The sequence below is a fragment of the Diabrotica virgifera genome, chromosome 10 (genome assembly GCF_917563875.1).
Source record: "Diabrotica virgifera virgifera chromosome 10, PGI_DIABVI_V3a".
In the NCBI taxonomy this organism is placed as follows: Eukaryota; Metazoa; Arthropoda; class Insecta; order Coleoptera; family Chrysomelidae; genus Diabrotica; species Diabrotica virgifera.
This window is the reverse complement of record NC_065452.1, coordinates 126146774-126218862: the sequence shown is the minus strand read 5'-3', so window position 1 is coordinate 126218862 and position 72089 is coordinate 126146774.

The window sequence follows — 72089 nt, the reverse complement described above, 5'->3', positions numbered from 1 at the left end:
TCATTTATTATGGTGCCGAGATAGTTATAGTGCGTCACTCTTTCTACATGGGTTTGGTTGACGTAGAGTTGACCGTCTGTTATCTTTTTCTTGCTGTTGATCATAAGCTTTGTCTTCTTTACGTCTATTCTGAGTTTATATTATTGACTGTAATACCTGGTTTTGTTCATAAGGACTTGTAGGTCTTACAGGCAGGGCCAGGTTTCCCATAAGGCCGACTAGGTCCGGGCCTAGAGCGCAAGATTTTGAGGGGCGCAAAATTTCAGATGTTTTCCGTTCAATGGGACAGAAATTTGAGGGCGACTAATGAAAACGCGGGGGAAGGAAGGAATGCCGAGACGCGAGAAAACATAAACAATACGTCAATACCACGATGTACTTACACTGTTACACTTACGCTACCCATCGGTAGGAGTCGCCTTGCGTTGCAGGGAATTGAAGCAATCGCGTTTGGTGGGGTATGAAGGTGGGAATATCAACATTCTCGAGTTATTTACGCGTTAATTTTGATGAAACGTCGATTCCATTATATTATTTGCTTCTCGGTTTTGTTAGTTTAGTGAAATGTCAAATGTATAGGAGTGGATGAGGGAGGCAGGGCGGTAAAAACAGCTGGGCCTAGGGCGCTAGTAGGGGTAAACCCGGGCCTGGGGACAGGTCTTCTTTTAGTAGAATACCTTTTTCAGATTCGTGCAAAGTTTCGATAAATATTATTCCAGTAAAGGTTTCTAATTATTTTCAGATCTTGGTTGTTAATTCTTCCTTGTTTTTGTATTTGCATAATCTTGGTGTTCTGTACTTGATCAAACACTTTCTCGTAATAAACAAGACATGCGAGTACGTCGCAATATTGAGAACAAAGCCTTAAGTCGACTTTACACTACATGATTTATCATGACGTGATTTGTCATATGATTTTTCCCATGACGAGCGCATGACAATGCTTATGACAAAACGAGCCGTATAACAATGCAAAATCATATGACAAATCACACAGTGTAAACATGTAAATTTCACTCCATGACCAAATCATATGACAAATCACATGATAAATCATGTAATGTAAAGTCGACTTTACTCGTACCAACAGAATTTATGAACCCAAACTGGTTGGGAAAAATTTGACTTTCGCATAGCTTGTAAATTCTTTTATGCATTATCTTTAAGAACAATTTTAGGAGATGACTCATGAGGCTTATCGTCCTGTATTCTTGGAATTTTTTGGCAATAACCTATGACCTCCGCTATTCTGTTGGTATTGTGTTACATATTACTCATTTAAAAATTATCATTACCCCCGTATTAGACCGAAAAACACTTCGTGAAATATATTTTCCTGTCTGAAATATTTCGATATTATCGTCTTCAGGGAAATGTATTAAAAACCGTTTGCAGAAAGATTCGTGTCTAACGTAAGGCACTATGGCGGAAATATTTTACAAACAAATCCAAATCTTAAATTATCAATCACATTACCCAGGAAAACTCAATTTCTTTTTCCGCTTCTTGGAATCATATTTTGCTAAAAAGCTCGGTGAGGCCAACTCGATGTTGGAATATAAATGAGAAACCAGAACGGGTTAAGTGGTTGATTTCATTTTTGAAAGACAACTTGAGATACAATTAATCATATATTTCATGTCACTCCGCTTCTACAGAAGCCACTAATCTAGATAAAGCTTTATCTACTAACTGACTGCTTAATCCAGTCATGAATTTCATTTATAGCATAAAAACAAATGGACGTAATTAGATCTTTGTGTACACAAATTAAAATTTGTCAGATTATTTTGAGCTTGACTTAGATATGATAATTCCCTTTATTAAATAACTTCGTCCTTTGTACATGGATAAGTTTCTTAGAACAACTGTAATTACACCCCTTCCTTTTCCTATTCTCGTATTTTGGAGATTATATGGACAACGAAATACAAATTATTTATAGTTCAATCAATTAAGTAGTTTTCTTAAAATAATTATAAATATTTAAAGTCAATAATATGAGGACTGGGAGGAGCAGAGTTGTTTCAAAACAGGAAGATTGTATATTGATAACCTGTTTTGTATAAACCAACTAATTGAAAAATCACTAGCATATGGGAATCGACTCTATCTAGTATTCATAGATTTGAGGAAAGCCTCTGACAGTGTGCAGGTAAACAGACTTTGGGAATCCCTGACCGAGAACAATGTACACCCACAATACATTGATGCGGTGAAGAGTTTTTACCGAGGAAACAGCATTTGTATAAAAACGAGAGATGGGCACTCAGAATACTTTCAGGTTAACAAGAGACTAAGACAGGGATGCTGCCTGTCCCCTATCATCTTCAAAATTTATATAAACACGGCTCTGAAGAAATGGTTCAAAAAATGTAAATAAATGGGAGAACGAATAGAGGAAAATAATCTGACTACTTTCTTATTTAACAATAAAACACTGAAAACATTTGTTTTCTATACTTCCACAAAATTTATTACAACTATGTGACTACAGCTGTTTCGGCAGAGTGCCTTTCTCAAATGTAAACATATATTACATAGTTTAAATACATATTTAATTTAATTACATAGTTTACATAGTAATAAATTTTGTGAAAGTATAGAAAACAAACGTTTTTAGTGTTTTATTGTTAGGTAAAATGAACTTCCATCAAGTAACGGTCGAATCCATCAATTACTTTGTTATTTGTTGACGATCAGGTGGTTCTAGCGGAGGATGCAGAGGACGCTGCTTATCTGGTTCGAAAACTGGTGGAGGAGTATGAAGAGTGGGGTCTGGAAATAAATACAGACAAAACAGAATACATGACAATAGGCCGCAGAGGTAAAGACCTAGAGTTAGAAGGAAAAATAATAAAAAACTTTAAAGAATATAAATACCTGGGAGTTGCATTGACGGAAGAGGGAAACGACGACACAGATATACTTACAACAACAATTAGGTAGAGGAAGAGCTATCACAAGTCAGTTCACAAGGGGTCCACAACATCAACTTTAACATACTCCACTCTTAGCCTAATTCGGTAATTCTAGACCTTGCTATGCGTATAATAACAGGGACAATTATTATGCCTACCCTCACAATATAACTACCCACCCTTAGTAGCATAGCTCCACCCAACCTACGCCGCGAACATGTATCCGTAAAAAAATACAACGTTAATTTCTCGTAAACTTCTAGTCCAGGGGTCACCAATTAGTTTCCCTGAGGGTCTGTTTAGAAAACTTATGAGACTTCCGGGGTCCGGATTTAAAGCTACCTGTGTTTGGTTGTTCTGATTCGGTTTCTTTGCGGATTCTTGTTAAAAAATATCCCCTATAAACAAATCAGAAGGGTGCTGGGCGAAATTGTTTAAAAATTTTTTTAACAAATTCAAAACATTACCCTTTTTGTCCCTGAAAATATGTTTTTAGCATTTTTGGGTCATCTTAAACAAAAAAGATCTGCCATTTTCCCAAAACGTGACAGATTTCAAGTTTTAAGCGATTTAAAATTTTAAAAATGCGAAAATAAGCATTTTTAAGCTTGAAGACTCATGTTTGAATTATTATTTTTGCGGTTGTCAAGTGCCTAAATAGAAGTTTAAACATTTAATTTCAATATTCCAATGAGTAACCGGGGGTTATTTCAATTATTTAGACTGTTGTTTTTAATTGTTAATTATGCGGTATAATTCGCGCGAATTACTCATTAGAATCTTGAAATTAAATGAATAAACTTGAATTCAGGCACTTGGCCACCTGAAAACTAATAATTTGCATATGAATTTTTAAGTATCCAAAATGCCTATTTTCGCATTTTTCAGATTTCCATCGCTGATAACTCGAAAATTATCAACTTTTCAGAAATATGAAAAGAGACCTTTTTTTTTTAAATAACTCAAAAAAGACAGAAAGGTAATTTTGAATTTGTTTAAAAAATTATTTAGACAGGCACTCTTCTGATTTGTTTAAAGGGGCCATATTTGAAAAGGAATCCGCAAAAAAAAACGAATCAGAAAACCTTTATTTTGGAGACAGCAACAAAGTAATATTTTAAAAGTTAAGAATTTATATTGTGAATGTTAATGACCCTTTCTGTAAATCCAGTTATTGAAACTGAGAAATGTAGAATAAATAATCATAGTACAAAATGGTAATTAACATGTTATATTTTCTACATTAGTTTCAATGCAAGCTGTTTGTTGCAAACTTAAATCTGAAAAGTATTTCAATTAAATGCACAGCTCAAAAGTACGCCCACTTAAATCTACTTATAGTAGAGAGGAAATGAATATAAAAGACGCACGTGACAATTTTATGTATATAGCAGTTTACTTAAATTCAAAATTAATGATTATAATAAGTATGTACTGTTGTATAATTTTTTACGGAAAAAACGTAGAAAATAAATTTATATCAGAGACCACTAGGGCTTACAATACCGGAATTCCGGGATCCCGAATACCGGGATCCCGGACGATTTTGGTCCGGTATTCGATACCGGTATTTATAATAAAAATACCGGTATTCCGGTATTAGCTTAATTTACATAAAGTGAATTGAGACACAATAAACTTTCTTGTAAGATATTTTTTGCTATTACAAGACATTTTTTTTGAAGATAAACAACCAATATCATTGTAAAAAATATTTATTAAACACATTTATTACACATACAAGTCAAATATAGCGCTTTCTGAAAGCGTGAATGTCGTTAATTTAAGGCGAAGGGTTATATCAGCTTCTACAACCAAATTATTAAATCTCGTCTAAGTATACAAATACATAAAATGAGTTATATAAAAATTCTTAAATATTTAAAATTGGACTACTCTATTTTATAAATAAGCCGTAAGATTTATTAATCAGAATTGTCTTTACATTTTCAGATCTATTTTTCATTTTTTTGTGTATTGTGGTGTATAAATTAGGCTCACTTATTTTCTGAATTATTAATAATAATTGAAAATATATAGCGGTCTAAATACAGAGTAATCCTTGTAAAATATTTGTCACAGTAAGTTAATCTTTGTATTAATATATTTTAAAGTTAAATTAATTTACAAATAGAAAATTTCATAAGTAAAACTACTATCCTATTATATGCAAAATTTATCCCAGAACCAAATATATAGTTTTTCTATTTGCACATTTTTTGTATCTATCTATGTACTCTCTATGTAATATTATAAACAACATCTACTCATTTCAAAACAAAATTGAATAGGTTTCATATATTATTTAATAACAAGTCGATATAACAACTGAGGATAGTATAAATATAACGTGTATATTTTTTATTCATAATACCGGTTTTAATACCGGGATCCCGGAATTTGAAATTTTAAATACCAAATATCGGTATTGAGATTTTGGCTCGGTATTGTAAGCTCTAGAGACCACGAAATTATAGATTTTCATCGCCCTGTATATGACCAAAAATTGTAATAGGATAATTCAGTTAGTAATCAGTGTTTTCGCAGCAAGTGAAATCGTTAAGAAGGTGGTTTTCTTAATGGGTTTTTGAACTGACTTAAAACAATGGTGCGGTCAGATTAGACAATACAGTTTTATTTCGCTTTGCAATGGACAATAAGACATTGTATAAAAAATTCGAAGAAGGTTAAGCGGTAAACAAATTTATTGAGTTCAGAATGTAAGGCTTTTTGTTTAGCATTTTGAAACAACGAAAGTAATTTGATGTCTCCCAGAATATAACAAAATGGAAAGATGTATACAGGGTGAGGCAGATAACTGGCCTATTAGAAATATCTCGAGAACTAAAGGCAACAGAATCATGAAAGTTGGAATAAAGGGGTTTTAAAGGATGATCTATTAAATGAAAATATTTTCATCTCTTTTGCTTATAACTTCGTTTTTTTAAATGGAACACCCTGTATATTTTTACATTTTTGGATTCTCCTCAATATCTTCGTTCTTAAAATATGAGGTTTTGTAATATTATACAGGGTATTTTAAGAAATATTTACGTATTTTTATTAATTTCGTAGCAATATTCACACCCTGTAGAATTGTAATAGTTTGACATTAGAAACTCTGCTTACGTTCAAGTGATTTTTAATATAGTCTACTATTGTCAAGAATCATTAGTATAGCTAATTTTGAAATTTTAGTATACAGGGTTGGTCGAAACTCGGAATGAATATTTTCTGAGTTTTCTTAAATGGAACACCCTGTATTTTAGTATTGTAATGAAATTATATTTTGTGGTACTTTTTTATTTCTTAAGCATTCCCTATACCTAACAGCTTTAATTTGTGCTTAATTGTTAATCGCACCAACAGTTTTAACTACGTAGGTATTTTGATAGCTAAACCATTATTGGTAATTTTAAGGATCAGTCTGGATTAATATGTATTTATTTCTGAAAAATTATTTGTGATTGAATATTTTCACGGCCAACCTAATAAAATTTTACGTATTGTTTGTTGCAATTAATGTTTACCTTGAATCACCAATAACTCACAAATTAAAGCAGTTAGGTATAGGGAATACTAATAAAATAAAAAAGTACCATGAAATATCATTTCATTACAATACTAAAATACAGGGTGTTCCATTTAAGAAAACTCAGAAAATATTCATTCCGAGTTTCGACCAACCCTGTATACCAAAATTTCAAAATTAGCTATACTAATGATTCTTAACAATAGTAGACTATATTAAAAATCACTTGAACGTAAGCAGAGTTTTTAATGTCAAACTATTACAATTCTACAGGGTGTGAATATTGCTACGAAATTAATAAAATAACGTAAATATCTCTTAAAATACCCTCTATAATATTACAAAACCTCATATTTTAAGAAATAAGATATTGAGGAGAATCCAAAAATGTAGAAATATACAGGGTGTCCCATTTAAAAAAACGAACTTATAAGCAACTTCCGGTATAACCGGAAGTTGCAAAGACATGAAAATATTTTCATTAAATAGTTCATACCTCAAAACCCCTGTATTCCAATTTTCATGATTCTCTTACCCTTAGTTCTCGAGATATTTCTAATAGGCCAGTTATCTGTCTCACCCTATACAAATTAAATTGGTTCTTAAGAAATGATAATATGGGTGTAGTGGGTAGAAAGGATGTTTTGTGATTGGTGGAAAATGATGGATGGAAGGGATGAGAGTGTTGAGTCTGATTTTGACGGGAGAAAAAATAGGCACTGTGTAATGAATATCTGGAGACAGCCGTCCAGTTTTTGAAAAGAGAGAAGTCAGTGTAAAGTGGTGAAATTGGCCTTTGCGAGCAGAATCAAGTTGAAACGAAATCGTTGACCGGTTTGAGAAGTTAATTTTCCTGTGTCCGAGGAAGATTCCTGTTTCTGTCTAGAACGAGTAGCCGATTAGTATCTATTTGCACAAGATAGCGAGCAGAGAGATAACTGAGTCGAGAATTCGAACGATGTTTGTTTGTGGAGCAGTTTGGACGAGGGGGACCTTTCGCAACATCCTAAGAGTACGTGTGGGAGAATCGAGGACGACGCAATCCGGGAAAAGAAGTAGAGAAGAAACAAAAAGGTTAGTCAAATCATTTGTGAAACGGAGAGAGTTTGTTTATATCCACACCATATTTGCTACATTTTTGGATTGAACAGTTCTGTAACATAATTAGTCATTCCAAATTTTAAAGAAGAAATAAGTAATCAATTCAAAAGGAGAAAAGTAAATTTTATTAAATTATGTAAGAATAAATAACGGATTATTTAAATAATTTTTTTTGTTAAAACAGAGGAGATATCAGAATTAAAGCTTAATTTATTAGGTGAGAAATAGTTGCAACAAATCTAAATTTTTAGCATATTTTAAAATCTTATGTTTATGGTATATTGGATAAATAAATAATATTTTTAACAGTTATATGACATCGAGTGTGTTTAATTTCCCTGTTTTGTCCTGGATGGAGTAAGCAACTAGAGATACTAGAAGCCACAAACTAAAGGTAAAGCATCAAAAATAAAATAGCCCTGAGAATAAAGTTTATTAGAAAATTTAATTTAAATTTGGTTTTGTTTTACATAAGCAGTAATTAAAATAATTGAGTAATTAATTAAATTAAGAATTTGCTCATTAATCTCATAAAAGAGAGAAATACAGAGCATAACAGTACATACTATAACAATAAGGGGAAAACTCTTTACACAATTAAATTATCAGTGAGAAAAATGACATTTTTTATTATGTACAACCTGTCTGAAGTTTTGAGTGAGTTTATTGCAACTGATTCTTTTTTTTTTTTTTTTTTTTCTCTGATTCTGGCTTTGGTTTAGAATTAGAACCTTTAGCCACGTAATTGTATAACTTATCAATAAGTCAGGGGAGTAATTTTTAATAATTTTAAATAATAACAACTAATTCTTATTAGGGAGTTAAGATATTCATCTGTTAGCTGAGATCTGTACCGATTTTTAATAAATCATTCAGAAGTTCATTCCTGATAAAGCAGCTTCGCAAGCAAAAGCTGAGCCAAACGTAGTACACAATTTCATGGCCAAACATTTTCAAAATTGCCAAGCACTATATTCTGAATTCAATGGCGGTCCGCACAAAACTAGTCCACGGTCCGGATGCAGACCGCGGTCCACCGATTGGCCACCCCTGTTCTAGTCCACAACGACATTCCCGAATATTCTTGAAAACCGTCTAAAATCCAGGTTACCTCCCCTGAAATCCGCCCAAGCGCGACCTCATCCCAATTTTAACTTTAATGCCCGATGGAGAGAAGAATGGAAAAGTAAGACAGCTCCGTTTCTACCAGTGTTGCCAATCGCATTTCTCTAGATTATCCGATGATCGCTCGAAAAATATCCGATTCGTCACGAAAAGGTACGCTAGGTCAAAAATTATCCTGTTATTAAAATCAATGTTGCCAATGTTATTCTTTTAGTCCCCTTAACAACCATCAAATAAAAAAATCCGTTATTCGTACGCCAATCAGTTGATTGTAATCAATTATCATTATGATAATTAACATAATTGATTGATTAATTAATTATTAATTATCAATTAACGTAACAATTATTAACATAATTTATTAATTAATCAATTAATCTCATAATTGTAATCAATTATGTTTTCAGCAACCCAATCAAAGTTGACATTGACAGCAATTAAATATTTGATAATGATCAGTTGATTCCATTTCTGATTAGCGTTCGAACAACCGGCCATTTAATCCACTGGATTCTCTATTTCACAGTTTAAAACTTTTTGTTTCTAGATGAAAATCTCGTATCCTCTGATTATTACCTAATTCATGTATGTAAATACTATGTACTAAGTATTATTATATTATTCGTATTTTGTATTATCGTAAGTGTTAAATTCTAAATAAATAAATAAATCTAAATATTTCATTATTTGGATCGTTATATTAATTTATTATAATATTTAAGTAGAAAAAAACACTTTTAAATATTGTTTTATTAAAACGTAATAACTACCTAAAACTAGGTACTGGAAAAATAAATAATAAATAATTCAATACAAAATAAACTACAGCTACATTAATAGCATAGGCGCAAAATTTCTGGTCAATGCTTTTAAAATGCATTACTTTTTCGAGTCCTGAGAAAGCTAATAAGTATTATTTAAAAATTTAAACGCAGAATGAAAGATTACATTATTACCGAGTGCCGAAAGTCCCTGACGACTTCTATAATTTTTAGTCTAATATGTTACACGGGTAACAGGAAAAGAGAATATTGAGTGTGATTTTTAATTCCAAATATCTCATTTAAAAGAAACATCCGTTTATTCTAAGGGACTTTCAGCCCTCGGTAATAATGTAATCTTTCATTCTGCGTTCAAATTTTTCAAAAATATTTATTAGTTTTCTCAGGATTCGAAAAAAATGAATACGTTTAAAGATTATTGGTCTGAAATTTTGCGCCTACGCTCTTTTAACAACTAAAGATTTATTACAACTAAAACAAGAGAAATGTATTTGACAGTCTTGTAGTTATTAATGTATCAAAGCTATTATCCATAATACCCGTGGTGCGTTCAACGTTAATGCCCGACTAAATAATTTTTATAGAAAAAAAATTTGAAGGATTTTTGAGTTAATTAGTGGATATCTAGATATTACTAGTTTCAAATAAGTAGATTCTTCTACAGCCACTATTTCAAATGCATTTTTCTGCACAATTTTACGTTAACAAACTTAATATTTTCTTACAGAATAACTGACAGTAGTGTGCAGAAAAGTGACGTTCTGTGCCGGAAAGTTCTTTTCTTCATAGTACCATTACATTCCTCAAAGAAATCATAAATATAATTAGGTATAACATATTTTGATGAAATGGTTTTAAGATATTAGATTTGATATAAATTTACAAAAAAGAACCGATTTAACTACATCTCATGTCCGAGAAATCTGGAAAATCTTTTGAACTTTACATTTGGTTTTCTACAAATGACTACCTTATTCTGAGTAACGCTATATTATATTCTGTGTACATCTTTGGTTAAAGTGTAGACAAATATATTATAACCTGTAAGACAGGTGATATTATTCTTAATTATCTATCGAATAGAAATTAAATTATTTATTATTTATTAAATTATTAATTGTTTTATTTTACAATTTTATTCTTAATAAACATCAATTAACCAATAAGCATTTAGCAATCTCAGCAAAATACGTCGAATGAAAAATGGTGGAAATCCGTGACCAACTCTCCTAGAATTTTTATTCAAAATTGTTCCAATTTTACAATGTATACAGGGTGTTTCATTAATAATTGTCCATATAGTAACTGGAGAAACCTTAGCACAAAATACGAAGATTTAACGTAAAACACTTAAATAAAATGTGTTTCCTTACTGAGTTACAGGGTGTTTTATCTAAAAATTTAAAAACTATTTGTGCTCAGCATTTTCAAACTATTCGACGTATTTTTTTCATACTTGGCAGGTAGTATAAGTACTGTACAAGCTACTAAATTATGTTAAGCAAACGTTTCTGGCTATTACCAGAGGCGTACGACGGGGGAAAGTGAATGGTTGACCCTTTCCAAATTCTACGCCACTGGCGAAATTGCTATTTTAGTTCAATTTTTGGATTCTCCAATACTTTCTATGAAAATAATATACTCTTCATTCGTAACGATAAAGGCATTAGTTTTTGAGATCTTTGAAGTTAAAAATGAAACGACACGGTTATTTTGATTAATGTATTGTGTCACTTCATTTTTAATTTCAAATATCTCGAAAACTAATCATTTTATCGTTACGAAAAAGAGTATATTATTTACATAAAAAGTATTGCAAAATCAAAAAATTACACTAAAATGGCAATTTCGTCAGTGGCGTAGAATTTGGGAAGGGTCAATCAGCCACTATCCCCTGTCGTACGCCTCTGGTAGTAGCCAGAGACGTTTATTTATCTTAATTTAGTAGGGTGCATAATACCTACACTTTCTGTCAAGTATGATAAGGATACGCCAAATAGTTTTAAAGTACTGGGTATAAATAATTTTTAAATTTTAATCATATGAATCATATCATAAATTAATCAAAATAACTGTGCCGTTTCATATTTAACTTCAAATATCTCGAAAACGAATGACTTTATCGTTACCATTGAAGAGTATATTATTTACGTAGAAAGTATTGGAGAATCTAAAAATAGCACTAAAATAGTAATTCCTCCAATGGCGTAGAATTTGAGAAGAGTCAACCATTCACCATCCCCTGTCGTACGCCTCTGGTAGTAGCTAGAAACATTTGTTTATCATAATTTAGTAGGGTGTCTAGTAGTCGCACTTTCTGCCAAGTATGAAAAGGATACGTTGAATAATTTTAAAATGCTGAGCAAAAATAATTTTTAAATTTTTAGATAAAACACCCTGTAACTCAGTAAGGAACCACATTTTATTTAAGTGTTTTAGGTTAAATCTTCGTATTTTGTGCTAAGGTTTCTCCAGTTACTATATGGACAATTATTAATGAAACACCCTGTATAACTACAATTAAGGCAGTGCATTAATTTTTTAACTGATTTCTGTGTAAGTAATTCGTTTTTGGTATGGGGAATTTAAGTTGATTAAAAAATAAGGAGTATATTTAAAATCCCTAAAAAGGGCTATATCACAACAAAACGTTTTCGGAATCAATATTCCATCATCAGTGTATTCACAGGTTTACATGCTTTAAGAAACCAAAATATACTGGTAAAAACCCTTCAGTTGTTTTTAAACAGTTGAGGTTACATTATATTATGCGATTTAAAGGATGTTAAAAATATTTCCAAATTAACCCCTGGCATCACATGACATCAACCATATTGGTTGGAAAATTTGTAGGTACTACCTTATATGGCAGAGTTGTCAGCTAGCACTATAATCGGAAAAAGCGATTGTTGGAAATGGAAAATTAAAATAAAAAAAAGTCCCCCACTTTATGGAAAACTTAACTTTTTTTTGGTTGTTACTAACTACTAGGGTGATATTTTGAAAAATAAGGCCCTAGAGAAATATATCATATTTAACTGACTTTTAAATCATTTCATTATTTATCAAATAATATGCCAGTAGGACATTAAAACATTAAAAACCTAAACATGTAGGTACATAATCTAAGACACAGAAAAAACATAATTTAATAAAGTACAAAATTATCATTTATTATTTTGCCATATGTTACATCGTTTTTAAGGTGTAAATTTTACACAGCCAGTATTACCGATACCATCTTTTGTCGCCAATAAAGCCCTAATTGTAGATGCATCTAAAAGATTTTTGTTATCTGTTTTTATATTGAATACATTACTAAAAACCGTTTCTAACGTAGCGTTTGAAAATGGTAGAAGGAATAACAATGAAAATACTTTTTTTAAATTTGGAAACAAAGATATGTTTCCAAATCTTCATTTTTTAATTTAAAAATCTGAGACCAGTATATATCACAGTCGGTATTGGAATTAATGTCTAAACTATCAAAATCTAAGAGTGCATGTTTTCTCCACTCGTTATCCAAAGATTGTGCATTGAAATTTAGAAATTTAGAACTGTAAACCTATCTAATATGTTTTTTAAGGATTTTGTTTGGAATGATTGGGCCACCTTCGGACCTAACAGCTCTAAGGTAGTAAAAACCGGGTTCTCAAATTTAAACCGATAAAACTGAATCGTGCGTGAATTAACTTTCATAAGTTTAAAGACTAAAAACTAAAAACTCATAAATAACATCGGACGGTAGAAGGTTTTTTGAAAATTTGAATTGGATTAGTATGCCTTAAGTGGATGCACTTGTGCATTTAAATTCTAAATAAAAGAATCGGCACATGTCCCTTTTGTCAAAGGGACAAGATCCAGTATAGGCTATTTATAAAAATTTGGGTGGAACCAAACAAAATTAATGTGTTGTTGGTGTTGGGAATATATGAATGAGAAAGTTTTAGTCGATGGTAGATACACTGAAAAATATCCGCAAATATCCGATTTATTTAAAGATACGAAGAAGATACGACAAGTCTCAAAAAGGTACGCAAATCGGATAATTATCCGCCGATTGGCAACACTGGTTGCTACTGAACATCACAGACTAACCTGACGGATTTGAACGTCTTGTAAGTTGTAAGATTTGGACTGTCCTTAATCGAATCAGAACAAAATGTGGAAAATTCGTCGAATCGCTCTATGTAGATGGGATAAACTTCCATTGCCTTCTTGTGATTGCGGCGCAGCCAGACAAATGATCAGGTACATAGTACAGGACTGCCCACGCAGAACATAAACAGGTGACCCTTCGTGATGGTAACGAAGAGTCAATAGAAAAGTCAAACAGAATACAAAAATTGAATATCTTTGTAATGTATTGTAATATCGTTATAATGTATACATGTAAATATAATCACCTATTATTTGATATAATTCTCTAAATTTGCTTTGTCTAATTCTCTAAATTTTTGGGCAAATTTAGAGAATTACAGACCGATTAGCCTCCTCAGCCATATATACAGTGAGCACGTAAAGGTTGGAATAAATTCAATTTCTCGTAAATGGGCGACTTTGGAAAAAATCCTGAAACAGGTCGATTTTTATTTTTAAATTGTCACTTTTTGGCATATGTATCATACTAGTGACGTCACCCATCTGGGCGTGATGACATCATCTATAAATTTTTTAAATGAGAATAGAGGTCGTGTGATAGCTCATTTGAAAGGTAATTCAATTCTCTATTCAGTAATGTAAACATTAACATAATTAATTATACAGGGTGTCCAAAATTTTTTTTTGAATTAAATTTATTGACAAAAAAAGAAGAATGTGTGTAATTTATTTAATTCAAAATTAATTTTACTGCTATCAGAAAACTGTAAATAATGTTTATTTGACAAATAAATATATTGTTTTTTGCGTAAATTTAATATTAAAGCCGCCACCCACCCTCCTCTTGACAGTTTGAAAATTTAATTAAGGCAAAAAGCAATGATTATTTTTCAAATAAATAAACATTTTTTCTGTTTTCTGAGAGCAGTAAAATGTATTTTGAACTAAATAAATTGCATGCATTCTTCTTTTTATATCAATAAATTTAATTCAAAATTTTTTGGACACCCTGTATAAAAATAATTATGTAAATATTTATATTACTAAATAGAGAATTAAAATACCTTTTAAATGAGCTATCACACGACCCCTATTCGTATTTAAAAAAATCAACGATGACGTCATCACTCCCAGATGGGTGACGTCACTAGTATGATATATATGCCAAAAAGTCGTAATTTAAAAATAAAAATTGACCTGTTTCGGATTTTTTTCCAAAATCGTCCATATTCGAGAAAATGAATTTATTCCAACCTCTACGTGCTCACTGTATAAGTTATTTACGTAAATAATAGTTAAGAGAATGGAAAGAAAGTTAGAGATTTATCAACCAAGAGAACAGGCAGGATTCCGAAAAAGTTACGGAACAAATAACCATCTACAAAGTATAAAAACCCTAATAGAGAAAGTAGTGGAATACAATAAACCTTTAGTTCTGGTTTTTATCGATTTTCACAAAGCCTTTGACACAGTTGATCTTAGCGAAATATTACAGGCGCTTCAAGAATGCAGGCTAGGTTATAGGTATACAAAATATACTTACAGGTAACAACCGCTGTCAAATTACATACTAACAGTAATCGCATAAAAATAGAACGGGGGGCTAGACAAGGAGACCCAATGTCACCTAAACTTTTTAATGCGGTCTTAGAACATGCTTTCAAGAGTTTGGATTGGATGACAAAGGGAATAAAAATAGATGGAGAATATTTAAACAACTTACGTTTCGCCGATGATATAGTCATGGTAGCTGAGGATCTCGGTATGGCAAGAGAGATGGTATAGGAACTCGTTGTGGCTACAGAAAATGTAGGTTTAAATATTAAATATCTCGAAAACAAAAATTATGACAAATTTGGTACCCAACCAGAAAATCAGTATTGGTGGGAAAGAAATAGAACTCGTAGATAGATATAAATACCTGGGACATGAAATTACGATTGGCAGGGATAACCAGACCAGGATAGTTGTTTTGAGCTTCATCCAAACCCTTCTCTCAAGTTCTTCAGCCATGAAATTCGTCTCCTTCCGATGCTTCTTCTGCCATCTATCTTTCCTTGCATTATGAGTCGCAGGATGCCATACTTTTCGCCTTCATCACATGTCCGACATACTGTAGTTTTCTTTCTTTAGTTGTAAGTTCAACTTCCTTCTCTTTACCTATTCTTCTTAGTACTTCGTTGTTCGTAACTTTATCTACCCAGGAAACCCTCATAATTCTTCTATAGGTCCACATTTCAAAGGCGTTAAGTGGTCTCATTGTCTCTACATTTAACGTCCATGATTCCACTTCATAGTATAGTACACTGTATACGTAACATTTTGATGATAATTAATCTGTATACATGACTTGGGCGTCGAAACGTTAATAAAATCATTTTTAGGTAAAATTGTGGCTTATTTCCCATTTGAATATACTTGATTATAAAAATGCCACAAGAAAATAGCTTCAGAACGTAACATTTTGTTAGGCGTACTTTAGGAGCTAATGTTAAATCTTTGCTACATAGAACCTTTTTCATTTTCATTCGGAAAGCTAGCAAATTGCCCAAGATAGAGAGGCATGGAAGAAGGAAGAGGAGACCTATATCCAAGGATGGATGTTTAGGGTTGATTAGATAGAGATAGATAGCATACATTGGACGGAGGTAGCGGAATTAAAATGAGCTCACTGTCATGGTGACCGTTTCGTAACATATTCCGCAAGTAGCGTCATATTCAGAGAACGAATTCCCAACAGTTGCGGAACTGCTCCGTCACTTTTTCGTCTCCTGAATGCGACAAATCTCTAGCATAGTTGCAGGAGAAAATGCAGTACATAAACCTGCTATGTTGCTGAATTATATTAAATATGGATATGGGTAATTTGTATAAATTTTGAAGTATTTACCATCGGAAAGCTTCTTCTTTAGGTGCCATCTCGCTACGGAGGTTGCAATCATCATAGCTATTTTAATTTTTGAGGCAGTAGCTCCAAATAGTTGTTTTGAGCTGCATCCAAACCCTTCTCTCAAGTTATTCAGCCATGAAATTCGTCTCCTTCCGATGCTTCTTCTGCCATCTATCTTTCCTTGCATTATGAGTCGCAGGATGCCATACTTTTCGCCCTTCATCACATGTCCGACATACTGTAGTTTTCTTTCTTTAGTTGTAAGTTCAACTTCCTTCTCTTTACCTATTCTTCTGAGTACTTCGTTGTTCGTAACTCTATCTACCCAGGAAACCCTCATAATTCTTCTATAGGTCCACATTTCAAAGGCGTTAAGTGGTCTCATTGTCTCTACATTTAACGTCCATGATTCCACTTCATAGTATAGTACACTGTATACGTAACATTTTGTTAGGCGTACTTTAGGAGCTAATGTTAAATCTTTGCTACATAGGACCTTTTTCATTTTCATTCGGAAAGCTAGCAAATTGCCCAAGATAGAGAGGCATGGAAGAAGGAAGAGGAGGCCTATATCCAAGGATGGATGTTTAGGGCTGATTAGATAGAGATAGATAGCATACGTTGGACGGAGGTAGCGGAATTAAAATGAGCTCACTGTCATGGTGACCGTTTCGTAACATATTCCGCAAGTAGCGTCATATTCAGAGAACGAATTCCCAACAGTTGCGGAACTGCTACGTCACTTTTTCGTCTCCTGAATGCGACAAATCTCTAGCATAGTTGCAGGAGAAAATGCGGTACATAAACCTGCTATGTTGCTGAATTATATTAAATATGGATATGGGTAATTTGTATAAATTTTGAAGTATTTACCATCGGAAAGATTCTTCTTTAGGTGCCATCTCGCTACGGAGGTTGCAATCATCATAGCTATTTTAATTTTTGAGGCAGTAGCTCTAAATAGTTGTTTTGAGCTGCATCCAAACCCTTCTCTCAAGTTCTTCAGCCATGAAATTCGTCTCCTTCCGATGCTTCTTCTGCCATATATCTTTCCTTGCATTATGAGTCGCAGGATGCCATACTTTTCGCCCTTCATCACATGTCCGACATACTGTAGTTTTCTTTCTTTAGTTGTAAGTTCAACTTCCTTCTCTTTACCTATTCTTCTGAGTACTTCGTTGTTCGTAACTCTATCTACCCAGGAAACCCTCATAATTCTTCTATAGGTCCACATTTCAAAGGCGTTAAGTGGTCTCATTGTCTCTACATTTAACGTCCATGATTCCACTTCATAGTATAGTACACTGTATACGTAACATTTTGTTAGGCGTACTTTAGGAGCTAATGTTAAATCTTTGCTACATAGGACCTTTTTCATTTTCATTCGGAAAGCTACATTGATACAAAGCGCCTCGTTCATACACTGTATGAAAATTAACCAAACCGAAGTTGTTCGTGTTTTATTTCGAAAGTAGATTGCTTAAAAGATTATTCCTTAGCAGAGGAGCACCAGAGTATCGGTAATGTGATCAAAAAACAAAGACAATTTCCAAACACAACTGACTAGAATGATGCTATATCTCCACGAGTCCTCCAAAACCTTACGAGTATACTGTACTCTAGTGTAATAGTTACCTGTCGCCCGATCGTTCTCATGCATAAAACAAAAGATCCCTCTGCAGGAACGCCATCTTGATGAATAATGCCTGACAATAAAGTAGGAAAACTTGTACTGGAAAATAAAAATTTACAAATAAAACAACATTGGGGAAACTAATTCCTAGAAGAAAACTAATAATAATTTTAAATCAGTGTAGACAGTTTTTAGACGGCAAATTTATTATTGATGTAGAAATGTGCATCAGAAATAGAGGAAATATTTTGAAACTATCAACATCAAGTAACAATATTAATTTAAATGATAGGGTAAAAAAATATGTTTCGGTAGAATTCTAATGCGAAGGAAAAAATAATGTCTGTATTAGACCAGGAAACTAACGATTTTCTCATGACACTTGTTGCTACAGGTATCAGACAACTGCTTTTGATAAATTTGGTGATAACAATATGTGATAAACAAAATATGCAAAATATAAACGTTATTTTTTACTTATAAACAATATACAGTGTGGCAAAGCCAAATGGAATAAATTCATTATTTCGTGAAAGGGCGATGTTGGAAATAAATCACGAAACAGGTCGATTTTTATTTTTAAATTACAATTTTTTTGGCATATATGTTATACTAATGACGTCATCCGTCTGGACGCGATGACGTAATCGATGATTTTTTTTAAATGAGAATAGGGGTCGTCTGCTAGCTCATTTGAAAGGTTATTCAATTGTCTATTCAGTAATATAAACAATAACATAATTATACAGGGTGTACAAAAATTTTTTTTAATTAAATTAATTTTTTTTTATTAAACACAAGCTGTGTTTAGACTACTGAAATCTGGTCATCAGTTGACCAATTATCAGTTCTTCTTTAACTTATATTACTAAATGATACATAATCTAAGATCTTAACCCTGTGGTGTCCTCTTATTTTTTTTAACAAGTATGCATTTTAAAACTAAAACTAACACACAATACAACACTATGCTCTGCTTTTACACTAACACTTTACACTAACTCAAATGGTTTTCTTCGTTTGAGTCTTCTTTCTAGCCCAGTATTATCGAGGAGCTGGATGGCCTCGATGTTTACATGACTATGGAGCCGTTGTTTGTGAATATGAACTGTATTATGAACCTGCCATCCTCTTGATAACTTTGTCTACATCTTCCATCTCAAGATCCTTGTGGAGGTCGACATTTTGGATATATCAAGGAGCATCAACGATGTTCCGTAATACTTTATTCTGGAATCTCTGGATAATCTGAATATTACTTGAATTGGCACAGCCCCAGAGTTGGCAACCATACATCCATACTGGTCTAAGTATTTGTTTGTATAGAAGTATTTTGTTATATGTGGACAATGCAGAGTTTCTTCCCATCAGCCAATACATTTTTTTGTAACGGATACCTAATTCTACCCTTTTCTTTTTAATGTGAACTTTCCAGCGAAGCCTTGCATCAAGTGTGATACCTAAATATTTTGCAGAAAATGCATATGGTATTTGGGCATCATTTATTCTAATGGGAATGTTTTCGATTTTTTTATTTGTAAAATTGACATGAATAGATTTAGATTCATTTAATTTGATTTTCCATTTTTTAGTCCAGTTGTGTATTTTATTTATTGCCAACTATAATTTTTCTGCTGCTTCTTCGCTGGTATCACCTACTGCTAAGATAGCGGTGTCATCTGCAAATGTGGCTATAGTATCATTTTCCATTTCAGTTATATCGTATGTGTATAACAGGTAGAGAACAGGACCTGATACGCTTCCTTGAGGGACTCCTGCTCTGATTTCTTTTAGATCAGTGTACACGTCTTCTTGCTTAATTCTAAAATATCTGTCAGATATATATGATTGTAAAATTTCTGAATATTTTTTAGGCATAAGAATTTTGAGTTTGTAGACTAAACCTTCATGCCATAATTTGTCGAAGGCCTTAGCTACGTCTAAAAAGATTGTAGAACAGATTTTCTTTTCTTCTAATGATTTCCCAATTATGTTAGTAATTCTGTGTACCTGATCAATTGTAGAATGTTTATTTCTGAAGCCAAATTGGTGGTTTGGAATAATTTTTTTCTCTTCTATTATTGGTTTTATTCTTTTTAACAGAAGTTTCTCAAAAAGCTTCGACATAACTGGAAAAAAGGATAATGGTCTATATGAAGACACTTCATTTGGTGATTTTCCTGGTTTTGATATCATTATAACCTCAACTATTTTCCATAAATTTGGAACATATCTCAATCTAAATGCAGCATTGATGATGTTGGTCAATTTGACTATGGCTTTACGAGGCAGGTTTTTTAGTAATTCTCCAGTAATTAGATCATATTCTGGTGCTTCCTTAGGATTTATATTGTCTTTTATTTCATCAGCTACTTCCTTCGGGGATGTTGGTCTGATTCTCTCCTCTGTCTGATTAGGCTCTATCGATATTTGATCATTATTTTGGTCATCATGCGGTTTTAATGTATTTTATAAATATGTGGCAAATTAAATTAATTTGACACAAAAAGATGAATGTGTGTAATTTATTTAATTCAAAATACTTTTTACTGCTGTCAGAAACCAGAAAAAAAATGTTTATTGGACAAATAAACATTGCTTTTCGCTTAAATTGAATGTTCAAGTGCCACCCTCCTGCCTGTTGGCAGTTTGAATATTTAATTTAAGCGAAAAGCAATGTCTATTTCTCAAATAAACATTTTATTTCTGATTTATGACTTCAGTCAATTAATTTAATTCAAAAAAATTATTTGGACACCCTGTATAAATAATTATGTTAATGTTTATATTACTGAATAAAGGAATGAATTACCTTTCAAATGAGCTATCGCACGATCCCTATTTTCATTTAAAAAAATCATCGATTACGTCCTCACACTCAGACGGATGACGTCACTAGTATGATATATATGAAAAACATCGTAATTTAAAAATAAAAATCGACCTGTTTCGGGATTTATTCCCAAAATCGCTCATTCAGATTTCAGATTCAGATTCAGAAATGTTTATTGCTTTTAACTACAGTAATGCTTAAAGTAACATAATAGCTCACCTAATAAAACATTTTCCCCCATGACCATTGGTCGTCTGGGGGGTTGTTAGCCAAAATATAAATCAACATTTTTTTCTATAACTAACAATAAAATTAAGAATCATTAATAAAAAATATAACTAACGAATATGGAAAAAATGATAACTATCATAGTTTCCAGTGAAATTCCCTTGCTGGGATAAGCTTACACCAGGCACCAGACTACATAATGAAATTTTATAAAGTATGACGTACTAAAATAAACGTATAAATAAAATTAAATTGAATATTAATTAAGATTTAATTAAGCATAAAAGGTCACCCATTAATTGAGAAGTATAGATTAAATTTTACCTATTAGAATGTCGTGAATATAAGCTCAAAATCGGTTAAGAACTGGTGAAGAGGCACAATACATGAAGAAGAAGAATAGAATGTCATGAGTCTAATAGTTATATTCCAACACTAGATTGTATCTATATTTCCATGCATCCCTTGCATATCCAACCAGTTCCCTCCAGCCCAAACCTCTCAAAGTTCCAACAATTCTTCCCTATCTAATCTACTTTTTCTGAACCACTTCATTCTGTATTCACGTAGTATCGGACATCGTCCCATGAAATGCAAAATATCTGCCACCTCCCTCTCATTACACAAAGCACACTTTTTCCTATCATCAGCCCTACCGGGTCTATCATTGAGATACAATACTCCACATCTAATATTGAATCTTCTTCTTAACGTGCCCTATCAAGTCCCCTTGACGTTGGCGATTAACATGGCGAAACTGTCTCTGTCTCGAGCTATTCTAAATAGTTGTTCTGCTTTCTTTATTCCTGTCCACTCCCGGATATTCTTCAACCAAGAGGCTTGCTTTCTACCAATTCCTCTGCGTCCTTCGATTTTACCCATCATAATAAGTTGAAGAATATTATACAGGTCTCCCCTTACTACGTGTCCAAAATAGGTCATCTTTCTATATTTGATGTTATTAAGCAGCTCGCGGGCAGCATTTGCTCTCTTAAGGACTGCCACATTTGTCAGCATATCCGTCCATGGTATTTTCAGTGTACGTCTGTGCAGCCACATTTCAAAGGCCTCCAAACGATTAATGGTGGATATTTTTAATGTCCATGCTTCGACACCATACAAGTGGACTGACCAAATGTAATATTTAATCATGCGCTTTCGAAGTTGAAGTTACAAGTTATCATTACAGAAGAATGACCTCATTTTTTAAAATGTCGTGCGGGCTATCTCCATTCTACATTTTATCTCTTTATCTGGATCTAGTTGTTCAGTAATATGGCAACCAAGATATCTAAAACTGGGTACTCTTTGAATTATATGACCATCAACAAATAACCGTGAATCTTGATGGACCAAACGGCTAAATACCATGTATTTTGTTTTTGAACAGTTTATGTTTAGGCCAAACTCTCTTCCCACTTTGTCAATAGCATTTAAAAGGTGTTGTAATTGTAATCCATTCATATCATCACTTAAAATAACTGTATCGTCTGCATATCTGATTGTATTTATCAGAATTCCATCAACTTTCACACCCCATTCCAAATTATGCAGCGCTTCCTTAAATATTCTATCTGAATATAAATTAAATAACAGTGGGACACAATTTGGAAAAACAAACACCTAAGATTGGAAACAAAGGCCCGAATATATAAGTCGGTTATTAGGCCAGTTATGACTTACACGGCCGAAACAAGACCAGATACAAGCAAAACACGAAGACATCTGGAAACCAACGAAATGAAGATCTTAAGAAGGATTGCTGGAAAAGGACTACAGGATAGGGTGAGAAGTGAGGAAATCAGACGGATATATGGGGTAGACAATATAAATACCTGGGTAAAGAACAGAAAAGAAGAGTGGAATGAGCACATAAGCAGGATGTCTGAATCAAGGATAGTAAGAATAGCCAGGGACAAGTCACCGTTAGGCAGGAGAAGTATAGGACGCCCAAGGAAAATATGGAATGACAACTTAGGGGCAGAATGAAAGGCACCGTTGAAGAAAAACAGGCAGTACTGCCTATATAAAAAAAGAAGAAGACGAACAAGAAGATGTAATTTGGATGACGAGTGGCATGGATAGAACACAGTGTTGAATGTAGACCGAGAGGAAGAAAAAAGAGAGAATGACCTGGAAGATAGCTTAGAATTAGATGAGATAATAGAAAGAAGAAAGTTTTAAGAGGAAGATTGGCAGCACAAAGCGAACTCAAGAGAAGAAGTACAGTGAAAACTGTGGTATTTCTTAGTAGTAGTGAACCAGGGAAATAACGCAAAAATATACCATGTTCGGGACACTTGAGCAGCCAGGTTGCAAATGGGTTTTTTTGTGTACTATATACCAAATACATTATAAATACAAAAGTGCCCGTCACAGTTTGGACGAGAAATTTAGTTATTAACAAATAAGGGTCAAAAATGAGAGTTTTTTCGTTTAAATCGCTACAGGTAAAAATAGGGTAATTAAATGTCTTATTTATAATTTTTTTTTAGTAGATGAGCCAACATTTAAAATAGCTTTTTTTGAATTTTGTTCCGATGATTTGTTGCTTCAGATATTGCAAAATAAAACTAAAATTTCGAAAATAAAAAATTTGCTATAACTTTTTAGAAAATAAATTTTGGACTTTCATATTGCACGAAAAATTGAGTCAAACAGTCCATACAATGCACAAAAAATTTTAAGATGATGCGTCAATTATTTTAAATTTTATTCAATTTGTTTATCCCAAAGAGCTTCGCAATGTTATTGTTCAGAAAATAATAATGATACAGCAATTCTGTGTAAACAGCATGAAAGAAGAATAGTCATATTTTCAAATCATTAAAAAATCATTTTTATCACTCAGAAAACATATCACCAGGCCTGGTCATACACAATTCATCATCCCATCCTACACAACACAAATTAGCAGCCTACCATAGCATGATACATAGACTGACAGAAATTCCCATGTCAAAAAATAACTTCGAGATAGAACTGAACATCATTAAACAAATAGCAGTGAACAATGGGTAAAACGAACAAACAATTAACAAAATTTTAAACCAAAAACTCCATAAGAAAGCCCTGAAATTAGTCTATCCACCACCACAGAAAGAACCCAGTACCTTCTGCTCTATCACATAATATACTTGCGAGATAACAACAAAAATAGCCAGATACATAAAAAAGAAAGGAATAACACCAGCTTTCAGAACTAACAACAGCTTAAGCAAATATATTTATTAAGAACAATAAGAGCCGAAAGAGAAAACAACTACAGAGTGGTGTTTACAAACTAACTTGTGGTGACTGTCCGAAAACTTACATCGGTCAAACTGGCAGAACCTTTGACAAACGGATAGCAGAACACAAAAGGGCTTTCAACAATAGAAAAACAGACTACATATTTCACCTTCTAGATCATAATCATTCTTTTAATGAACAGTTTCAAATTCTGCATATTCAAAATAAAGGCCTTAAGCTATCTTTTTTAGAATCTATGAAAATTAATACATTAAAAAATACAGATATAATTCTGAATGACCAACTCGAGACAAATAGCTCCCCACTCCTCAACCTCTTCAGTTAAAAACTTTAAAACGGCAAACCCATAGTAATCTAAATCACTTGAGAAAGGCACTCTGCCGAAACAGCTGTAGTCACATAGTTGTAATAAATTTTGTGGAAGTATAGAAAACAAACGTTTTTAGTGTTTTATTGTTAGACTTCTTCTTAGGGTGCCTGTCCATTCCGAACGTTGGCGATCATTCTGGCTATAACGACTTTGTTGGTTGCTATACGGAATAGTTGTGTTGAGGTCTTTCTATACCATGCTCTCAGGTTAGCAAGCCAGGATATTCTTCTTCGTCCTGGGGCCCTTTTTCCTTCAATTTTACCTTGTAAAATGCGCTGGAGTAGCTCGTATCTGCCTTGATTCCTCATTGTATGTCCCAAGTACTGCAGCTTACGGCCATTCACAATGCTGACTAACTCTGCGGTTGTGTTCATCCACCGTAGTACTTCTTCATTGGTGACTTTGTCTGTCCATAGTATCTTCAGGATCAGGATCCTTCTGTACAATCATAGCTCAAAAGCTTGAAGTTTCGATAGAGTTTCTGCCTTCAATGTCCACGTTTCTACTCCGTATAGAAGCACTGAGTATACGTAACATTTAAGGAGCCTTATTGTTGTTTTTAGAGTGATGTTATGTCTCTTGAACACAGAGCTCATAGTAAAGAATGCACTCTTTGCCTTTTCGATGCGACATTTAATATCTTATTGTCCCACGACTCATTGATTATAAGTTCCCAAATAGTTGTATTGTGAGACACGTTCAATTTTTATTTGGTTCACATACAGATTTGCTCCAGTTATGTTTTGCTTGCTGATGATCATTAGCTTGGTTTTGCTGGTGTTTATATCTAGTCCATAATGTTCTACTTGTTTCAGTTATTTTATTCATTAAGTGTTAATTTAATTATTAATTTTATTATTACTTAATGTCATGTAATTAATACCGTAATACCTTTTCTGTTATCGTCAAAAATACTTAGAACGAAATGTTTCCTTTCTATATATTATTTATCACCGAATCGGTTGTTTTCTGTAGTATACGCTATAGCTTCTCACTTGTCAAATAACTGTCAAAAGCGATTGTATTCCCCAAAAACATGTGATGAGTGTTAGTGTAGTGAGTGACGGAAACGACAGAAGATTTAAAAGTCGCAGACATCCTGAACGAAGAAATGTACATAATATGTATATGAATATATGAATAAAACAATGTATTAGAAAAATTCAATTTGTTGGAAAAGGAAAACTATACAGGACGTCTTATGATTTGAATTTTATGCATGGCAAAGAAATATAAATATAATGTTTATAGAACAATCCAGCGAATGGTAAAGAAATATAAATATAATATTTATTGACTTCGAAAAGGCCTTCGATGGGATAAATAGAGAGTAAATGTGGAAGATTCTGAAACTACACTACTCCAAGAAATTAACGAACCGCCTTAAAAATGGGTCATTTTTGATGTTTCGATTTTCCTAAACCTGTTGTCCGATTTAAGTGATTTTTTTAATATGTTATAGCCTTATTATTTAACAATATCGCTGTAGTCTAAGATCCGATATAAGGTCGAACTGCACCGATCTGTTTAATGGAAAAAAATTATTTTATATGTAAATTAGTATGTTAAACATTATAAAAAACAAGGGGTGACTGATATAATCCTGTTCTGACTATAATTAATTAATAATTAAAAAATTATTTTTTTTTATAAATTTGACTGACGTGTTTAACAAAAAAAATTAACACTATCGTAGTGTTAGCATTCGTAGCATTTTGTAACTATTATAGACGTTTTATTCAAAATTTTGCTGAAATATGCAGACCACTCAACAGATTATCGAGAAAAGGAGTAGCATTTTTTTGGTCAGAAGAATGTGAAAAAGCATTCAATAAGCTTAAATCATCTCTGATGAAACCACCGATCCTAAAATATCCAGATTTCAATAAACAATTCATCCTAACAACAGACGCATCCAACGAGAGTTGTTCAGCAATTTTAAGTCAAGATTATAACGGAACAGACCTACCAATAGCATACGCATCAAGAAGTTTCAATAAAGGAGAATGTAATAAACCGATAATCGTTAAGGAATTACTAGCGATTCATTGGGAAATTAATCATTTCAAATGTTATTTATATGGAGCACCAACATTTTTAGTAAAAACGGATCATAAACCACTAACACATTTATTTGCAATGAAAGAACCAACTTCGAAACTTACAAGGAGCAGTTTAGATTTAGAGGAATACGATTTCGAAATAGAGTATATAACAGGGAAAAATAACTACGCAGACAGTCTTTCCAGAATAACATTACATCAACTAAAGAACCTATACATAGACAATACCCATATATTAGCTATAACACGAGCTCAAGCAAGAGAAAAGAAGAAAGAAGCAAGGCAAACGAAGGCAGAAAGTGAACTCGCACTACAGCCAGAAGCCCCCAATCAGACAGTAAGGAAGGTACTAAATAATTTAGAGGCGCATAGTCTACCAATTTTGTCTTTTGGAGCAGAACTAATCTCACCAAGGCTGAGCATTAGGGTCAAAAACAAAATAAAATGCAGCAAGAGCATAGCCGCAGGATTCAATCATTTCGATTTAAACCAAATGTTGGCACAGCTCGATAAGCTGGCGGTAGAGAATGCAGTACGTAAAGTAAAAATATACGTAAACGATATTATTTTTAAAGTGTGCACAATTGAGGAATTTATTAAACAAGGAAACAAAATATTGAAGAATGTAGAAATATAGATATGTGAAGTACCAGAAACAATAGAAGATGACAAAGAAAAACACAGGTTAATAGAAGAATATCATAATCACCCGATGATCACATACTATGAAGGTTTTGAAAGAAAAGGTACATGCATGCGTTGTGCACAGACAGAAAACATTAAAATAAATAAAGGAAAGCCGATTAAAAGTCTTCATGGCCAGGATAATGCATGAAACAATTAAGTGAAACAAAATTTCCTTCAATTTCGATTGAAAAAACCGTAACAATACCTCTCCCCAGCTTTGATAGGGTCAAAGGAGATGCTTGAAATATTTTGGATATCATACAAGATAAAACAATTGACGTTTTATATAGAGTTGGTATGAAATTAGAAACAATAAACACACTTTTTTCAAGAAATTAAAGAGAATGCAAAGAGAATTTTCTTAATTTCGGAGATGTTCCAGACGTTAAGCTGTCTCAAAGAGAAATTAGTACAAAAAATTATAAATTTGCAGGACAAAGCTTTATAAAATGCTACTGCAATAAGAAATGCTTCAAAATTATGTAAGTGTAAAAGGTCAAACGTATTGCGCAACTCTAAATACCATAATGCCTCAACATGTGAGAATAAACACTATTTTTTTATTTTAATTGCGACAATAAAAATGTAATAAACAGTAACATTAAAAAATAACGTTTCGTTAAACCTAATTTAACAAATTACGAGATTTTAATACCTAATCTCGTAATCTCGTATTGACTAGTCAAACCCCGATTTCATAAAATTAAATTTCGACCTTTGCTTGACCAACTTAGTCTCTCCTAGGTTTGACTAGTCAAAGGCCGAAACTGTAATTTATTTCGGGCTTTGACTAAGACCGTCAGTCAGACCTGAGGAGTGTCTAGTCAAACCTAGGAATGCCTGAGATTCGGGCTTTGACTGTAACATATATATTATATGATATATTCGTTAAATATATATTTTATTTAATGACACTGACAATCTACAAACTAAACTAACCTAAGTACATAGTATAAATCTAAATATATATTAACTATAACTATGTATAATATTCCTACACCTCCCTCTTTAGTGTTTTGCTATCAGAAACACTTTTTAAGAAATCTTCTGTTTCTTATAAGAAGTCTACCACTTGGCGTTTTTATAATGTATTTTCTGTTTTCTCCACTTTCGATTATTTCACCTATCCTGTTCCATAGTTTAGTTCTCTTATCTTCAATCCTTACTTCAGTACCTATTTTAATTGGATCTAAATGTTTAGCATGTTGGTTATAATACACAACTTCTTTTTCTTTTTCCATTTCTCGGTGTTCCATGTCTTTGACTTTCGTGTGCCACTTCTTTGAAAAGCTCTATAACGAAGAAGTACTAAGGATCGTATTGGATGTCCATATAAAATATCGGCTGGTGAGTGGCCATCAGATTTTGGGGTATTACACCGTTCAAGTAAACCAGAACAGAATTTATGTTCGTCAAGGTTGTCATTTACTATCTAATGCTTCATAGCTTTTACTCCAGCTTCTGCATGACCATTACTCTGAGGATAGTGTGGACTAGATATGCAATGTAGAACATTCGATTTATTAAGGAAATAATTAAATTCGAAAGAATTAAATTGTGGCCCATTGTCCGAGCGTAAGCGTAGTGGTATACCGGTGTCTGCAAAGATTTTCCTTATGTCTTTTATTATTCCCGCACTGGTTGGATCTCGGTTTCCATAATGGCATACTACTGGCCACCCAGATAATCTATCTCCGTATATTAAATATTTTTTTCCAGAACAAGAAAAAAGATCTGCTGAGACATCTTGAAATGGCAGTGATGGTAGAGGATCGCTCAAATAAGTTTCTTTAGGTAGCGAAGGCCTAATAATCTGATATGCTTCACACATCTCTATGGTATTTTTTATGTCATTATTCATATTCGGCTAGTAAACTGTTTGTCGGGCTCGTCGTTTTGTACGTTATATCCCTTGATGAGAGTCATGTAGCCTGTCTAGGATCATTTTTCTAGCTGATAGGGGAATGATAATTTGGCAGCCTTTTAAAATTAGTCCATCATCACAACTAAGCTCGTTTCTAATGTTCCAGTAAGGTGTCAGTGAAGGATGAACTTCTTTTTTTACCTCAGGAAACCCATTTTTGATTGAATCTTTTAGCATTTGGTATACTTCATCATTTTCTGATACCTTAATTAAGTCAGTTAATAACGAATCTTGCAGATGTGAGTTTTGTATTAGTTCTTCAGTACCATCAACTAGAGCAATTTGTTGAATAATGAAGGATTTCAGCTGTGCAGCTGCTTCTTCTCCCTCTAACTCGTCTTCACATGGAACATCTATTGGTGCTCTTGAGAGTGCGTCTGGGATTCGATAGTCTTTGCCTTTCATCCACTCAGTTACAAAATTATACCCTGTTAATTTTTCTTTTAGACGTTGTAGCCTTGGATTTTCAATCATGTCCAGGGTTTAACTATTTAATATCGGTAAGAGCGGTTTGTGATCTGTTACAATCTTAAATTCATTCAAACCTAGCAAATGTAGCCTACACTTCTTGACTGCCCATACTATAGAAAGAAGTTCTATCTCGATCATAGCATATCGGGTTTCTGTATCTGACAGAAATCTTGACCCACACTGTATAAGCTTCCAGTTTTCGTCGTGTTTTTGCAGAAGCACATAACCAAGGCCATTTGATCGAGAAGCATCTGTATGAAGCGCGGTTGGTAATAATGGATTGAAGTGGGCTAAGATTGGAGGTTTAGTCAAAGCCTCACGAATTTTATCAAAAGCTTCATCATGTACTGAACACCAAACAAAATGGTTTTTTGTTTTTAATAAGTCTCTTAATGGTGATGCCAGCTTAGATATTTCGCTAGAAAAATTTCCCAGCTGATTTGCCATACCCATAAATGAGCGTAATTCAGTTAAATATGTTTTGGAAAATTGGAAAATTTTGGATGGCACATAATTTTTGTGATCTACTTCTATTCCATTTCTTCCTACGATGTATCCGACATATTCAACTTCTTTCTGGGCAAAAACAAATTTATCAGGGTTAAGAGTTATCTTTTTTTTCTCTACATGTATCAAGAAACTTTATAATTCTATTGCAGTGTTCAAGAAATGTTTAATCGTATATTAGAATGTCATCTACGACCTTCTCCAAATTCTTAAAGCCTGCCAAGGCCTCATCACCTCTACGACAGAATTCATCTCCAGAACTTACAAGACCAATTGGAGCTCTTAAAGACATATATCGTCCCCAAGGAGTAAAAAATTTAGTGAGCTTTTGGCTTTCCTCATCGAGTAACACTTGCCAATAACCACTAGTAGTATCTAGCGTACTGAAGTACTGTGGATTGCCGGATATGTTCGAAACTGCTTCCCAGGGAAACTTAAAAGGATGAACTGGTCGTTTTATGAAAGAATTGATAATAGTATAGTCTACACAGACTCTTATTTTACCAATTTTCTTCTATACAATTACCAAGGGACTAACGAAATCTGAAGGTACCTCATCAGCTGGTTAAATGATGTTTTTCTCAACTAGGCTATCTAATTCAGCTTTTACATAATCTCTCCAAGCGAATGGAATCCTTCTAGGACAGGTTAGAGTATACGGGACACAATTTTCTTTCAAATATATATGCATTGCCGTATTATTCATAGGTTGCAAGATGTCGTTTGAGTTAAATATATCTTTGTACATGCCTAAAATTTTATTTCTTATGTCTTCGCAAATTGCTAATGAAGGATTTTCAGGAATTTCATTAAAATTGAAAGAAGTAACATTGAAGATTGGCTTTGGGAACTCTGAATGGATTATACCCAAATGGATCATGGACATTCTGTACATTAACAGTTCTTTAACTCCACTACAAATGTATACTGTGATGTTAACAGAACGATTTTCATAGATTATTTGACACTGCAAACTTCCAATTACGTTAAGTTTCGATTTGTCTGCGGATTCCAGGGCCAAAGTAGAGCGTTGTAAATCAGATCTGGTATATTTAAGCAAACGCATAGTCTCTTCACATGACGCACAGATTTCTGCGCCTGTATTAGGGGTGGCTTTATAAGAAAATGTTATGTTTTTGTTTGAAATTGAATATACTATTACTTCAATTTGTCGGTTTCTACCTTTATTAGCAGCATAATCGATAGAAGTAATTTTTAAACACCCTATATTGACAGGTTCTTCTATGGGTTCAGTTGCAATATCTACGGAACGAATCTCTTTTGATAAACAGAAATTTGTATAATGCCCCTTTCTGTTACATTTTTCACAAGTTGCATTGTTAGCTGGGCACTTGTAATTATTGTGCCTTGAAAAACCGCACTTTAAGCATTTCTTTTTATTAAATTGCTACTAGGCTGATTAACTTTGATTTTTGCAATGCTTTGGTTGCATATATTTTCTTCAGTTAAGGCTGCTTCTTCAGCTTCGCATAATTTGATAATGTCTTCAATCTTTGATGAATCTGGGAGAGTTCTGCATTTTTTTCTCATGTTAGCATCAAAAAGTGACTCTATGACATGATCGGCTAGAAACTGATCGTAACAACTTGAGCATGGATCTGTAAGTTGGAACAATTTGACTTTTTCTCTATAAAAAGAGGAAAAATATTCTCCTTGCTCTTGCTTTCTGTTCATGAAGTGACGTCATCTCAAGCGACCATTCTCCTTCTTTTTAAAATATTCATCCAATTTATTTAGTAGATTTATGTAATTTGAGCCACTTTCTTTATCAAATTTTATTACCAACCGGACCATATCTGATATATCTTGATTGAAATATGATTCAAGAAGAGCTAATAATTTTTTATTGGGAGCGTCTTCTACGTTTTGAAAGGATATATATAATGCTCAAATTTTCTCTCTCCAGTCCTTGAACTGTAAGTAAGTTAAGCTTACTACCAATTTTTCAGGACCAGCCACGGCATTTGATAAATGTAAGTTGTAGTTTATACTGTTAGTCAACGATTTTGAACTCTCAGCCTCTTCTATTATTGAAGATGTTGCTGCGGGGTTATCAGTCGAGACAACAGTAGTTTTTGATAAAAGTACTTGCATCATATCTTGCAAAGATTTGATGCTATCTTGTGTGGAACTTACAAAATGTTCGAGATTTGTAATCCGATCATTGGAACTGAATCATTCATTAAAAGACATACTGGTTTTGGTCTTTCTTTTTGGCATCTTCTATTTTGTATGTTTTAGAACTGCGCCATGATAATGTTCGTTAAATATATATTTTATTTAATGACACTGACAATCAACAAACTAAACTAACTTAAGTATATAGTATAAATCTAAATATATATTAACTATAATTATAATATTCCTACATTATATAACATATACATACAGGCATTTATAGAGTCTTTTATAAACCGGTCAAAATTAATATACATTCCTGCTTAATCTAAGTCCGCACTCTGTTTTAGCGTATTTAGTAATTTTTGTTGTTCATTTATGAAACATTACTTCAGAAACTTTTAATTTTGATCTAGACTAATAGTGTTCTTGTTCAGCTAATTTTAAAAGCTGTTTTTGTTGTAATTAAATGTAGCCAGTATATGAAATGGTGAAGGATTTAACTAGTCCGCATAAACATCTGCGTTTCAGCATCCTTAATTTGAAAATTTAATGTTGTAGTTGTAATATTTCAGGGTTCACTGAGGACTGAATTTCGATGTGGAGTTACGCTTGAAAACTTAATATTTGTTGTTTTAGTTTGCACACCCACGAAATTGCATGAACGCGCTCGACTCTCAAATGCAGGGATTTATAACAGATTTTATTCAAAAAACTGTCATTACAAACATACTTTAAATGAAATTTTACATCTCTCTTTCTAACACAATATTGCCTTATTTTAACAAAAATCCGTAAAAGGCGGAGTATATGTACAGGAATACTGTAATACATTGCACTCCAAAATTAACGCATACTTCTAAAATTATAATTTCAGTATAGTATATGGCTTAACACCCCATGTGGTACTTCGCCGCTTTCGCTTTCTAGATCCATTTTACGGGGTGGATCAGTCCCCATGATCATTGTATTTGTTCACTAATATGTCTCCATTTCTTCCGGTCTATTCCTTCTCTTTCCATTTAGTAATTCCTGCCCCTCTTAGGTCCTCCTCTACTTCGGTTAACCATTTCGATCTGGGTCGACCACGTCTCCTTTTGCCTCCTGGTTGCCACAATACCATAGCTTTTGATACTGATTCTGGTCCTTGTCTCCATATATGAAGCAGCCATTTGGTTCTTTGTACTTTTATTTTCTTTACTATATCTTCACCATTTAATTCTTCTAAAATTTCTTTATTCGTTCTCATTCTATACTCTTGTTCTTCGATTCTCACTGGACCCAGTATTTTCCTTATTATCTTCCGTTCATTTATCCTTAATTTCTCTTCTTCTTTTTTTGTCATAGTCATCGTTTCTACTGAATACATCGTTATTGGTCTTATTATTGTTTTATATATATTCATTTTTGTTTGTTTGGTCAATATTTTACTAAAATAAAAAGGAAAATATTCCTCTCATTGGCTGTATACCATAATAAAAAACTTACTAAGGAAGTAAAACTTCACTTTTAGGTAGATGGTATATAAATTTATTAAAAAATTTTTATCTAAAAAGATCCAAATTGGATTGAAGTGGGTGCATCACTAGTACAAGAAACACAAACGTTTTCGGACCAATCAGTTTATCATCAGGTTGAAAACTTTAGATCCAAAGTAGTTGGAACTAGCTAAATAGTTAGGTCAAAAGACCTTAGTAAAATATGAATTAGGCCATTTCGGCTACAACAATGTCGACAATAATTCGATGTTACAAGAATATGACATGAATTATATTCTTATAACATCGACTTATTGTCATTGTTGTAGCCGAAATGGCCTAATTCATGTTTAACTAAGGTCTTTCGACCTAACTATGTAGCTAGTTCCAACTACTTTGGATCTAAAGTTTTCAACCTGATGATGGACTGATTTGTCCGAAAACGTTTGTGTTTCTTCTACTAGTGATCTACCCACTTCAATCCAATTTGGATCTTTTTAGATAAAAATTTTTAAATAAATTTATATACCATCTACCTACAAGTGAAGTTTTACTTCTTTAGTAAGTTCAATATTTTACTCTTTAGTAGTTTTCTATTTGCTTGGTATACCCGGTTTGTCGCAGTTATTCTTTCTTCGATCTCCGTTTTTCTTTCCCCTTTGTTGTTTATCATAACGCCCAGGTATTTAAATTTCTGTACTTCGTTGAATTTTTTATTTCCTATCCTTATCTCTCCGTTTTGTTCTGCTTTTCCGAGTCTCATTAATTTTGTTTTCTTTTCATTAATTCTTAGTCCCATCTTCTTTCCCTCTTCTTCAATCTCCATTAATAATTTTTTCATGATTTTTCGTGTTTTTGTTACTATCGCTATATCATCTGCATAGGCGATTAGTTGGTAACCTGATGCTCTTAAGTTTCCCTTGTGCATCTTTCTTAACACAAAATCTACTTAAGGTTAAATAGTGTTGCTGACAGTGAGTAACCTTGTCTTACTCCTTTATTTATTTCGAACTCTTCTGTTTCCCCTTTTTGTGTTAGAATACTGATTTTTGATTTGTTCATTGACATTTTTATTAGATTTCTTAATTTTTTACGTACTCCTTGATATTTTAGGGCTTTCATTATTTCCTTTCTGTTTATTGAGTCAAAGGCTTGTTCAAAGTCTATAAATAATATTTCCTATTTCATGTTGATATTCGTGTGCTTTTTCCATGATTTGTTTAATGGTATGTATTGCATCTGTTGTTGATCTGCCTTTTACGAAGCCGCATTGGTATTGTCCTATAATATTTTTTGTTTCATCCGTTAACCTCTTTTGTATTATTAACGATAATATTTTATAGGCAACTTTTAATAGTGTAATACCTCTGTAGTTCTTACACTCATGCTGGTCGCCTTTTTTATGGATCGTTATAATCTGTCCAATTTCCCACTCTTTCGGCATTGTCTCCTCTTTTCATATTTTTTTAATCAATTCATGTATTTTTTCATGCAATATGTCCCCTCCGTATTTTATTAGTTCTAGATTTATTCCGTCCTTCCCAGGTGCCTTTCCATTATTCCCCTTCCTTGTAAGCAATCTGCAAACACACCAATAATATAATAAATCATATAATACGAAAAAAAAGAAACAAAAAAAAATAATAAAAAAAAATTAACATAAAAAAGAAAAAAACAAAATAAAAATTTAAAATTTATATACACATTATATACGATATCAAAAAAAGTAATATAATAAAAATAAAAAATAAAAAAAAAATTAAAAATTAAAAAGAAAAAAAAATTAAAAAAAAACAGTAACAGTCAAAACAAGTCAAACTTTTTAATTTACATTTACTACTAACTCGAACTCTGATTGTCGATCTGTGAATACAAATTCCAAAATAGTCTGGTCAATTGGCTATGCCAAGGCCAATAAAATAAATAAAAAAAATAAAATATATAAAAATTAATATACCATTACATTTGTTTTTTTTGAAAAAAACTCAAAAATTTGCTACCATTTCAGTTAACGCCATCTAGCGGCGACAGCAAACGTCAAAAATTCAAAACCAAATAAGCGTTTTGTAGTGTAAATTATGATCTTTCATATGAGCCTAGGTTTGCTAAAATCGGTCAAAAGAAACGGAAGAAATCTTGGTATGTTTAAAAAAACAATTGAACTTCCCCCACCGCTTTATTTTGATAGATAGAACAAAACGTTTTAGACAAAAAATGTAGGGAAATGGTCTGTAAATATGAAAATGATATCATCTATAAACTTTCATTAGACAAAATTCTATAAAAATCCCATTTTTCTACTTGGTTGTTACGCCCTCTAGCGGAAGTTTGACAAACTCGAAAATAATTTCCAGCAATTTCTCTTGGCGACTTTTATTATGATTTTTTTTTTAAATCTCTACGACCAATATCTTATGAGATATGGCCGCTCGCTACCCTTAACTGATCACCCTGTACAACAGATTCTGCTGTACGCGTATGCCTTGCGTCGCTCACTGTTCTAACAAACCATGGCTTAAGAATTTGAACGTACGTTGGTTGAAACGGACGATGGCATTCCAATAGTGGCTCGAGCAATTCTATGGTACCTTTCTCATTGCACGGCGGCAGTTGGAACGTTCGGTGTAATGTGAAAGTTACCATGGGATTGCTTGAGCCACTATTGGAATGTAATCGTGCGATCTAGCGATCGCACGTTCAAATTCTTAATGTGTGAAAGGAGCGTAAGCCAACAGGCTGGTGATGGTATTAGATTTCTACATTTATTTCGTATATTTTAAAAACTATACGATTCCCACTTATTGCAACCCGAATGTAAAATGTTCAGAATGCGATATTCTAATAGACAAACACTCATAAAATGCATAAGTTAAGGTCAGAGTGCGAATATTACAATTAAGCGGCCCTTCAAGAATCACGTCTAGTGGTTTTCGTTTGGTCAGTTCTAGCATGCACTTAGGCTATGATTAAACGGTCAGAAATTTTATCAGGAAAGCTCCCTTGGAACTCGGTGGCTGAATAAGCGGATATCACATTTTAATGAAGACAATTTTAGGCAAAAGCTCTCTACAATTCGTATCATCTGTCAGCGGCTTCAATTCCTACAATTATTTTTAATTAAAAGTGTGATACAAAGTATACGAGCATAACTGAATCACAGTTTTATCTTCTTCAATTATTCTGATCAGCATAGGGCGTTGCAAATTCTAAAAAATGAATCAACTGAAATCTTTATATAGTTTATCTGTATTAGAAAGTGATAATCATCGATTTCAAAACAAGGGATTACCAGTTTTAATACGACAATACCGTATAGTCATTGGGCCCACATATAAAATTATTATTTATGACCACACCGTCGAAACTTTTTGTACTTGTGAGTACAAAATTTGGGTGGAGTCGGACAAATTTGGAGCTTGGCGCATTATGGTAGTGGGGCGTTTGTCTGTCAAGCTGTCACGAAGTTGTCAATTTCATGCAAGAATAAAATTTATAACCACATTGGCCATTTTATTTTAATCAATGGTTTTTATCATATAAACAGCGAAAACAATTTTGTCGTACAAAAATATTGGGCCATATGACGCGTCGGACACGCTAAATATGTCAAAGTTATGAAAATAATACATTTATTACCACATGGCTAATTTTAACAGAATCTACCATAAAACATTTTTACAATAATGTGGTAACCTTGTCGGTCAATTTTCACGGGGCATATGCGCAGTCGGATGCGCCGAAGATGTCAATTTCCTGTAATTTTTTTATTTACAACCATTTTTCCGACAAAAATAGGAGGTTATGAGTAATTATATTCTAAATCAAAAAATCTAAGTGTCCGGCAAAATATTGGGGCAAATCGACAGTCGGACAAAAAATTTAATTTTTATTAGTAGGTAAACTATACTTTTATACTATGCTGGGTTCGTGCATCCCTTATCTTCACAACCATTTTTCCGACAAAAGTAGTAGGTTACAAGTAATTATATTCTTAAACAAAAAATGTAATTGTCTGACTAAAATGTTGGGGCAAACGATAATTCTTTTAGGTTGTCGACGCCCTTAAGAGGAGACATTGTCAAAACATTTTTTAAAACAGTTTTTCTCGGTTACCTTTGAGTCGATTTAGCTGAAAATTGGTACACACACCAAGTACAACATTTAAAAGGGCGTGACGTAGAGTTGTCCCAAAATTTTCCAAAAAATTTTCCGAAAAGAGGGAAAATTTTGGAAAAATTTTGATCTGAAAATTTGTGTACATACTCCTTGAACAATCACAAATATTGTTCTGTAGTTTATTTTCTCGAATTTTCAAAAAAAAATTCCGACAAGAGAGAAAATTTTAGAAAATTTTTTGAAAATTTTGGACCCATTATTTTTGTCCGACAAGTGATCCAATATGCATTACACATGTAAAAAAACAGTTCAAAATAAAAATGACATCTGTGGTACTAAATAAAAAAATTCCAGGAAATTGACATCTTTGGCGCATCCGACGGCTCATATGCCCCGTGAAAATTGTCCGACAAGGTTACCACATTATTATAAAAATGTTTTATGGTAGATTCTGTTAAAATTAGCCATGTGGTAATAAATTTATTATTTTCACCACTTGACATATTTAGCGTGTCCGACGCGTCATATGGCCCAATATTTTTCCGAAAAAATTGTTTTCGCTGTTTATATGATAAAAACTATCGATTAAAATAAAATGGCCAATGTGGTTATACATTTTTTTCTTGCATAAATTTGACAACTTCGTGACAGCTTGACAGACAAACGCCCCACTACCATAATGCGCCAAGCTCCAAATTTGTCCGACTCCACCATAATAACAAGTACAAAAAGTTTCGACGGTGTGGTCATAAATAATAATTTTATATGTGGGCCCAAGGACTATTAGGTACAATATCGTCGCAAAATTCCGTGTACCGAATGTTCAGGCCATTAGAGGGAAGATGTTTTTAATAAATATTCCACTAAACTCTAAAATTTTAAATCAAGGACTAATAAACAAGAAGACATTGACATATATTATATCCTCACCAAATCAGAAATACATCAATTTTACTGATTCACTAAGCTCACTACAATCCATAGGAAAAATATACCCAGAAAATCACATATTGGAAAAAATAAAACAAAATCTGATCGAGATACAAAATCATAATAAAGAGGTAAAATCTTCATTTGGATCGCATCACATATTGGTATTAGAGGTAATGAAGAAGCAGATAAGTGCGCGTAAAGCCGTCAACTCACCTGACTCTACTATCGTGAAATATGTGACAACTAGTGATGTTTCAAGTGTTATCAAATCCCGTATCCTAAGTGAGTGGCAAAACCGGTGGCAATTTTCAGTGTCCAATCTTTGAAATATTAAACCGAACATTATACCATGGAGATGTTTTCCCACCAAAAGAAGGGATCAATTGACAATAACCCGTCTTGTTAGGTCATACCAGTGCCACACACAAGTTCTTAATAACAAAAGAACCCGAACCGAAATGTGAGCAGTGTGAGAACCCAAACTTATAATTGTAGACTGTCCGGTTTTCTCGACAGCAAGAAAAATTTACAGTATCCCAATAAACTTAGAGAAAGCACTTGGTGCAAATTGTTCGTTCACGAATATGTTAAACCACTTAAAAGCTATTAATTTTGTAAATATATAATTTTTAATACTGTAACTCTGCTCCTCGCTAATAACTTTCGGGTCGATGCAAATTTTTAAATAAAAAAAAAAAACAAAAAAAGACGAAAAGATTAACTGAGTACAATTATTTAACCCGAGTTAAAAACCATCTTTATTGTAAAGCTTTTATGAATACTTAAAAAAACTGTCAGCTTCAGTTATTAATACAATTTATTTTACAAAACGTTTCAATAAACATATAACTATAGTCAGTTTTATGAACTAATAATAATGTCTATATTTACCTAAATATAGTAAATCGTAAATCTCGCAACAGCAGTTTTATAGCCATGTAATTTGTACATTGTTGTATATCTCCCTTGTTTTTGTATACTGGTACCTGTTTACAAACACAAGGGAGATATACAACAATGTACAAACTACAGCGCTATAAAACTGCTTAGCTACACCATGAAAATATGGGAAAGAGTAATTGATAGACGGATACGTGAAGGGACCGAAATATCCGAGAATCAATTTGGCTTTATGCAGGGCATATCAACAGATGCAATTTTCATTATAAGGCAGTTGATGGAAAAATACAGGAGTAAAGAAATAAACGCTCATATGGTATTCATTGATCTTGAGAAAGGATATGATAGAGTTCCTCGAGAGATTCTGTGGTTGGCACTCAATAAGAAAGGAGTCCCTGGTGAATATGTAAAGATTGTGAGGGATATGTATGAGGGAGTAGGATTGCACCAAGGCTCTGTGCTTAGTCCGTATTTATTCTCATTAGTTTTGGACCAGATAACAGCGAAACTACAGGGTAACATTCCATGGTGCTTAATGTATGGTGATGATGTCGTGTTAGTAGGAAATGGTGAAAGAGACTTAGGACAAAAACTGGAACAGTGGAGGCAAGCTCTGGAGAAAAAAGGTTTAAAACTTGGTAGGACAAAAACAGAGTATTTGGAATGTTCATCTAAAGATGGAGTTACTACAAATAAAATGGTATCTTTGGATGGTGAACTGATTGTAAAAAGCAATAGTTGTAAGTACCTGGGATCGGTATTACAGAGTAATGGAGAAATAGATGGAGATACATGCAGTAGAATTAGAGCTGGATGGATGAAGTGGAAAGAAGCGAGTGGTGTGTTGTGTGACAGAAAAATTCCAATGAAGCTGAAGGGAAAATTCTATAAAACAGCCATAAGACCGGCTATGATGTACGGAACTGAATGATGGGCAGTGAAGATGAAAGAGGAACAACGAATGAATGTGACAAAGAAGGATAAAATTAGAAATGAGTATATTAGGGGAATTGGAAAAGACTGTAAAACAAGTACATTTTTTACTCACTATAAAAAAAAAATTTTTTTTGAGAACATACACCTGTTTGCCGTTTTGACCGACATATTAGGGGAAGTCTAGGTGTGGCACCAATTGATGCCAAAATGGGAGAGCATAGGTTAAGATGGTTTGGTCATGTTCAACGTCGAGACGTTAATCACCCAATACGAAAAATAGCTGAAGTGCCGATTCCTGGAAGGAGTAGGATAGGAAGACCAAAGAAGACCTGGGGGGAGACGATAAGGCATGTCATGTTGGTAAAGGGGATTGACATTGATATGACCCAAGATAGAATTGTGTGGAGAAATGCAATTAGGGAAGCCGACCCCGCATAGGGATGAGGCAAAGAGAATGATGATGGGTAAATCTCGCAACATTGCAAGCGTAGCAACAGCATTGCTTGGGTTATGCTGATGATGTGATTCTTATTGCAAGAAGTGGACAAGTACTTACTGGTAAGTACGGCAAAAAGACTGTTTCGGGCTAGCGCTAAGATTGAACTCAACGTTAATATTAAATCCAAGAAGGTACATGGAAATTGCGAGGAAAAAGGAAACAATACCAGAGGATACTTTAAATTAGAGGTGGAGGATGGATAAGAGGTAGAATTTGAGAGTGGACGAATATATGTATTTGGGTACACTTATCGATCAGACATATAAGGAAGAAGCCGAAATCCAGAAGACTGACCAAGAGTAATAGGGGTTAGTAGAGGGTATAAACAAAATAATTAAAATTAAAGAAATATCGCGTAATACAAAAATAAGAGCAGACAAAACGATAATTAGACCCATAAGGCTATACGGTGCCGAGACATGGACTACGAATAAAATCATACAGAATATATTGGAAGCCTGGAAAAGAAAGATACTTCGCAGAATATTTGAAAAGGAGTAGAGGAAGAATAGAGACGAGTAACAAACGAAGAAGTGTACCAACTGTATGCTAACCCGCCGATATCAAAAATAGTGAGAAAACGCAGGCTAGAATGGCTCTGTTATAATAAAGAATGCAGGAGGGCAGACAAGTCAAGAATACTGGTTGAAGAGCACCTGAGGACAAAAAACAGAGGGAGGCCAAGAAGGAAATGGAGAGATGCAGTGATGGAAGATGTCAGTGAGTTAGGAATCAGAGTTTCCATCCAGTAATGAGCCTGTTAACGCTATACATACATACACACTGTCTATTTAATGTGCACATATTTTATTAACTGTGTTGGTTGAGGAGTAAACTGAGTAGATCTATACCCGATCCAGTCAGTTTCAAGTCCTCGAAAAGGGGAGGTACAGGGGAGTAACGCTAGTAAAAAACCAGAATTCGTGTGGCTGAATTCATGGTTCTATCATCTAGCAGAATCTGCTAGATTATAGCACCCTGTATGGGCTCCTGTCTAGGATAGAGGTGAAAAATGGTAAACTGTGAATGATACGACCTAAAAAGGAAAAAAGAATCAGACAAGAAAGGCCGACTATTGGCCTAGAGGAAGAAGATCTGGATCCAAAACTTCTCTGGCCCTCCATGGATCTGGAGGTTGCACTACATCTCTAGACTACATCGTTAACAAATCAGCGTATACCACCGTCTGCTTAGAGTACCAGTTTCCAAAGTACACATAGCTTTGATGATTTCCAACCTTTCGCCACTTGAAAAAGAATATAATTTAATGCATATCCATCTAGCTGTCTTTTCAAGATAACTTTCTCTTCCTTATTTATTAATTCTACATTTATACCATCATTTGATTGCGCTTTTTGATTTTTAAGAGATGCTATTGCATTCTTTACTTCTTGAACTGTAGGTGCTAGTATTTCCACATCTGCAGAATGGAATGTGATATCTGCTTCTTCCATTTTACTTTCAATATCTAGTAAATTTCGAAAGTATTCCTTGCATCGTTCGACAATTCCTGTTTCTATCATTATGACTCTGTCATCTTAGCCAAAGATATTGGGGATGTTCAGAGGCTTCTTCTTTCTTCTTAGGGTGCCTGTCTGTTCTGAACATTGGCGATCATTCTGGCTACGATGACTTTGTTAGTTGCTATACGGAATAGTTTTGTTGAGGTCTTTCTATACCATGCTCTCAGGTTAGCAAGCCAGGATATTCTTCTTCGTCCTGGGGCCGTTTTTCCTTCAATTTTACCTTGTAAAATGCACTGGAGTGGCTCGTATCTGTCTTGATTTCTCATTATATGCCCCAAGTACTGCAGCCTACGGCCCTTCACGATTTTGACTAAATCTGCGGTTGTGTTCATCCTCCGTAGTACTTCTTCATTGGTAACTTTGTCTGTCCATGGTATCTTCAGGATCCTTCTGTATAACCATAGCTCAAAAGGTTGAAGTTTCGATAGAGTTTCCGCCTTCAATGTCCACGTTTCTACTCCGTATAGAAGCACTGAGTACACGTAACATTTATGGAGCCTTATTTTGGTTTTTAGAGTGATGTCATGGCTCTTGAACACAGAGCTCATAGTCAAGAATGCACTCTTTGCCTTTCCGATGCGACATTTAATCTCTTGAGTATTGTCCCACGACTCATTGATTATAGTTCCCAAATAGTTGTATTGTGAGACACGTTCAATTCTCATTTGGTTCACATACAGATTTACTCCAGTTATGTTTTGCTTGCTGATGATTATTAGCTTAGTTTTTCTGGTGTTTATATCTAGTCCATATGTTCTACTGGTTTCAGTTATTTTATCCATTAAGTTTTGCAGCCCTTCTATGGTATTGGAAAACACTATTGTATCATCTGCATATCGCAGGTTACTGAGCTTGACTCCATTTATTGAGATGCCTTCATCAATATCTTTTATAGACTCTTCAAAAATGTGCTCTGAGTACAGATTGAATATCAGAGGTGAAATTATGCATCCCTGTCTCACTCCTCTTAAGATTTTGAGCTGATCTGTATATTCTCCATCTATTTGGAGCACTGCTGATTGATTCCAATACAGATTAGCTATTATTTTCAGGTCTCTTCCGTCAATACCTGTCCTCTCCAGCACTTCCATCATTTGTTCATGTCGGACTCTATCGAAAGCCTTTTTGTAGTCAATCAGGAATGCAAAAACATCACAGCGGATATCTCTACATTTCTGAAACAACACCTGCAAGCTAAATAAAGCCTCCCTCGTACGAACGGCGTTCACAAATCCAAACTGATTGGGCGCAATTTTTTCTTCGCATTTTCGGTAAATTCTATTATGGATGACTTTTATAAACAGCTTGAGAAGATTGCTCATTAGGCTTATGGTCCTGTAGTCTTCACAAACTTTTTCTCCTGTTTTTTTGGGCAACGGTACAAACTCAGATTTGAGCCACTTTGCTGGTATTTTTCCTGCCTTGTATATGTCATTAAATATTTCAGCTATTATTTTTATTTGTGCTCCATCTAAAAGCTTTAGCAGTTCTGCAGGTATTTCATTATGACCCGGTGGCTTTCCATCCTTCATTTGTCTGATGGCTGTGGCTACTTCTACTGGTAGGATTTCGGGACCTGAATTATCTTCAATGGTGGGTGCTTTTCCTGTTCTAAGGTCGTGGAAAAGTTTCCCCAAGTATTCTTTCCATACTTTCTTTTTATCTTCTTTGGTTATGGCAAGATTGCCTTCATCATCTGTTATTTTTCCGCTGCTGCGTTTTCGTAACTTTCTAGCTATTTCCTTCACATTTCGATGGACATTGAAATTGTAATATCGACTCTGATACTGCTCTATTTCTTGACATTGTTCTGTTTTTTGTTTCTCTTTTGCTTCTCTTATCTTTCTTCTGACGATGGTATGTATTCTTTTACATTCTTTGAGATTTTCTTTGTTCTTTTTTCTCTGATCCATAAGCTCGAGTATTTCATCGGTCATCCATAATTTCCGTTTCTCTGTATCTTTCTTCAGCTGTTGTTTTTTATTTCTCTCACTGTTTCTTGGATGATGGTTAGACTTTCATCTATAGTTCCTGCATTTCTGCATGTTAGCGTCTTTGTATTGAGGTTTTCACTCACCTTCAGTTGAAAATTGGGATCTTCCAGTTTTCTAATATCATACCTCTTCATCGACTTACTTGTAACCCTCTTTATTCTGACTTTGAGATTACTTACAACTGGTACATGATCAGAATTTATGTCTGCCTCTGGGCATGTTTTGACATATGTACAGCTGTTGCTATACCTCTTATTTACTAGTATGTAATCAATCTGATTTCTCACAATCCTTCCCACAGAATCCCGTGGAGATTTCCAGGTGTACAGTTTCCTTGATTGTAACTTAAACTAGGTGTTCGTTATTACTAATTGATTTGCTTCCGCAAAAATTTCCAATGTATCTCCCCGATCGTTCCGGTTTCCTAGTCCAAATGGTTGAACTGCAGATGATGTTTTGCTAGCACCAACTTTGGCATTGAAGTCACCCATGACAATTGTTAGATCTTGCTTTTTCAACCTTTTCACGACTTCATCAATGCTACGGTATAGTTCTTCTACCTCTTCTTCTGTTCCTTCTGTTGTAGGTGCATACACTTGAATTATATTGATGTCGATTGGTATTGATTTCAGTTGTATGAGCTTAACTCTTGCTGAGACTGGGATGAAGTTGTCAACAGATTTTGCAACTTCTTTTGTCAATATAATACCGACACCTAATTCATGTTTGTCATTATCTGTTCCAGAGTAGTATACGCGGTGTTCTCCGATATTTGCGGTTCCTGGGCCTGGCCAACGCATCTCCTTTATTCGTAAAATATTTAATTTCATGTGTGCCATTTCTTGGATTGAATTCTGGACTTTACCTTCCTGTGCCATGGTTTTCACGTTCCATGTGCCTATTCTCATGTTTTCTTTGCATTGTAATCTATTTGTTGACTTGTAACTGCTCCTCCCGGAGATCCGATTGAGGAGCTTACTCCGCAATTGAATTTCGCTGCAAGCATAGCCATTTGATTCTACTAGGACTTATCCAATCCTGATCTTTAATGAGGTGTTTGTCCCAATCTTTCTTCCTCATCTCTATGCCGTTGACCGCTTCCGCGGTTCTTCCGCCTTTGAGCCAGTTTCCCAGCTTCAGGACAAAGAGGTGCCCTACCGTTTACTCGCTCCTCCACCTGAAGCTGTTGGTGCTTATTCCGGCAATCACTCGGTCCCTATCTGCGTCAGCCATCAAAAGTTGATGTGGAGGTGCAGATTCGGATTTTTCCTTCATCAAGATTAAGACCTTTCGGCATTTCCTAATCTCTCCAGAGCTTTAGAAGGTTCAGAGGTTGGTGACCAGAATAGCGGAGTTTGGACAAGAATACGGTCTAACAATGAACGCCAAGAAGACAAAGTATATGAGAATATCGAAAACTCAAAGAAACAACGAGAATCTCTTCATAAACGGATAGAATGTCGAACGAGTCGACCAATATGCAATATGCACATGATGATCAACAATGATCAACTCCACAGGTGACTACTTCTAGGAAATCAAACTTTGTTTTATGGACTGGAAGTTTGGACCTTGAATGTAGCGTCAATGAAAAAACTAAAATCATTCGAGCTGTGGGTGTACAGAAGAATTCTGAAAATATCGTGGACAGAACACGTCACAAACAAAGAGGTGATGAGAAAGATGAATAAAGAAATGGAAATCTTAAATACCATTAAAACAAGAAAGTTAGAATATCTTGGACATAATACACGGAGAGAGATGCAACTTGCTCCAATTCATTATGCAGGGAAAGATTCAAGGTAAAAGAGGCATAGCGAAACGCACAATACCGTGGCTGCGCAACCTGAGAGGATGGTACGGATGTACATCAAATGAACTTTTCATAGCAGCCGTCTCTAAAGTCCGAATAGCTATGATGATTGCCGATTTCCGTCGCGGAGATGGCACTTAAAGAAGAAGATCATTATTAGTTCACCTGCTTCATTTCTCAATACGAAAATTTGATTAAATATTCCAACGATTTTACACAAAAATGAGTAAAGCGAATTTCTCAATAAATTAATGTAACAAACAGTCATGCAGACATATTATGCTGAACCTTCCTTAAATATTTCAACTTTCCCTCAAATATTTTTATATTGGTTATGAGGATGTTGTGAAGTTTTAGTGTAAACAATTTTTGAGTTTAATAATAAAGCTCATCGATAATCTACAGAAAAGTTGTTATAATCGAGTGATTTTTAAAATGAGGTAGCGAGGAAAATATGTGATATTATATTTTGTTATGTAAATATTTTCATATAATCTGCAGATTTGTAGCGCGTTGCAAATTATAAGAGATCCACTTCCTGAAGTTGTCCGTCTTCGAAGAACTTTTCAAAGATAAATATGACAGATATAGTTATCTCGATAAGACAGTCATGATGACAGTGACAACCATTGCATGTGGTTGTCTTTTTAAAGACAAATCACATGCTATGATTTTTGAAGTGAAAACTTCTTTAGGGACGTTGTGGATTTTTTGGATAGGGGAAAAAGCATTGAATTCGCGACCGTCATTGCGACCGTCATCGCTTATGCTATATATTATGTGTATATATATATATAAATTGTGTAGAGACATTTAAATTTAAAATAAATGTAAAACCTATTTTAGGATGGGGAAAAGGATTGATTTCGCGACCGTCATCGCGTCGGCGAAATAAATTTTGTACATATATAGGTATATTATGTGTATGTATATATATATATACATTGTATAGAAATATTTAAATTTAAAATAAATATAAAACCTATTTTAGGATGCTGAAAAAGATTGATTTCACGACCGTTATCGCAACCGTCGCGTCGAGTCATCGCTTCGACGAAATAAATTTTGTACCTGTATTATTATAATGTACGTATAATAATACTAATATTATTGAACTGAAAACTTCTTTGGGGACGTTGTGCACTTTTTAGATGGGGAAAAAGTGTTGAATTAGCGACCGTCATCACTTCGGCGAAATAAATTTTTGAAGTGAAAATTTCTTTAGGGATGTTGTGCACTTTTTAGATGGGGAAATGTGTTGAATTAGGGACCGCCATTGCTTCTGCGAAATAAATTTTTGAAGTGAAAACTTTTTTAGGGATGTTGTGCACTTTTTAGATGGGGAAAAGTGTTGAATTAGCGACCGCCATTGCTTCTGCGAAATAAATTTTTGAAGTGAAAAGTTCTTTAGGGACGTTGTGCACTTTTAAGATGGGGAAAAAGTGTGGAATTAGCGACCGTCATCGCTTCGGCGAAATAAATTTTTGAAGTGAAAACTTTATTAGGGATGTTGTGCACTTTTTAAATAGGGAAAAGTGTTGAATTAGCGACCGCCATTGCTTCTGCGAAATAAATTTTTGAAGTGAAAACTTTTTTAGGGATGTTGTGCACTTTTTACATGGGGAAAAGTCTTGAATTAGCGACCGCCATTGCTTCTGCGAAATAAATTTTTGAAGTGAAAACTTTTTTAGGGATGTTGTGCACTTTTTAGATGGGGAAAAGTGTTGAATTAGCGACCGCCATTGCTTCTGCGAAATAAATTTTTGAAGTGAAAACTTTTTTAGGGATGTTGTGCACTTTTTACATGGGGAAAAGTCTTGAATTAGCGACCGTCATCACTTCGGCGAAATAAATTTTTGAAGTGAAAATTTCTTTAGGGATGTTGTGCACTTTTTAGATGGGGAAATGTGTTGAATTAGCGACCGCCATTGCTTCTGCGAAATAAATTTTTGAAGTGAAAACTTTTTTAGGGATGTTGTGCACTTTTTAGATGGGGAAAAGTGTTGAATTAGCGACCGCCATTGCTTCTGCGAAATAAATTTTTGAAGTGAAAAGTTCTTTAGAGACGTTGTGCACTTTTAAGATGGGGAAAAAGTGTGGAATTAGCGACCGTCATCGCTTCGGCGAAATAAATTTTTGAAGTGAAAACTTTATTAGGGATGTTGTGCACTTTTTAAATAGGGAAAAGTGTTGAATTAGCGACCGCCATTGCTTCTGCGAAATAAATTTTTGAAGTGAAAACTTTTTTAGGGATGTTGTGCACTTTTTACATGGGGAAAAGTCTTGAATTAGCGACCGCCATTGCTTCTGTGAAATAAATTTTTGAAGTGAAAACTTCTTTAGTGACGTTTTGCACTTTTTCGATGGGAAAAAAGTATTCAATTAGTGACCGTCATTGCGACCGTCATTGCTTCGACGAAATAATGTTGTTGAAGTGAAAACTTCTTTAGGGACGTTTTGGTTTTTTAGATGGGGAAAAAGTATTGAATTAGTGACCGGCATCGCGACCGTCATTGCTTCGACGAAATACATTTTTGAAGTGAACACTTCTTTAACGACGTTGTGCACTTTTTAGATAAGGAAAAATATTGAAATAGCGACCGACATCACGTCAAAGAAATAAATTTTTGAAGGGAAAGTTCTTTAGGGACGTTGTGCACTTTTAATATGGGGAAACAGTGTTGAACTAGCGACCGTCATCGCTTCGGCGAAATAAATTTTTGAAGTGAAAATTTCTTTAGGGATGTTGTGCACTTTTTGGATGGGGAAAAGTGTTGAATTAGCGACCGCCATTGCTTCTGCGAAATAAATTTTTGAAGTGAAAAGTTCTTTAGGGACGTTGTGCACTTTTAAGATAGCGAAAAAGAGTTGAATTAAAGCCATTGCTTCTGCGAAATAAATTTTTGAAGTGAAAACTTCTTTAGGGATGTTGTGCACTTTTTAGATGGGGAAAAGTGTTGAATTAGCGACCGCCATTGCTTCTGCGAAATAAATTTTTGAAGTGAAAAGTTCTTTAGTGACGTTGTGCACTTTTAAGATGGGGAAAAGTGTGGAATTAGCGACCATCATCGCTTCGGCGAAATAATTTTTTGAAGTGAAAACTTTATTAGGGATGTTGTGCACTTTTTAAATGGGGAAAAGTGTTGAATTAACGACCGCCATTGCTTCTGCGAAATAAATTTTTGAAGTGAAAACTTCTTTAGGGACGTTTTGCACTTTTTCGATGGGAAAAAAGTATTAAATTAGTGACCGTCATTGCGACCGTCATTGCTTCGACGAAATAATGTTGTTGAAGTGAAAACTTCTTTAGGGACGTTTTGGTTTTTTAGGTGGGGAAAAAGTATTGAATTAGTGACAGGCATCGCGGCCGTCATTGCTTCGACGAAATACATTTTTGAAGTGAACACTTCTTTAACGACGTTGTGCACTTTTTAGATGGGGAAAAATATTGAAATAGCGACCGTCATCACTTCAGCGAAAAAAATTTTTGAGGGGAAAACTTCTTTAGGGATGTTGTGCACTTTTAATATGGGGAACACGTGTTAAATTAGCGACCGTCATCGCTTCGGCGAAATAAATTTTTGAAGTGAAAACTTCTCTAGGGACGTTTTGCATTTTTTCGATGGGAAAAAAGTATGAAATTAGCGACCGTCATTGCTTCGACGAAATAAATTTTTGAAGTGAAATCTTCTTTATGGACTTTGTGCCCTTTTAGACGGAGAAAAATATTTAATTATCGACCGCCATCGCGACCGTCATTGTTTCGACGAAATACATTTTTGAAGCAAAACCTTTTTTAGGGACGTTATACACTTTTTAGATGGAGAGAAAGCGTTGAATTAGCGACCGTCATCGCTTCGGCGAAATAAATTTTTCAAATGGAAACTTCCTTTAAGGACGTTGTGCACTTCTTGGATGGGAAAGAGGTATTGAATTAGCGACCGTTATTGCTTCGACGAAATACATTTTTGAAGTAAAAACTTCTTTAGGTATGTTGTGCCCTGTATAGATGGAGAAAAGTATTGAATTATTGACCGTCATCGCGACCGTCATTGCTTCGACGAAATACATTTTTGAAGCGAAAACTTTTTTTAGGGACGTTATACACTTTTTAGATGGGGAACAAGTGTTGTACTAGCGACCGTCATCGCTTCGGCGAAATAAATTTTTCAAATGAAAACTTCTCAGGGACGTTGTGCACTTTTAGATAGGAAAAAGTATTGAGTTTTCCACCGTTATCACTTTGCCGAAATAAATTTCGTACGTACATAATATACATTATATATATGTATAAAGTAAAGACGGGATTCCGTTGGAAAATTTACGCTAACAAGAGCGGACAAGATACTAGCAAAATGGCAACACTGTTAAGAGTAACCAGGGTGACAATTTAGTGAACAGTAGCGTAGATATCTAATTTAAATTTAATAAAAGCTATTATTTTGCAAACATTTGATTTTAAGGTAAATTGTAAATGAGACCATCGCATCTCCTCAAATTATGTGGTTACCAGTAAATATTTTATTTTATGAAAAAGTTTAAATAAAAAAATATCGGTGTTATCAACATCTGTGATATACCTAGTTACATAGTGATAACACTAATCGACTCGACTGAACAGAACTTATTGTAAAATAATAATATCTGTATACAAAATTGTGTACGTGTGTTTCCTCTATTAAACAAGAACTCGGGCGTCTTGAATTTTGAATTTAAAAAATTAAATAGATTTAACTGTTATAGTTAATTCAGTTGTTTTCATCATTTACAAATAATTTATATTCTTTTTTATTTTTTATGTTTGTGTTTTATAGTTGTAGTTTTACATGTATCTAAATTTTATATTTTCATTATTATGACAAAAGCTCTGCTTTATTGTATTTTGTATGTATTGGGTTTATCCCGTTAATAAATAAATAAATAAATAAATAAAAATTGTCAATAACATTAATTATCACATATAATTAAACAGTAAGTATGATCAAATTTATACGTTTTAGTAATACAACTGCTCATAAGTAGTAAACCTTCCTGTTTTATCTCTGATAACTTTCATGTTATTGTAATCTTTTGACTAATTGATGGACTTGTTAGTGTCCACGCTTCCAAGCCATAGAGGAGAGTAGAGAACACGTAACACCGAAGCATCCTTAGGCGTAGTTCTAACCTTATATCCTAATAACAGAGAAACTTTTTAAGTTTAATGAATGATGCACGTACTATTTCAATACGTGTCGTAAGGGGCCGTTCAAATATTACGTAAGGGGGAGGGTTAAAAATCTTCAAAAATTGCGTTACGTAATACGTGAACGCCCCATTAAGGTGCGTTACGAAGGGGGAGGGGGGTCAAAAATCTTCAAAAACCGCGTTACGTAATAATTGAACGCTCCCTAATTTCTTTGCTTTGGTCCACATTTGATGTTATTTACGTTCCTAATTATTTGTAGTATCCACACTCTCAATTACAGTATCTTCAATAGTCAATTGGATGTTTGCGTGTGCTAATTTAGTCATGGTCATGCATTTAGTTTTCTTTAAATGAATCTTCAGTCCGTACTCATGACAGCGTTCACTAAGGCGTTGCATTACGTTCTCTAAATCATTGTCTTAATCCGTTATTATTAAGGCCGGGACACACATATCCGCACCGAACCAGCACCGTGTGCGCACCGCGCCCGCACCGAGCAGAGACAGCAAGGCTGGCCATGCTGTCTGTGCTCGGTGCGGATATGTGTGTCCCGGCCTTTACTGTATCATCTGCAACACGTAAGTTGTTCCAAAATTCTCCATTGATAGATATACCTTTATCTACCTTTAGATTGTAACTCTTTAGCGACGTATTAGTATAATATAATATTTATGGATAACCGTCGAAGGCCGATATGATTAACCAAAAAAGAAGATGTGTTTGGTGATATTTCTAGTGACTTTCTTGGGTGTGAATATGTCTTTTTAGTGTACTCCTCTTGGTTTAAAAACAAAGCTTAGTAATACTTTTCAATAGTCTGGTGCTTATCTATTAGTATCTGGATCCCGCGTATGAAAAAAAGTTGATTAATAGCAAGCTGAAAATTTGTTAATAGCTTAAGGGTGTCTAGTTGGACAAACTTTGATATATGGGAACACTGGAACAGGGAAGTTTAAATTGTGGAACAGGTTAAAAATTTGGAACGGTCAGACCACGAAAACGGCACATGTATTTTTTCCGACAGAACAGACTTAAACTCTCCGAACAGAGACTAAACTCTCATGCAAAAATCAGACTGCTATTTATCACCAAATAGGCATTTTAATGAGTGGAACATGTAGAATATGTCAAATGACAGGAATTATGACAGGTGATAAATAGCAGTCTGATTTTTACATGAGAGTTTAATCTCTGTTCAGAGAGTTTAAGTCTATTCTGTCAGACAAAATAAATGTGCCGTTTTCGTGGTCTGACCGTTCCAAATTTTTAACCTGTTCCACAATTAAAACTGCCCCTATTCCAGTGTTCCCATATATCAAAGTTTATCCGACTAGACACCCTTAAGCTATTAACAAATTTTCAGCTTGCTATTAATCAACTTTTTTTTCATACGCGGGACGCGGGATCCTGACCTATATAGTTTTGTACTTAAAATTATTGGCTTTAAGAATTACTCGAAGTATTGTTTGACATCATCATAGAGTTATTGAAAATGTCGCTTACGTTTTATTACACAGCTTTGTAAATCTTCCAATTGATTAGAGGGTTCCAGTGACTATTTAGCTGCAGAATTATTATTGCACCACAGACGCCATATTTGGAAAGTGTCTTCATAAGATGTTAAAAGAAATTTAGAAAGAACACTGATGAAGTCACAATTAAATTCACTTGCAGTGCACTATTTGAATTTAACTCAGTTTCTTGTTTCGCAAAATCTGCTTCGCTGCCGCAATTTAAAAATAAAATAATATACCTAACCACGTGCACACCATTGGACGGCTGCGGAAGGCCGAAAGATGACACTTTGTGATAAACTATTTTATGGCATGGCCTCGCTCAGCCAAATATTGTTATATCTTGAGCGAAGGGTGAGTAGTTCTTCCGATAAAAGATAACGCATTATGATTGGTCATAACAGCAATATCCGATTTTTTGAGTGGCTCTTTGTCCACGTGGACTGATCAACAGTTCGATGAAAACTTAACTGGGTGATTGCCCATAAAATATCATACCAGGAATATCTGAATGTAGAACCTTAAAACTTTTATATTTTACACATCTTAGTCATTGATAGTTTTGCAGTTAATAACTACTCCTGGTAGGGTACTTTTGCTTTCATTTTTATGGCTTGCTTTTATTACAGATACATTATATTTTTACACAGTCTCACGGAAATACGAGGCGACCATACATAAATAGCATAGAACGTATAGTACTTTTTTTTGGACGTGGAAAAGCATTGAGCTTGTAATTTATGTACTATAAGAAGTTTTCATTTCTGTCGGCACTCCCATAAGTGCTTTAAATTTTTTTGTGACGGATATTTTTGAGTTAAAGTTGATTTCATGTAATCGAATGAACTATCTTTCAATAAAGTCGTTCCAGGAACGCAACTCATAAATATTGGCAATATCATTTTAAAGTCTTCTACTTTAAAATGTATAATGTATGTCTGAATTGCCGATATGAATGAGTCAGATTAAATTAAATTATTAGAAGAATTTTTTACTAAGCTACAACATTTTTGTTTAATTTAGTAATATTTTGAATTTTAATATCGACGTCCGAGTTGGAAGTCGAACCGTTAATAAAATCATTTTTTAAGTTAAATTGTGGATTATTTCCCATTTTTTTAAATTATCCAAATAAATTTATAAAACGTATCAAAACGTTTTCGGTTCTATCAGACCATCATCAGTAAAGACGTCTGAGCATTAGTAGATGAAATTAAAGTATTATAATTACCGAACATAATGACATTGGAATAATAATGTAAGGAACTTTTTCAAAACGATTTACAGTAAATAAAGGACTAAAACAGGGAGACCCTCTACCCACAGACTTATTTAACTTGGTACTAGAAGACATAGTAAGAAGGATACAAATTAATACAAGCGGTACCATCTTAATAACAGACAGCAGTTTATAGCTTACGCTGATGATCTAGCCATCCTAACAAGAACGAAGGAACACCTCCAAAAAAGTTTCCGACAGTTCAAAGCGAAAGCAACAAGATATGGATTAAGAATCAACCAAGGAAAAACTCAATACATGATAATGAAAGGAGATAGAAAAAAAGAATATAACTATATAAAAATGAAAAGAGAAGAGGATGAATATAAATTTAAGGAAGTATCAGAATTTGAATACCTGGGAGTGACGGTAACTAATACTGGAAGGGAAGGAAAAGAAGTAGATAAAAGATTATGGAAGGAATTCGAGCTGTGGGTTCCGTATGCATGGTATTAAAAGCAAAAAATATGCAAAGAAACGCGAAAATCAGAATATCTTCTTCTTACAATACCGTCTCCTATCGGAGGTTGGCTACCATCACAGCAATCTTAACTTTGTTGGCTGCAGCTCTGAACAACTCTATTGAACTGCACCCATACCACTCCCTTAAATTTCGCAACCAGGAAATCTTCCTACGTCCCACATTTCTCTTTCCCGAGATTTTTCCTTGGATTATGAGTCTTAGCAGAGAGTACTTTACTCCTCTCATTATGTGGCCTAGATATTCCAGTTTTTTCGTTTGTATGGTTTTTATCAATTCGCATTCCTTCCGCATGTTCAGCAAAACATCTTGATTTGTTACTCTTTCTGTCCATGGTATTTTCAACATACTCCTGTAGCACCACATCTCGAATGCCTCAATGCTTTTGATGTTTATCTTTTTCAGTGTCCAAGCTTCCATGCCGTACAGAAGAACGGAGAAAACATAGCACCTTAACATTCTCGTTCTTAAGTTTATATTTATGTCCCGGCTGCAAAGGAACTTTTTCATTTTGACAAACGATTGTCTCGTTATCTCTATTCGCCTCTTGATTTCTCTTGTCTGGTCATTAGTATCAGTGAAACAAACCCCTAAATATTTGTAGGACGTAACTCTTTCAACTGGCTGATTATTTATGGTTAAATTCACATTAGTGTATAGCTTCTTTGTTAAAATCATGAATTAAGTCTTTTTGATGTTCAGTTTTAGACCATACTTATTGGTATGAGTGTTTATGTTTTCCATCAAATACTGTAAATTTGCTAGGTTATCTGTTACTATTAGCGTGTCATCAGCGTATCGTATATTGTTAATTAACTCTCTGTTAATGTTCATACCAATATTTTGCTCTAGGATGCTTCCTGACATATTGTTTCGCTATATACATTATATTGAATAGTAGTGGAGAAAGTACCTACACAACCCTGACGCACACCTCGACGAATCTCAATTTCTTCGGTTAACTCATCATCAACCTTGATTTTTGCTGTTTGTCCCCAGTACAACCTGAATATGATGTTAATGTCGCGACTGTCGATGTTTTTGCTTCTTAGGATTTCATACAGCTTTTGGTGTCTGCCTTTATCGAAGGCCTTCTAAAAATCTATGAAACCTACGTAAAGGTATTGGTTTACATCCAAACATCTTTGCATTAACACACTCAGACCAAAGAAAGCTTCCCGTGTTCCCAGTCCGCTTCTGAATAAAAACTGTGTGGCGCTTATGCCCTCTTCTAATTTATTAAATATTCTTTTGTGAATTATTTTTAAAAATACTTTTAGTGTGTGGCTCATCAATGTTATAGTTCTGTGGTCTGAACATTCTCTGGCGTTATTCGTCTTCGGCATTGTGACAAAAGTAGAGGAGAGCTATTTCTTTGGTATGATGCCTGTTCTATAAATTGTGTTAAAATCAGAATACAGGGTGAGTCACCACTAACGCGACGGAAGATTACAGCGAAATGGTAAAAGATTTTTTAATGTTGTTCTGAAGCTATTTTCTTGTGGCATTTTTATAATCAAGTATATTCAAATGGGAAATAAGCCACAATTTTACCTAAAAATGATTTTATTAACGTTTCGACGGCCAAGTCGGGTGTCGTTTACCTAAAAATGATTTTATTAACGTTTCGACGCCCAAGTCGGGTGTCGTTGTCAAAATACAAAATAATACTAAATAAACAAAAATGTTGTTGCTTAGTAAAAAATTCTTCTAATAATTTATTTAATCTGACTCATTTATATCGGCAATTCAGACACGTATTATACATTTTAAAGTAGACGATTTTAAAATGATATTGCCAATATTGATGAGTTGCGTTCCTGGGACGACTTTACTAAAAGATAGTTCATTCGATTACATGAAATCAATCCTAACTCAAGAATATCCGCCACAAAAAATCATAGCATGTGATCTGTCTTTAAAAAGACAACCAAATGCAACGGTGGCACTGAAATTCTCGCATTAGAGATTCCATAGTAAATCACGAGGGAAAACCAGGAAAAACCTCGTGATACTATCCCGACATCGTAAGTATTTGGGTTTACATTTAGTTTACTCTCAAAACTAATACCAAATTCTGACTTGATATTTTAAATTTTAAATAATACTAAAATACCAAATATGTACTAACTCGATATGTTACTGATTTACTAATTGTGGTATTTTCTTTCTATTGACTTCCTCCTTTAATATGGGTAACCACATCCTACTGCATTCTACCGAGGAATTTGCGACACAATTGGTTTCATTTAGCATAATTAGAGCCGCTTCTTTGATTTTTCTCTTTTTACTATCTGCTTCTTTTAGGACTATACTTGAATCTCTCCACTGAACTCTATGTTCATTATCACATGCGTGCTGACATATTTGAGATCTATCAAATTCTCTATTTTTTTTATATAAGACTGATGTTCATTTACTCTAACGTCTAATGGTCTTGACGTTTCACCTATATAAAATTGTTCGCATTCACAAGGTATTTTATAAATACAATTCTTTGTTCTTTCTTGTTCACTGTTAGGTTTAGTTTTAGATAGAATAGATCTCAATGTGTTTGTTGTTTTGAATATTGTTGATATGTTGAATTTATTTCCTATTGTTTTAAGTTTCTCGGATAGTCCTTTTACATATGGTATTGATATTTTCCTCGTATTATTTCTTGTGAATGTTGTAGGATCCCGTTCTAAGTTGTTCTGTTCCATTCGATCCAATCTTGACAATTCCTTATTTATAAACGATATGGGATAATCATTTTTTAATAAAACAGATGTTAACAATTGTTTTTCTTCTAAAAATGAATTTTCGTTAGAACAAGTAATTTTGGCTCTATCATATAAGGATTTAATGATTCCCTTTTTAACGTTGATGTTATGATTTGATTTGTAATTGAGATATCTGTTGGTGTGTGTTGGTTTTCTATACACTTGAGTCTCATATCCAGTATCCTTCTTTGAGACCAAAACATCGAGGAAAGGTAGGGTGTTATTGTATTCCTTTTCCATTGTAAACTTTATTGTCTCTTCTTGATCGTTTATAATATTCAGGAACGTATCCAACAATTCCGATCTATGAGGCCATATGGAAAACACATCATCTACATATCTCCACCATACTGTGGGTTTTAAATTTTGTTTAGAAATGATATTAGCTTCGAAATCCTCCATAAATATATTAGTCAATAATGGAGATAAAGAAGAGCCCATTGCGAGACCAAAATTTTGTTTATAGAATTCATTATTTAGTTGAAAATAGGTATTATTAGTACATAATGTCAATAACTCCATTATAATTGATGGATTCGACCATCATGAGAAAGGCACTCCGCCGAAACAGCTGTAGTCACTTAGATATAATAAACTTTGTGGAAGTATAGAAAACAAACGTTTTCAGTGTTTTATTGTTAGATAACTCCATTATAGCTGATACATTTAGTCTTGTCCTAGTTGTTAATGAATTATCATTTTCTAATTTCGTTTTGATTATGTTTAAAGTTTTATCTAATGGCACATTTGTAAATAAATTGTTTATGTCAAAACTTACTAAAATATTATTTGGATTAAATTCAATATTTGATAATTTGTTTAAAAATTGTTGTGTATTTTTTTTATAATACGAGGAAAATATCAATACCATATGTAAAAGGACTATCCGAGAAACTTAAAACAATAGGAAATAAATTCAACATATCAACAATATTCAAAACAACAAACACATTGAGATCTATTCTATCTAAAACTAAACCTAACAGTGAACAAGAAAGAACAAAGAATTGTATTTATAAAATACCTTGTGAATGCGAACAATTTTATATAGGTGAAACGTCAAGACCATTAGACGTTAGAGTAAATGAACATCAGTCTTATATAAAAAATAGAGAATTTGATAGATCTCAAATATGTCAGCACGCATGGGATAATGAACATAGAGTTCAGTGGAGAGATTCAAGTATAGTCCTAAAAGAAGCAGATAGTAAAAAGAGAAAAATCAAAGAAGCGGCTCTAATTATGCTAAATGAAACCAATTGTGTCGCAAATTCCTCGGTAGAATGCAGTAGAATGTGGTTACCCATTTTAAAGGAGGAAGTCAATAGAAAGAAAATACCACAATTAGTAAATCAGTAACATATCGAGTTAGTACATATTTGGTATTTTAGTATTATTTAAAATTTAAAATATCAAGTCAGAATTTGGTATTAGTTTTGAGAGTAAACTAAATGTAAACCCAAATACTTACGATGTCGGGATAGTATCACGAGGTTTTTCTGATTTTCCTTCGTGATTTACTATGGAATCTCTAACGCGAGAATTTCAGTGCCACCGTTGCATTTGGTTGTCTTTTTAAAGACAGATCACATGCTATGATTTTTTGTGGCGGATATTCTTGAGTTGGGATTGATTTCATGTAATCGAATGAACTATCTTTTAGTAAAGTCGTCCCAGGAACGCAACTCATCAATATTGACAATATCATTTTAAAGTCGTCTACTTTAAAATGTATAATACGTGTCTAAATTGCCGATATAAATGAGTCAGATTAAATAAATTATTAGAAGAATTTTTTACTAAGCAACAACATTTTTGTTTATTTAGTATTATTTTGTATTTTGACAACGAGACCCGACTTGGGCGTCGAAACGTTAATAAAATCATTTTTATGTAAAATTGTGGCTTATTTCCCATTTGAATATACTTGATGGTAAAAGATTTGAAAAACATTTAAATTGAATAGTTTATAAGTTGATAAAAGCTGCATTTTAAAATTATTTTGAAATATACAGGTTGTCCCAATAAATGTCGGAGTATCAAAGTTATATTTTTTCTTATGGTACACCCTGTATTTTATTGAATTTTTTAATTGTCCGCAAAAAATAAGGTATCGTTTCATAAGACTTCCCTATACCTATGTACAGAGTGTTCTGAGTTATGTTGACTTTTCTTAAAATGTAAAGTTTTAAAGAAGGCTTATTCTCAAGTTATTTACGAAATTTAAAAAAATAATTTTTACATATAAATAGTTGGATATTGGTTGAATGTACTCCATGATTAATTATTACACATTTGTCTACAGGGTGTTCAAAATTTACAGTTTCATTAGTGGAGTATTCAATGTGTCATATGATGCTTATTTTAAATGGAACACCATGTATATTAATAAACAGTTATACTAACCAAATTTACATCTTTCGAATGGTATATGGATATCCATTTATTTACAATAATTTACAATTATTTAAATTCTTAATCTGTAAATCGATTTTAAAACAAAATATGTAGTTAATTAATGTCATTGTATGACATTTTCAGTTTATGACAGTAAAGTCTGGTAATTATCAAAACTAGAAACATCGGTGTATGATATTCAAATTTTTTTTACTTAAAAATGGCTTTGGCAGAGCCAATTACATTCAAATTTAATTGTTCCTAAAAATGAATAATCACGATATCTATGAAAGAGTAGACATGCTACTTTTCATTGGGGAATATTTTTAAAATTGTCTTTTAGCTTCTAAAGTTTACGCTTAAAGGTATCCTGATAGAACACACCCAAACGTTTTTGAGAGATTTCTCGATAGATTCCGTGCTACTGGTAATGTCACCAGTAAAACCACTCCTCTGTCGGCGCTTTGATCTCAAGAAGTAATACCGGCAGTACGCAATTGGCAATTCACCAGTGGTGGATGCGGGTTTTCCCTGTTAAAATCCGTACGTTTCTATGCGACTAGCAATGCGAGAGTGGGACAAAAGCGACTAAGAACATTGCGCGGTCGCCATGCGCGACTACAGATTTTACTTCCAATTTTTCGGAGAGGGGTTCTACTGTGCCTCTTTATACTGTGATAATGTTGCATAGGTACGAAAAGTTAAATAAAAATAAACCATTTATTTTTAATGACGTCAATGAACTTGATGTCCTGCTTTCTGTTACGGAAAACCCAAATACTAGTACGTGAAAAATTTCGAGTCAATTGGAAATCAGTCAAACGAGTGTATGCAGAATACATAAGAAAAACTACTATCCTCCGTATAAAACTCAACTACACCAGCATTAGACAGAACAGGAACGTTTAATTTTTCGTTTATAGACTTAAGAATTTGGAGAAGATCCTGATTTTTTTTTAAAGAATGTATTGTGTACAGACGAATCTACCTACTTTTCATAATACTCGTCTAGTTAATATACATAGCTTTCATTTTATTATGATACAGTAAACAAACATTTTACTGTTGATCACCAACACCGATGAAGTGTTAATGTTTGGGGCAGTATTCTGAGCGAGTACGTTATCGATCCATATGTTTTTGACGAAAATCTGAATAGAGCAGCTTTTTTAAATTTCTTAAAACAAGTTTTTTGGATCATTCTTAAAACCTTCCACTTAGCGTGCGAACAAACACGTGGCTCCAATTGGACGGAGCTCCTGCTTATTTTTGACGTGATGTTAAGAACAACCTCAACATAAAATTTAGAAATAAATGGATAGATAGATTCGGTCCATATACTTGGCCACCTAGGTCACCAGGATTGACCAAGATGAATTATTTTAAATGGGGTTATATTAAAAATATTGTAAATGCTACACTTCCTACCCTACTACTTCAGATGTTATTTTTTATGAAATTAAGGATTTCGAACGCTTTTGCGTCTATAACACCAGCTATGTTAAATAATGTAAACAAATCCTTTAAAATCGCTTGTTGTATAAACATTTTGAACATGTATTACATACCTGAAAATTTTTTACTTATAGTAAGTTGTGGTTTATTTTGTATTTAGTTATTTTCTTAATATTATTACTTAATAACGAAAAAATTTATTTTACAAATCAGCAAATAAAAATATATCTACATATTTATTTACAACTACACTCTATAACAGGGCTTCCCAAACTGTGCGTCGCGACGCCCTGGGGCGTCGCGGCTTTGTTCCAGGGGCGTCGCATGTCAACGCTGACTTTTATTCAATATTTTAACTGATATGTGACTTAAAATAATATTAACTGGGATAACTGCACAGGGATGCCTGCACAGTATGGAGGACTACAGGCTCTCATCAAAACCAAGGCTCCAAGAGTAAAATGGACACATTTGTCACACATATGCCTTAGCAGCAAAGGAATTACACCTGAATTAAGTGTTGTGATGGATACCATTATTAAAGTTGTGAACTACACACGATCCGTGAAATTAAGACTTTTCAAGAACTTTGTGAAGAAATGCCTTTAATTTATTAATACAACTCTCGTTGGCTGTCCAAAGGCAACGTACTCGCACATGTATACGCATTAAGAAATGAATTTTACACGTAGGTATCTACATACAGAATCGCATAATAATGCGCGAAATTTATTAATTCAGAGTTTATAATAAAATTAGCATACCTCTGGACATATTTAAGAAATTAAATGATCTTAATAAGTCTTTGCAGGGAAACAATACTCATATCCTGTAATTGGCAGATAAAATTACTGGGTTTTAGAAGAAGTTGCTCTAATGGAAGAGAAAATTAGAATATCAAGAAATTGACTGTTTCCCTGCTTACAATCTGGAAAAATATGACTGGGTCAGAAACCCTTTCCAGTCATCCACACAATCGACACTTTCAACAGAGGAAGAAGAACAACTGACAGAATTGTCATGTGATTCTAGCCTAAAGCTTTTGGAGCTCAGTTTCTCATGAATATCATGCCATCAGTACTTCTGCATTAAAGGTTTTATTATCATTTGCGACTTCGTACCTGTGCGAAACGGGCTTTTCTGCAGTTGCAGTAGTAATTAAAAACAAGTACAGGTCAAACATAAACGTAGAAAAAGAAATGAGAGTAGCAATTTCCAAACTGAAGCCCTGGTTTCATAAGCTGTGCTCAAAAAAGCAATCACATCCCTCACATTAACCAGCCAGTTACATAAATAAATATCCCTTTTTATTTTTGTGCCTATGTTTTGATTTCGTTCTTAATTTCTAATAAAAATTATAAATGTTCAAATAGTGTTTTTGTTATACTTAAATATAACCTGTTATTTTACTAGGCTAGTGCTAGTATATACTAAAATTTGTAAGTATTAGTGGAGGTTGGGTTGAGGGGCGTCGCAAAAAATAGCAAAGTACCAAGGGCGTCGCAATACGAATAAGTTTGGGAAGCCCTGCTCTATAACAACTATGCCAAGATGATGGGTTTAAAAATCGAGAGTGACTATAAATATTTTAATATCGATGTACCGTCTAAGAAAATTGTAAATTACGCAAAAACTATGATCCCTAGTTATAGAACATATACCATATACCATTCTAAAGAGGAACAACCTTTGTTTAGTATAATCCTTGATTAATATACATGGTGTTCTAATAAAATAACCATCATATTATGCTACATTGAATAATCCAATAATGAAACTGAAAATTTTGAACACCCTTTAAATAAATGTGTAACAATCAAGCATGGAATTCATTAATTATAAGATAGTTACCAGACCCTATTGTCATAAAATGACAATGTCATACAATGATATTAATTAACTTCATCTTTTGTTTTAAAATCGATTTACAGATTAAGAATTTAAATAATTGTAAATTACGCAAAAACTATGACACCTAGGTATAGGACATCCATATACCATTCGAAAGAGGTAAATTTGTTAAGTATAATTATTTATTAATATACATGGTGCTCTATTTAAAATAAGCATCATATGCTACATTGAATACTCCACTAATGAAACTGTAAATTTTGTACACCCTGTAGACAAATGTGTAATAATTAATCATGAAATACATTCATCCAATATCCAACTATTTAGATGTAAAAGTAATGTTTTTTTAATTTCGTAAATAACTTGAGAATAAGCCTTCTTTTAAAACTTTACATTTTAAGAAAGGTCAACATAACTCAGAACACTCTGTACATAGGTATAGGGAAGCCTTATGAAGCTATGCCTTATTTTTTGCGGAAAATTAAAAAATTCAATAAAATACATGGTGTTCCATAAGAAAAAATGTAACTTTGATACGCCGCCATTTATTGGGACACCCTGTATATTTCAAAATAATTTTAAAATGTAGCTTTTATCAACAAACTATTCAATTTAAATTTTTTTCAAATCTTTTATCATTTCGCTGTAATCTTCCGTCGCGTTAGTATTGACTCACCCTGTATATGAAACGATAATACGACTCACAGTGTTGTATGCGACCAAAATGTGGGTCAACAAAAGGAGAAAATGACACAGATATGAGAAAAAAAAGGTCCTGAGAAAGATTTTTAGAGGTATACAGATAGCGGAGAAAACCTGGAGGATGTATGGGAGACCAAAAATTGTGACAAAAATAAGAGCTCGAAGAGCTAGATGGCTGGGACATATTACTCGAATGCCAGACAGTAGAAACATCAAACGAATATTGAATGACAAAGAATTGGGAAAGAGGAGACAAAAACGCCCAAGGAAGAGATGGTTAGAGGCTGTATAGAGGGATTTAGAAGAAATCATTGTGAAGGACTGAAGAAAGAGTGCACAGGACCGAAAAGAATGGAGAAATATTATCCAGAATTTAGAAGCCGTAGGGCTACAAGGCCAGTAGCGCTGTTTTATATAATGACATTAAGTAAATCTTTAAATATTATGTATTATTAAGGGGTATTCACATCTCTGCCCGAAAATAAAGTACCATGGTGAGAGGTGAAGACCAACCGTCAAGTACAAAGTATTGAATGTTTTACTCCGTATTATACATGTAACGTTTTCCAGTAAAAAAAAAAAATTTTCTTGATACTGTTTCCTTAATACTGTTGGGACATATTTGCCCCATTATATATTACTGCTGGGAAAAATATGTTTCAGGACTGTTTTTTCAAAAACAAGTCCATGCAAAAAATTTTAAATTCAGGATTTTCTATATACCTATATGTTTTCTAACTCTATATAATTATGTTTTCTAACTCTATATATGTTTTCTATATATGTTTTCTAACTCCATATAACCAGATCTATATATTTAAAATGGGAGATTTAATAAAATCTAAAAGCCGTATTGAGAGGGTTAATCCTTATTTCCTTCCTATTAATTTATTCCCCTATTTCGTTAAACGTCGTTCTGCTATAATTCCTATTATCTGATTCTATCGGAGTTTTTAAACCAAGAGAAGTAATTCAAATTTACTGCGCCGTAATGCTTGTTTGTAATTGGTCCAACTTCAGGCAAATTTACTCCACTGTTATGAAATTTTGACACTAATGACGTTTATGAAATTTTGACAGAACTGGCATTTCATAGGTTAATTAAGTTATATCGGTGATTTTTGATGTTTTTTTGCTCTATTCCTTTAATTTTTAGATTTTTAGTCTACTTTTATATAAAAAATAGTTGTTTTTAGAACTCTTTAGCGACACATTAGTATAATATAATATGTATGGATTACCGTTGAAGGCCGATATGATCAAGCAAAAAAAAGATGTATTTGGTGATTTTTCTAGTAACTTTGTTGGGTGTGAATCCGTCTTTTTAGTTTACTCCTCTTGGTTTAAAAACAACCCTTACTAGCTTCTTTTTACTTCCGTCAATATTTTGTTTAGACTCAAGCATTTACCTCTCCTTCAACGTACTGTTTCTTCAACATAGTCTTCCAAATCTATCGTGAGTTTATTATACTTCGGTATATTTAGGTTGCAAGTTCTTTCATCATAGAACGTTTAATACAAATTTGTCTTCCTTATAAAACACCTAAATAATATAATAATAATAGAGTTTATCTGTAGCAACTAATTACATAATAAATAAAACCAGTTTCTCACTTCTCACTGAAGTTGTTTGTCACATGGACTACAACTTGTGCGTGAGGGTTAAATTTTGATTATATTAAACAACATTAATTTACCTTAACGTTTACAAAAAGGAATCAAATATAGTCTTTTTCGCTCATGTGTCTTCAAATTTGGGCTCCCCTTCTGATTAAATATGACAAATATCGTATTCCCTTAAAAATCTTTATTAAAATCATTACTTAAAAGAAAATGTAAGGTGCAAGAGAAGTTAAAAGAAGATTTTTGCTGTATGTGGTAGAGCGCGAGTAGAAATTAGAAAAGCCTCACACTATTCAGATGTGCAAAACATTGATTTTCAACGCCATATAACTGAAAATGCACTGTAAAGATAAGAAAAACGTAAAACTTCCCTTTAGTTTTCAAGAGTAATTGGAAAAGGTACTTGAAAGTTGCATATCTGCCTTTTTTATGGAGAAAACAATAATTTACTGCGTGAGAAGTAATTAACGCAGAAAGAAATCGGCAGACATGAAAGAAATAAAACGTTGGAAATGACGCGGGAAAATACCCTTTGCGGTTTTGTGTATTAAGTAACGCGAAATACTAAAAAGCGAGCTGACATAGGGATCACCTCCAGAGGCGTCACACACTAGAATTCTCCGTGGGGTTTGCTAAAGTTTAAACCAAACCCTTCTTTCAGTGCGTTATAATTTATCGAATTCTCTCTAACGCATTAAGTTGGAAATGACAGAAAAAACTGTACGTCCGTGATAATTATACATAGAACTTATGAAATTATGGAGGTAGCGTTGACGGTTAGGTGCATATTATAGCGACTTTTACTTATTTATGTATAATTGGTTGACGTTTAATTTGACGTATCCCTCCCTTTTTCGATCTGGGGGTCCGGGATGGGTATGTTCGTTTGTACTGCGTTAGTATCGGATTGTATCGCCCTTATTTTGTTTGTACCGCCCCCACCCGTCTAGATTGGCCTGGGGGAGCCAGTGACATGCTACCCCTCTACTCTGCACTTTTTGCCATCTGACGTCGAAAATAGGCTATTTCGTTTGTACTGCGTCAGTACTGGATTTTATCACCCTTCATTCGTTTGTACTGCCCCCACCCTTTTAAATCTGACTGGAGGGGCTGGTGACATGCTATCCCCCCTTTTTCGAAATAGGGGTCCGGGATGTGTATGTTTGTTTGTACTTGGTTAGTATCGGATTGTATCGCCCTTATTTTGTTTGTACCGCCCCCTCCCGTCTAGATTGGCCTAGGGGGGCCAGTGACATGCTACCCCTCTACTCTGCACTTTTTGCCATCCGACGTCGAAAATAGGCTATTTCGTTTGTACTGCGTTAGTACTGGATTGTATCACCCTTCATTCGTTTGTACTGCCTCCACTATTTTAAATCTGCCTGGAGGGGCTGGTGACGTACCATCCCCCCTTTTTCGATATGAGGGTCCGGGATGGGTATGTTCTATTGTAATGCGTTAGTATCGGATTGTATTGCCCTTATTTTGTTTGTGCCGCCCCCACCCGTCTAGATTGGCCTGGGGGGGGGGGCAGTGACATGCTACCCCTCTACTATGCATTCTTTGCCATTTGAATGTCAAACATAGGCTATTTCGTTTGTACTGCGTTTGTACTGGATTGTACCGCCCTTTTTTTGTTTGTACTACCCCTACCCCTCTACATCCTACCCCTCTACATTTAAAACAGGGGAGGATTAGTGCTAGGAGTAAGGACACAAAATCAGCCAAACCTTGCACATAGTAACAAAAAATTTGGTAAATTCGTCAAAAATGTAACGAATTACATTTTGAAACTGAAAAACAGGCTTGCAAGCCACTCTCCACTCTCCATGGGGAATGAAAAGTTACCCCCTCAGATGGATTTCGGAGTAGTTCTACGCTACCGATTTGAAAAATGGTACATGTATTTGTTGGAGATATTTTGAACACCATTTTTGATCAGAAATCAGAAGAGCGACCTTCCTTTTTCCTACTAAGAAGAAATATGTCCATCCCCTCAATAAATTTTACAGTTTCACACGCTATCGATATTCGATATGAAACTCAAAGATCTCATGCGGCGCATCCCGAAATGCACTCTTCGTTGTACAATTGCAACCTCTCTGTCTTCCCATTGGGGATAAAAAAATACTTTGTAACAGGCGCGGATCCAAGGAGGGGGCAATGGAGTCAATTGCCCCCTCCCCCTTGTGACCTCGCCTGGTCTCTACTGACACTTTTTTAAGAAAGAGATAATTACGATTGAAAATAACTGGATAACTAAAACATAAATACGGAAGAATTCCTTGGAATCGAAAATTATTAAAAGTATTTGGAACAATAAATGAACAATTCCCACAATAAATATATTTCTTACCATCTAATGCCAGAGACCAGATAACAATAATTGCCGCTGCTATGTTATGGTAATTTGTTTTCTAGAAATGTTTGTTTATTTATTTAAATATTCCATTTGCAAAATAAATATAGTGTCAAAACACTTGCTTATACATTTGACGCACTGTTCGTCAACGTGTTAATTGACTCTACAGATTCAGTGTCAAAACGAGACATTTTATAGAAAAATATTTGCAAATATATGAAATGCCAAACTGACCTATTAAATAAACAATGACAGTGCTATTTTCGATTTCTACTATGAAATTATCAGTAGTAATTGCACAAGAGCTCTAAAATTCTATATTAATTTTAGAGATCGAGTGCAATTTGTTGCGATTATTTCATGAATAAAACTGTTCAAAACCAAAACCTTATTGTAATTTATTTATGTAAGTACAAATTAGTACAATTAAACACACAGTTGTTATAAATATTTGACGGTAGAAAGTCATCACTTTTATAATTTTTAAAACATTAATTGTCATTAATATCACTGAAAATATTTTTTCATAGCAACGAAGGGCATCTGACGTAATATACTTTACGACGGGAAATTATCAAAAATTATCAATTTAATTTAGATTTCTGTAGCTTTCTATTGGTCAGAATCTCCTATGAATGAAATAGTCAGTAGTAGTTGCACAAGAGCTCTAAAATTATTGAATTTTTCCCGAGTGACACTTTGACAGTTTTAATTTCACAACCCGAAGGGGAGTGAAATTGTGTCAAAAGTGTCACGAGGGCAAAAATTCGATATTAATTTTAGAGATCGAGTGCAATTTGTTGCGATTATTTCATGAATAAAACTGTTCAAAACCAAAATTTAATTGTAATTTATTTATGTAAGTACAAATTAGTACAATTAAACACACAGTTGTTATAAATATTTGACGGTTGAAAGTCATCACTTTTATAATTTTTAAATCATGAATGTATTTTTTCGTAGCAACCAAGGGCATCTGACGTAATATACTTGACGACGGGACATTATCAAAAATTATCAGTTTAATTTTTATTTCTGTAGCTTTCTATTGGTCAGAATCTCCTATGAATGAAATAATCGCTGTAATCAAGCGATAATTTTCGAATAGACAAATGGGTGAGTATAATTTTCGCTGTAATTTTTGTTCTTGTAGGTTTCTATTGATCAGAATCTCTTCTTCTTCTTTTTCAGTCCATTTGCATCCACTCCTGGACAAAGGCCTCCCCATGAGCTCAACACTCTTCTATGTTTTGTGCTATTTGGTGCCAGTTTCTTTCCACTTTGGCTTTGACGTCGTCTAGTCATCGTTTTTGTGGTCATCTTCTACTACGACTGTATTCTCGTGGTCTCCAATGTACAATGTTTCTCGTCCACCTGTCGTTGTTTTGCCGTGCCATGTGTCCTACCCAGTTCCATTTCATTTGCGAAATTCTTCCAATTACATCTTCCACCTCGGTCTTGCTTCGCAGGACTACTCAAATGAATCTCTGCTACTAAAACTACTCAGATGGATCTCTGAGTAGTTTTACCATTGCATAACTAGACAATGGCAATCATTTCTTAAACAATGGTTTTACGCTGCCAATTTAAAAAATGGTACATGTATTTGTTGAACACAATTTTCCATCAGAAATCAGATCCCGATATGCACTTTTCAACTTCCTGTTGTTCTGAAGCTATTTACTTGTGGCATTTTTATAATTAACTATTTAGATGGGAAATAAGAAATAAGCCACAATTAAATTGAAAAAAATTGGGTGTCGTTGTCAAAATACAAAATACTACTGAAGTATTTAGCACTGGTGGTAAAAACTACCTTGTAATCAGAGAATTTACAGGGTCTTACAGGGATTTACAAAGTAGGGTAGGGGGTCGAGCATAATATGAGCAATTTGTGCCCAATTTGTGCTATTTATGCTTCAGGGTCCCAGAATTTGTGCCGCTTTCCTTCATCCTGGACATTTAAGACAAGTTAAAGCACAAATAGCACAATTTGGGCACAAATTTGTGCTACCAATATTGACCCTCTATCTCAATTTGGAGGGCCGTATAAATGGACCCGAATTAGGATCATGATGCATTTTTCAATTGAAAGATGATCGACGAGGAAGGATGTATGGCTTCTGCTGTATATCCTGCTATATTATATCGAGATGCGAAATAAGAAATCAATAATTATCAGCCCATTTGTTTGTTTATAATAAACGCGATCCTGAGTTTAGACTTCCTCTTCTGATCAATATTTTACGAACTACTTTATAATACTCGTACAAAAACACAGGAAGATCGAATAAATGAGATGAATGGACTGTCCCAAAAAGAGGTTCCCTATTAGTGACGAGAGCACCGTCAAATGGAGTTACCTGATACGGATTTCGAAGTTTTTTCTACGTAGCACCTCGGTTATTCAACTCAGATTATTCTTTTAAATATCAGCTGGAAACTACTTCCTTATCCTATTCATATTCCCTTTTTTTAATGACTGATTCTAGAATTTTTTATGAATTTTCAAAGGGCGCCGATCGAGAAAAGTACTTTTGTGGGGTAACCTGATACATAAAAAAAGGCGTACGGTCGGGTACGAAATTTGGTTCTTAAAGCCGAAGTTCTACCGGATAACACAACCCATCCTCTAACCCCAACCCCAGGAATAGGGTGGGGCGAAAACAAAGGAAAACAATTTTTTTTACAAATTGATATGTCCTATATGCGGAAAAGTGGTTAGATATTATTACAAAATGTTATCCAAAATTTGGGATTTATAGAACAGTATCTTTCGGTGCACCCAGAACTTTAAAAATTTACAAATTAAAAAAATATTGAAAAAAAACATAATTTTTATTATATATTAATGTTGATTTTGCTTGTTTACAACTTGGAACTTATTACAACATAGCTTATTTATGGCCGGTTGCACCAACAGATCTTAAGCTTAAGTCGAGAATAGCATAAGAATTAATATAATTATAATATATTAAAATAGGAATACCATAATATAATAATAGATATAATTGATAATAAGGTAAGAATTTAAAATTATGGTGCAACGTAAGTGATATTCAAGGAGGCCCTATCTATAAGTAGAGCTTAGCTAAGCTGGAGCTTAAGGTCTGTTGGTGCAACCAGGCATTAATTATTTACTGTACAGTTTGAAAAAATCGGATTTTGTTTCAAACTTAGAAAATAGGTAACACTTGTCTTGACAAAACTCGATAACTTATGAATCCATCTCTTGCTTCAGCTCTACAAACCAATAATGATGCTTCTGTCTCTAGTTTGACACATCTTTCCACTGCTTGCGAATGACAAGGAAATTTAGAAATTTCAAATTTATTTGAAGTCGTGTCATCAATCATTTTTCTCAGTTCATCTGTTGACAATTGTTTTGTTATTGGTGGTTCTGATATTACACTAGTTTTCCAATTAATTAAGTCAAAATACTCTTTGGCTCCAAAATTTATAGTTGGAAGTTTAAACTGGCGAATTTCTTTGGTTTCTTGCCATTCTTAGATTTTAATATGCGCCTCAAACCTAGTTTTCGGATGTGGGGTCGTTTATCACCCATCATGGCTACGAGAATATTCTCGGGATGTGTAAAATATCCATTACCTTGAATGACTTTGTTCACTATTTTCTTTAGTTTTAGTGTATTTTCCAATTTTTTTCTCTGAATTCAGTATTTTTTCCGCTTATCCGGTTTTTTACCGGTTATTATTTT